Below are 58,407 nucleotides of genomic sequence, written 5' to 3'. Positions count from 1 at the left end.
AGGCAGTTCGTAACACATATTCACCACTGCGAATCATGTGATTAATAGTCCTTAACAACCCCTGAGTGAACAGGTGCTGAGTCCAAACTATAGTACTATCGTTGCTAAGGCAGGTAGACAACAATCTATGTGTAAACATAACAAACAAGCATTCATCGAGTCACGTATAACATGCGGTAGCGGTTAGCGTTAAAGTATTGCGTAGCGTGTTCGATGTGATTTTGAATAAGTAATGCATGTAACACCCAAAAGTGCATAAAGCAAAAAGGGTTCGAGTATACTCACAACGGTAGAGTTAATGGATTGAAGGGAGCGCTAGAGGGAATTAGCCTGAACAGTTAATGATAGCATAAGCGAAAGTCGGCACGTAAAACGGTGTAGGTGTACCAAGGATCGGGTGGCAATCCGTTCAGATGGTCATTTGATTGGATTGACACCTCGTTTGGTGAGTGATGTGTTTGTGTATAATGGTTTTACTTTGAAGTTTTCGTTGTAGTATTTTAAAAATAGAGAAGTATCTCTACCTTTCAGGTCAGGCGATCGAACGATCGTTCGATCAGACAGCAATCCGATTGGCGAGACTTCTCAATTTGAGAATAAGTTCACAGCAAGACGGTCACTCGATCGGATGGCTATCCGATCGGGTGGAAATCCGTACGTACTGAACATGTTGAAAATTGTTTAAGTACCAAAGTGCTAAACGTCACACGATCGGACGGTCACTCGATCGGATAGCGATCCGATCGGGCGGTAACCCGTACAACGTCCAGATCCTTGAAATATTTAAATTAAAGTTTAAGTATGGAACCAAGTGCAATCCGATCGGACGACAATCCGTTCCGATGGTCTGATCGTCCTAACACTTGTTTCTGTTTGAAGTGTTGTAGATTTGAACGAGACGTTTTGATATCTTGCTTGAACAACAGAACCCTTATCTAGGCCCAAGTGACCCGACCGAATAGGAATCACCCTAGTCCGACCGGTTCACGGTTCGAGTTGGTAGTTCATGTTCAAACCCGAAATCAATATCTCTCCCGGATAGAATTCAGATCTGGAACTAATGCATCACTAAGAATGAGTAGAAGATCCTCGAGCGGTACGTGTAAATCATGCTCAGCTAAGCACTTTCTGAGGTTCGAAACGTGGAAAGTCGGGTGGACATTGTTAAGTTCCTCCGGTAGTTCGAGTCTGTAGGCCACTTTTCCGATCCTTTCTAGAATCTTAAAGGGTCCCACGTATCGAGGCGCGAGCTTTCCTCTCTTTCCGAATCTGACCACACCCTTCCAAGGTGATACCTTTAGGAGTACATGGTCGCCAACGTCAAATTCAAGGGGCTTGCGTTGTCTATCGGCGTAACTTTTCTGACGACTCCGAGCTTTCGGTAGATTATCTCGAATTTGGAGGATTTTGTCAGTCGTTTCATGCAATAGCTCAGGACCGGTTAATTGTGAGTGTTCGATCTCGTACCATACAATAGGCGATCGACATCTTCTTCCGTATAATGCCTCAAATGGTGCCATTTGAATGCTGGAATGATAACTGTTATTGTACGAGAATTCGACTAAAGGTAAGTATGCGTCCCAATTACCACCGAAATCTATGACACACGAACGGGGCATGTCTTCAAGGGTATGAATCGTTCTTTCAGTCTGACCGTCGGTTTGGGGATGGAATGCGGTACTTAGATTAAGCACAGTACCGAGAGCAGATTGAAATGTCTCCCAAAGACGCGAGGTAAACCGAGCATCACGGTCAGATATGATGTCGCGAGGCGTCCCATGTCGATAAATGATCTCTTTGGTGTAGATTCGGGCTAATTTTTCTACCTTGTAGTCTTCCCGTATTGGCAGAAAGTGAGCAGATTTAGTCAATCAGTCAACAACAACCCAGATGCTGTCGTGACCTGTGGGCGTGCACGGAAGTTTCGTTATGAAGTCCATAGCTATACTCTCCCACTTCCACATGGGGATCTCAGGTTGAACGAGTAAGCCAGAGGGTCTTTGGTGCTCAGCCTTGACTTTTGAGTAAGTCAGGCATTTCGAAACATAGAGGGCGATATCTCTCTTCATGCCCGGCCACCAGTACTTGTAGCGCGGCACTGAGCGAAACAGATAGTTATGGCTCTGATACCAATCTGTCACACCCCAACCGATGGCGGAAACATCAGGTTGATGTCTTAGAACGACCTAGTCTATAGTCTAAGTACCACAGACCGACTTGTGCATACCCGGTAGGGGTTTTGTACAAGCTTACTCGCTATTTCTCGCTCAAACTCGCTGTACACTACACACTTGTGTGAACACCGCATACTACAGTTTCGCGCAAGATCAGGCTTTCCTAAGGTTGACTTCACACACAAACGAATGATCTGGTTAAGAATAGGTGTGAAAACCGCAAACTCTCGACCATATTACTCGTTCGAATTGCTATTTTTACTATAAAAACAAGAGAATTTGCGTTGAATCAGGAGTGAAATCCATATTTCGACGCAAATCTCCTTATCAATCTCGTGATTTTATCACACCAGAAGGAATGTAGTCGCTAAGTTAGGGGTGAAACCCGAACCTTGATGACTCGTTCTACTCTTAAATGTGGTTTTACAACACTCTCACCAAAGTCTCGACGGACTCCATGTAACACCCCAAATATGCTTAATAGGTTATTTGTGTCTAAAAGTTTAATTAAATTGGTTAAGTTATCTAAGTAAGGTGTAAGTAATTAAAAGAATGAACAATAAGCAAAATTTGACAACAAAGAAAATTGCAAGGGGCTGAATGTGTAAAAATTTAATATTAAACACTTTAGAAATTAAAAACCTAGTGTTGGTGTTGTGGGTATGGGTCGCGAGAAAGGCAGGGGAAGGAGAAACCCTTCTCCTTCAACCTAGCACAAGGAATTCAGAAATTGAAGGTGTTGTTGATCAAAAATCGAATGCATGAAACTAGTTCTTCGCTAATCTAAGCATATTGAACATAAGGTGAGTCGAATTATGTGTTTTAATGCTAGTCGATGAAGTGGGTTTTTACCAATCTATGAAATAGTATGAAATTGAGCTTATATATAAGTTAGAATCACCAAATAGAAGGTGTATCATGCTTGAATTTGATTTTATTAAAGGTTTGGGGGAAAACCCACTTGTTCTAGTAGGATGATGATTTTGTAAGTTGAATAAGTGGAATAATTTCTATGAATAAATGTATGTGTGCTAGAATATTGATAGATTATTATGTGTAGAATGAATGATTTGTGCAAGAATGGTTGATTATATGGATTATGATGATATCTAGTGAAATTATGCATAGGGTACATGTACATAATGCTTCATATGTCGTACGCACACTAGGTGTTTGATGAAATGCCTCAATGACAATCTAAGTAGCTTTGAATGGGATATGAACAAATGGTTTTGTGTGAGAAATTGATATATTGTCCATTGTGATATAAAATAGGAATGGTACTTAAATGTATGTGTTATGGGTGCAAGTGATATAATCTAAATAAGAATGAATTATGTGTAGGATTGAAAGAAGAAGAAGCTAGTTCCGGTTCGCAACAAAAGGTTCAAGAGAGAGGTACGTTAGTGTACACCCTATTTCTATTATGATGTTATATGCATAATAATCTCAATCGAATTGTGTTGTATGTTAAAATTGTGAGATTTGGATTCTAGGATTTTTCGAAAGTAAAAGTAAGATCCGTCATAACGGATTGTAAGTAATGAAGAAGTGATAAAAGATAATGCATCATATCCGGTTCTTTTAGTTGAACCGGGTATGGGAAGTTATGTATGTAATTGACGAAAGTCTACTCGATCCGTTTTTCTCGGATCGAGGTGTGAAGTAAGAATGTAATGACTATGATTGTTCATTATGAACAAATCGAATGAAAGCGATGTAATGATGCTAGTATCCGTTCCTAACGGGTATGTTAAGTAAAGTATGCTTAGCCTCTATTTGAGGTAAGCATGTAATGAACCGTTTAACGGTTAGCAAAGTAATTGAATGATGATAATCCGAGAATGAAGCGAATGGGTTTATTATCTAGGATTGTTAGTGGCAAAATACTAACCTAATTATTATGTTGAATGTAGGTAAATCCTCAATTTAGGCGACTTGGCAATTTGGAGCGAGCAAATGCACACTTTATGGTTATCAAGCGCTTCCGCTATTACGTATTAATGTTTTGGGTCAAATGCTAGTTTTTGTATAACATTGTTAGTGGTTACACTTTCTAACACTTGATGTATGGTTCTTAGTCGTGTCTAGTTAAACGGGTTGTAGACTTGTTTGTTTGTTAATGGTTAAAACAGGGATATGCTCGTCTTATGGACGGGTCATGCCCAAATTTTGTTGAAATCATGCATTAATGATATAACGTTTTTACCATTTAAAGAAAGAAAGATTTGTACATTTTAAAAGTTTATGTTTTTAGCGTCTTTTGGATGGCAATTCTATTTAATGCAAATTCGGGTCTTACAAGTTGGTATCAGAGCCAAGGTTTGAGGATTCGAGCATTTGAGGTGATGCTTGAACTCAAACCGACGACTCGTTCAAAAGTGTGCTCGCTCCAAGATCGCCAATGAGGTAACACGTTAAGTTTTTGGTAAAATACTAGTAGGTGTAATATGTTTGGGATGTAATATATAAGTTAAGCACGTGGATGAGTATTTATGGGGGCCATACGGGAGTTCCAAGGACCGTGTGGCTGAAGACAAACCCGGAAAATGGTTGAATTAGCCAAATAATGTCACAACAGCGTTTTAGCAAATCAAGAAGCCGTCGCCGACGGGCTTCCATGCCGTCGCCGACGCCCCCATTGATCCGACGCACTAACTTGCTGTCTACGGACGAAATGGGCGACGGCCACTTTTTAGAACCCGTCGCCGACGGAAGTTAAGGCCGTCGCCGACGGCTGTTAGAAATGTGATCTGCTGAAAATTGTTGTTTTGCTTGTTTTTCATGATTAGGATTTTCGTATGATCTAAAAGACATTTAGATAATTATATAAGATCCTTATAAACATAAGGATAAGATACTTATGATCACAATCGGTGATCACAACGAAAAAGAATTCGTAAAGAATTAAAAGTAACGATGTGAATAACATAAGGTGAATAATGAGACTTAGATGATCAAGATTTCGAATTGCACGATTACAAGTGTAGTAAACAAAGGTCGAAGTATGTGTTATATGGAAAGCTTATGATTTGTATTAAACAAAAACATGATGTTGTGCAAATCTGGTCGGACAGATTTTCATGTTTTTCATGTTTTAGCCAATAGTACTTTCTGAAAGCCACTTCAACGTTTATTTAGGGTCCATGTGAGGCCTAACATGATATATGTAACCATAATTAGTGGTTACAAATGAAAGAAATTTGTAAAGGTCAAAAGTAAAGTGTCGAATGACACGAAAGAATGCTGAAAGTTTAAAAAGTGAGTAAAGTTTAAAATGTAAGAATGCGAATGAAGTGAATACGGACTAATGAACTATGATGTATGGAAAGTTTGTGAATTATAATTTAAGTTCCCATATTTCTCAGAAATGCTCGTTTTATGTTCCTGTCAAGTTATTAGAAGATATAAGGAGATATGTAAAGTTATGTAGATCGTTGGCGATAAAGCAAAATTTATAAAGGTCGAATGTAACGTATGGAATGGCATGAAATGAATGACGAATGTATAAAGTGGAGTTAGAAACGTATGATAATGAATAATGAAGGAAGTAAATATAGACTAAAGTACTTGGATATGTGAAGGAGCCGGAATTGTTAATAAATGAATATAAGAATGATAAGATTAGTGGTGAAAATAATTTGAAGAATGTGAGTTAGATGGAATTCGTATGAAAATTTTGATGAATGTATGCTTTAATCAGAATTATGCATTAGAGGCTTGTACCTTGTACCTTGTACTTGAATGGTGTGATGCTTATGTGTATTTAATGATTTGCATTGTTATGATTAGGAGGCGAATATGTGCTAAATGCAAATCGTACGAACCTATTAGTAAAGGATGTGTTAGAATTGTGTTATATAGTTAACTTGAATGATATTTACTATTCGTAGGATCATGAAGCATTAGCATGTGATAGTACGTGAAGGTGAATGTATATATGTGTATTGTTTGGAGGATTACGTAAATTGTATGTATGAAATACGTAGAGTATCAATATTACGGTCTATCATATTTAGATGATTACATGTTCAAAAGTTTGAAGTGTGTAAGCAAAACAGTTGACTATCTAAAAGTCAACAATATAGGGATATCATGGAATGGCCCATAGACACAAATGTTAAAGTAAATTGTTAATGTGTTATGTATTAAGTGATTTATGTGTTATGCTTGACGACAATTTTGTTGTATGGATTGGAAATGAGATAACTAATAATAAATGTCTCATTTATAAGAAAATTCTACTAACAAAAGTCGATTAACGCATGAATAGAAAGAATGTGAATTCGCAATCACTTCGAATTTATTTACATGAAGATGTATGCGTGTTTGAATAATTGAAATTAAGTGGAACGTATAAATAAATGAGAACTTGGTAATGTTAATGAAAGGTATGGAAAGGATATTAGTCCAGATGTTAGCTAAGGACGTTCTGTAAGTAAGTTCGAATTGAAGGTATGTACAACACGTACTACAATACTTATATGCAAAAAGTACTGGGTAGTGGTTGACCTTAAAAGTTTATATTGTAGAAGTTAGTAAATAATAATTACTTACAAATATTGGAAGTATTACGTAAGGAATACAACGTGTAATGTAGGATAGTCATTAGTAAGAGACATGATAGAGAACGTAGGTGAATTAACACCAAATACGGTGAATGAACAAATGGAAATGGTATATTAAGAAATGGTCATGTATTGACCGAAGCTCGAGAAAAACACGAGAATCATCTCACTTATGTCAGGTCAAGCTAGCAAAAAGGGGGTCTAATGATTCTTAAAGGAACGGATCAATATAAGAAAGAAAGATAAGAATGAAAAGTATAAGCCTGTGATTGAATGTAAAACAAACTTAAGGAAGAAGGGTGAGAACACCACTAGAAATAGGATGTAGAGTGTCGCGTCGAAACGCACTACATGAATTAGGACATGGAATTAAGTGTTAGGACCCAACACTTGAAGTTGAATGTAGAAGATTAATACGGAAACATTTCATAAGAAATTACATGGGAAATGATATGCCAGAAGAAAGAAAGGTTCGGAGGGAGATGTTTGAATCTGAGAAATTGATTCAACCATGTAAGAAATGAAAGAACAGTATGTAAGAAATGGAATGTATGATATGTTTTAGCATACACGTAAGAAAATTGTGAAAGAAACAATAGGCAAACAAACACCCTGTAGGACACAATTATGAAAGGTTATGTACTAACTATTTATTTATAGATAAATATGATGGAATTCCTAGTGAGGTAATAGTAATAAAGCTAGTGGAAGGATGCCCGTGAGTGGGAGCATATTTCATGAATGAATGAGACTAATTCTGGTACGGAAGGTACATACAAAGAAGTGAATCGATCCGGCACACGGATAACTGACTTATGCACTGAAGGCGAGGTTAGTAAAATGTTTAGTTCTTGATTAATGATTAAGAATCCGTAGATTTAATTGTAAGAGTGAACAAAATGAATGGTAGCATAATTATGGTATGGTATACAATAATCGATCGGTAATGGTCAGCGTGAGAAGGTATGAATGTCATTAAGAAGGAGATCTAAAGGCCTTAAATGAAAGTTTGAGTTGATTTGGTTAAACGCTCGTATGGTGCTCGTACACAACATACCTAGTTGTTATCATAAGTAGTTCATGCAAGGAGCTAATAATAAAGTGTGCGAAGGATTAAATTTGAGACTACCTCAAACTTATAATTAGTTTAAGTTACGGTAGTAATCGTAGAATGATGCTTTATACTCGTTTTAAGTATGAAAAAAAAGTGATTAGGAAGCGGGTAGCTTTATATTAGTACCGCTAAGTCATTAAATGTCTATAGTATACGTATAATGTTATGCTAAGCCCTCATATGAACAAGAAAGTAATTAGAAGAACGTTAGTAATGGAATAATGGGGTTTGCTGGTCATGACTACAATAATGAATTATCTCGTGCATGATTCGTGTGCGAAATGAATAAATCGATTTATTTATATTAGTAAATGTATGAATATGTTACGTTTATTTAGAAAGATAGAAACAAGCTGTAAGTATAAGCTTGTACGACTAATAGTATCCATTTGGAATAAATTTCAATGAACGAACCGCTAGTGATGATGTATGCTAGGAACTAGCGTTATAAAGTGAAAACGACACTAATAAGAACTCTGAATCAGATTCTGACTTATATGTGATTATGAAGGTAATTTGCTTGATTTAAGAACGGGGGGACAATGCGTACAAATACGTTTATGCATGAATGAAACTCTTGCCAAGATCCTGAATACATCTATGCTGTATTAAGCGTTATGAATGAGTAGATGAAAAAGTAAGAGTAGAAGTGGTTTAGTTGGAATGGGAAAGGTTTCGGGGACGAAACCTCTTTTAAGGGGGGTAGACTTGTAACACCCCAAATATGCTTAATAGGTTATTTGTGTCTAAAAGTTTAATTAAATTGGTTAAGTTATCTAATTAAGGTGTAAGTAATTAAAAGAATGAACAATAAGCAAAATTTGACAACAAAGAAAATTGCAAGGGGCTGAATGTGTAAAAATTTAATATTAAACACTTTAGAAATTAAAAACCTAGTGTTGGTGTTGTGGGTATGGGTCGCGAGAAAGGCAGGGGAAGGAGAAACCCTTCTCCTTCAACCTAGCACAAGGAATTCAGAAATTGAAGGTGTTGTTGATCAAAAATCGAATGCATGAAACTAGTTCTTCGCTAATCTAAGCATATTGAACATAAGGTGAGTCGAATTATGTGTTTTAATGCTAGTCGATGAAGTGGGTTTTTACCAATCTATGAAATAGTATGAAATTGAGCTTATATATAAGTTAGAATCACCAAATAGAAGGTGTATCATGCTTGAATTTGATTTTATTAAAGGTTTGGGGGAAAACCCACTTGTTCTAGTAGGATGATGATTTTGTAAGTTGAATAAGTGGAATAATTTCTATGAATAAATGTATGTGTGCTAGAATATTGATAGATTATTATGTGTAGAATGAATGATTTGTGCAAGAATGGTTGATTATATGGATTATGATGATATCTAGTGAAATTATGCATAGGGTACATGTACATAATGCTTCATATGTCGTACGCACACTAGGTGTTTGATGAAATGCCTCAATGACAATCTAAGTAGCTTTGAATGGGATATGAACAAATGGTTTTGTGTGAGAAATTGATATATTGTCCATTGTGATATAAAATAGGAATGGTACTTAAATGTATGTGTTATGGGTGCAAGTGATATAATCTAAATAAGAATGAATTATGTGTAGGATTGAAAGAAGAAGAAGCTAGTTCCGGTTCGCAACAAAAGGTTCAAGAGAGAGGTACGTTAGTGTACACCCTATTTCTATTATGATGTTATATGCATAATAATCTCAATCGAATTGTGTTGTATGTTAAAATTGTGAGATTTGGATTCTAGGATTTTTCGAAAGTAAAAGTAAGATCCGTCATAACGGATTGTAAGTAATGAAGAAGTGATAAAAGATAATGCATCATATCCGGTTCTTTTAGTTGAACCGGGTATGGGAAGTTATGTATGTAATTGACGAAAGTCTACTCGATCCGTTTTTCTCGGATCGAGGTGTGAAGTAAGAATGTAATGACTATGATTGTTCATTATGAACAAATCGAATGAAAGCGATGTAATGATGCTAGTATCCGTTCCTAACGGGTATGTTAAGTAAAGTATGCTTAGCCTCTATTTGAGGTAAGCATGTAATGAACCGTTTAACGGTTAGCAAAGTAATTGAATGATGATAATCCGAGAATGAAGCGAATGGGTTTATTATCTAGGATTGTTAGTGGCAAAATACTAACCTAATTATTATGTTGAATGTAGGTAAATCCTCAATTTAGGCGACTTGGCAATTTGGAGCGAGCAAATGCACACTTTATGGTTATCAAGCGCTTCCGCTATTACGTATTAATGTTTTGGGTCAAATGCTAGTTTTTGTATAACATTGTTAGTGGTTACACTTTCTAACACTTGATGTATGGTTCTTAGTCGTGTCTAGTTAAACGGGTTGTAGACTTGTTTGTTTGTTAATGGTTAAAACAGGGATATGCTCGTCTTATGGACGGGTCATGCCCAAATTTTGTTGAAATCATGCATTAATGATATAACGTTTTTACCATTTAAAGAAAGAAAGATTTGTACATTTTAAAAGTTTATGTTTTTAGCGTCTTTTGGATGGCAATTCTATTTAATGCAAATTCGGGTCTTACACTCCAACGACTTGAAGTCACACCAAACTGGAAGGATGTGTGCCATTCGCCCAAATTCGAGGCGAGAGCACAGTCCCGAAGGCTAAAGTGTGCACTTATAAGCCCTTATGAATAGTCGGACCACTTTGGATAGTCGACGTCTATCTAGCCGAAGGCAATCTATTCTTGATTTCTATGTGTTTTAATTCTGAGCCCGCAACTGCTGACTCTGATATTTGTCAATTTTATGTGATTACACGTTTCAATTTTGGTGATCTATTCGCTTTTCGCTCTTCGCTCTCGATCAACACGCACAACTCACACTACACATCTACCTCAATATGCCCACAAATCGCTGGTCATTGTTCGCAATCGTTGCTCGATACTCGTAATTGCTAAAATTAATCGTTATATGCGCTGTGAAGGATAGGGAATACGTGCAACATGTAGCTAGGTTTCTGTATTCTGACTGCCTCATGTGCTTCTGTGCCTTACGTGTCTATGTGTTTCTGTGCTCTACGTTAATATGTGCTTATATGTTTATGTGCCTATGTGATTATGTGCTTATGTGGATACGTGTTCTTGAGCTTTATGGTAATCGCTAGACTATATTAGGAATAATCGAAATTTGTGTTGAGTCCTGTGGCGATGTCTGTTGCAGACAATGTCGTCATCTAGATCTCGCGCTACTCAAGCTGCTCGCCGAAAGCAGGCCGATAAACACCTCGCCGCAATGATCACTAAGCAAATGGCGAAAGTTGTTCCTCAGATCGTCAGTGAACTGTACGAAAATGTGAGCAAATCTTCCGAAGAGTCCAGGAGTGAAATCCCTAAGGCTGCTTTTAGCTTCAAGCAGTTTAAAGCTTGCAGACCGAAAGAATTTACTGGCGAAGATGGTCCTATGGCCTTATTCCAATGGTTTGATTCGATCGAGGTCACCCTGTGCCAGAGTGGCTGTCCTGACGATCTCCGCATTCTGAATGCTACCGGCGTCTTCCAATCACGAGCGCTAGATTGGTGGCTGGCCGAGAGAAACAAACGCGGAAACGATGCAGCTTATGGTCTGACGTGGGATGAGTTGAAGGACGTCATGTTGGAAGAGTTCTGCCCTCCCCATGAGCGCCAAAAGTTGGAGGACGAATTCTGGCATATCAAGTAGAAGGATGGTGACAATGCTACTTTAACTGCTCACTTCAAGCAGCTTAGCATAATCTGTCCTGATCAAGTCAAGACTCCTGATGTAGCAATCAAGAAGTATATTCGAGCTCTACCTGATTGTGTCGCAGATTTTGTGCAAGCTTCAAAACCAGCAACAATCGAGGAAACTTACCTGCTTGCTGCTGAAATAAACGACAAGCGAGTCAAGTCTGGCTACTGGGATAAAGCCGCCAAGAATCTACATCAAGCTACCACCACACCAGCCGCTGAAACCGCCGCCACTCCGTAGTCTTCAAAGGCCTCTCGTCGCAAGAGGAAGAACAACAGCAACTCCAGCAACAAAAACTGTGCTGTAACCACTGCTGCCCCACTCCAAGCTGTACCAGCTCAGCAACAAACTCAACACCGCCAGGTCGCGGCACCGGTAACCCAAGCACCGCCGGCAAAGCGTGCTTATACTGGTCCTCACCCTGCCTGCCCGACTTGCACCTATCACCACCCAGTGGGAATCGCCTGTAGATTTTGTGTACACTGCAACATGTATGACCATTTCACCGCCAACTGCCGTACAAGTCCTCGACAAGCACCAGCTCCAACTACTGCTCATCAAGCTCTACTTCCTGCTCCTTAAGGGCAACAAGCAGCTCCTGCACCTGCGGTCAATGCTAGAGTCTGCTTTGCGTGTGGTGATCCCAAGCACTTCGCAAACATGTGCCCCAATCGGGTTATGAAGCAGCTCCAACAACAGTAGCAACAGCCTCAGCAACAAGCCACTCGTGCTCGAACTTTCAACATTAATGTGCGCCAGGCTCAGGTTGACAACAACGTGGTCAATGGTACTTCCTTGTGAATGGTATTTATGCTTCGTGTTTGTTTGATACTGGAGCCGATAACTGTTTTGTATCGTTTGAGTTCGAAAAGCTCCTCAATCGTAAGCGCGCCCATCTCCCCTCGACGTTCGATGTTGAAGTTGCCACCGGAAGAACCGTCGCCGTCAACTCTGTTCTTCGTGATTGTACTCTAGAACTCAACAATCACATCTTTCCTATCGACCTTATTCCGATGCAGCTCGGTAGTTTTGATGTCATAATAGGCATGGACTTTCTTCGCGAAAACCATGCCGACGTTGTTTGCTTCGATAAGATGATTCGATTCTCGCTTGCTAATGGTGATCAATTGTGTGTGTGTGGTGAAACTCTCTCGAAAGACCTCAAGCTCATGTCATGTATCCAAGCTAGCAAGTATCTCAGCAAGGAATACAAAGCTTTCTTGGCTAACATTGTAGTAGCGGAGAAGGAAAAGAAAAGAAAGACTGAAGTGAAAGACGTTCCTGTTGTTTGTGAATTCCCTAACGTTTTTCCTGAAGATCTCCCAGGTTTACCCCCGAGTCGTGATATCGATTTTCGCATCGACCTCATTCCTGGAGCAAATCATGTTGCCAGAGCTCCTTATCGACTCACTCCGTCCGAAATGCGCGAACTCTCGAGTCAGCTCCAGGAATTGCTTGATAAAGGCTTCATTCACCCTAGCACCTCTCCTTGGGGCGCACCAGTCCTTTTTGTCAAAAAGAAGGATGGGTCGTTCCGGATGTGCATCGACTATTGGGAATTGAATAAGCCGACGATCAAGAATCGTTACCCTCTGCCTCGCATCGATGATTTGTTTGACCAGTTACAAGGTGCTACGTGTTTCTCCAAGATTGATCTACGCTCAGGCTACCACCAGTTACGTATACAAGAGGAGGATATTCCCAAAACTGCTTTTCGCACTTGATACGACCACTACGAGTTTGTTGTTATGCCTTTTGGTTTAACTAACGCACCCGCGGTTTTTATGGATCTGATGAATCGCGTGTGTAAACCTTTTCTCGACCGCTTCGTCATCGTGTTCATCGATGATATCCTGATCTATTCCAAGTCGAAAGCCGAACACGCGCAACATCTACGTTTGGTTCTCGAGCTACTCCCGGGGAATCGACTCTATGCCAAGTTCTCCAAGTGTGAATTCTGGCTGGAGGAGGTTCAATTCCTCGGTCACATTGTCGATAGTCAAGGTATTCACGTCGACCCCGCGAAGATCGAAGCTGTCAAGAGTTGGGTCACACCCAAGAACCCGTATGAAGTCCGTTCTTTTCTCAGACTAGCGGGCTATTATCGCCAATTTATCGAAGGATTCTCTAAAATCGCTGTGCCATTCACCTCTCTCACGCAAAAAGACAAGCCTTTTGTTTGGGGAACTAGACAAGAGACTGCCTTTCAAACCCTCAAGTACATGCTTTGCAATGCTCCTGTTCTCACTTTACCCGACGAAAACGATGACTTTATCGTCTATTGTGATGCCTCGAACCTTGGCCTTGGTTGTGTTCTCATGCAATGAGACAAGGTCATTGCTTACGCATCTCGACAGCTCAAGATCCACGAGAAGAACTATACAACCCACGACCTCGAGCTAGGCGCAGTTGTTTTTGCGTTAAAGATCTGGCGACACTACCTTTTTGGTACCAAGTGTACGATCTTCACCGATCATAGGAGCCTACAACATATCTTTGATCAGAAAGAACTAAATATGCGTCAACGCCGGTGGGTGGAACTTCTCAACGATTATGACTGTGAGATTCGTTATCATCCTGGCAAAGTAAATGTCATTGCCGACGCTCTTAGCAGACGGAGTTATTTGCACAGAGCCCATAATATTCAAGCCCAATATGATCTTGAAACCCTCATCCGCGAAGCTCAACATTCCTACTTTAATGAACGTACTTTGAAGAAGGAAAGGATTCTCAACGATGGAGCGCAGCTAGAGAATAAGTCGAATGGGATATTCCATTTCTGGACCGAATTTGGATTCCTAAGCGGACCAATTTATGACAGATTTTGATGGACGAAGCCCATAAATCCCGGTATTCTATTCATCCCGGTGCCGACAAATCCTGAGCGAAACAGAATGTTCATGAGTATCCATAACAACTATTAATTACCAGATATTTAAAACGTCATGTCCCATACCATAACATATCTAATTAAAACAATTATTACAAATAATTGTCTCATAAACAAATACTGATCTGACAACTCAGATTTCAAATAAGATAGTTTGTTTGTTTATTTGTTTCTAGACTCTTTCCTAGCCTCGATTTCATCACACAGCAAACAAGGCGTCCTAGCATCTTAAGCACCTGCCACATACGTTAAAGTAAAAGTCAATACACATAATGTAAATGTGAGCATACAAATTTAACAATAGTAAAATAGAGTTCGAAATCGTTTACGCATAACCAGCACGTACAACATGTGATGTGAAGCACGTAAGTTATCGACATTATCCTATCAAACCAAAGACTGCGGGTAGACTGCGTAAGGCAGTTCGTAACACATATTCACCATTGCGAATCATGTGATTAATAGTCCTTAACAACCCCTGAGTGAACAGGTGCTGAGTCCAAACTATAGTACTATCGTTGCTAAGGCAGGTAGACAACAATCTATGTGTAAACATAACAAACAAGCATTCATCGAGTCACGTATAACATGCGGTAGCGGTTAGCGTTAAAGTATTGCGTAGTGTGTTTGATGTGATTTTGAATAAGTAACGCATGTAACACCTAAAAGTGCATAAAGCAAAAAGGGTTCGAGTATACTCACAACGGTAGAGTTAATGGATTGAAGGGAGCGCTAGAGCAGAATTAGCCTGAACAGTTAATGATAGCATAAGCGAAAGTCAGCGGGTAAAACGGTGTAGGTGTACCAAGGATCGGATGGCAATCTGATCGGATGGCCAGTCGATCGGGTGGCAATCCGTTCGGATGGTCATCGATTCGGATGGCCACTCGATTGGATTGACACCTCGTTTGGTGAGTGATGTGTTTGTGTATGATGGTTTGTACTTTGAAGTTTTCATTGTAGCGTTTTAAAAATAGAGAAGTATCTCTACCTTTCAGGTCGGTCGATCGAACGGTAGTTCGATCGGACAACAATCCGATTGGCGAGACTTCTCAGTTTGAGAATAAGTTCACAGCAGGACGGTCACTCGATCGGATGGCTATCCGGTCGGTGGCAATCCGTACGTACTGAACATGTTGAAAATTGTTTAAGTACCAAAGTCCTAAACGTCACACGATCGGATGGTCACTCGATCGGATAGCGATCCGATCGGGCGGTAACCCGTTCAAAGTCCAGATCCTTGAAATATTCAAATAAAAGTTTAAGTATGGAACCAAGTGCAATCTGATCGGATGGCCGGTCGATCGGATGGCAATCCGATCGGACGACAATCCGTTCTGACGGTCTGATCGTCCTAACACTTGTTTCTGTTTGAAGTGTTGTAGCTTTGAACGAGACGTTTTGATATCTTGCTTGAACAACAGAACCCTTATCTAGGCCCAAGTGACCCGACCGAACAGGAATCACCCTAGTCCGACCGGTTCACGGTTCGAGTCGGTAGTTCATGTTCAAACCCGAAATCAATATCTCTCCCGGGTAGAATTCAGATCTGGAACTAATGCATCACTAAGAATGAGTAGAAGATCTGAACAAGCTCCGATTCTATCGGGTTTGAGTGCATTGAGTGTAAAAGAGTTGAAAGAAAGTTGGAAAACCTTCTCTCAATCTTTTTATCCATGAATTCGTGTAGATCTAAGTGAAAACATTGATAAATGTTGTGGAAATCCTTCAGATCTAAGTTGTTCTTGGTGGAATGAAGCCAAACATTGAAGTTCATGAGATCTCCATGATGACATCAACCTAGAACACCTCAAATCCGGTGATTTCATGGTTAATAGTTAAGATTCAAAGATAGAAAGTTGTAGGAGTGCGTGTGGATCAAGAAAGTACAAGATTTAGGTTGGAAACTTACAAGAATTGAGAGAAATCGAGAGAAATAGAGCTTGAGTGCGGCTAGGTCGAGTAGAGAGCATTCACATCAAGTGATGTGACATGTGGGGGTATTTATAGGGTTTCCTAAAAAGGAAAATGAGGAAAAAGGCTGGTCGATCGGGTGTTAGTCCGATCGGGTGGCAACTCGATCGGATGGCCACTCGATCGGATGGCCACTCGATCGGTTGGCCACTTGATCCGTGAGTTCGGCGTGATGAGTTTAGTTGTTTTGATTTTGGGCGTTGAGCATTACGATGCGATAGTATTTTCCATTAGATTACTTTTAATCCCAACTACTATATCTAACATACAATCACTATAATTAACTTGCGTTTAGCGTTTTCGATTCGATTGCGATGCGATTGGTTTGCGATTGCGATTAACACCTCAACATAACATAACATGCACAAGTAACACATAAATAGCACACACACGTAAAACAATATCCAGAACACACAATTCGAGTTGCGGGTGCGATAGCGATAATCGATAAATCGATTAAACATGAGATTAATATGCGATTAAACCTCGATTATCAATAGATACTCCGCATAATACAACTAAAGCGATAACATAAATAGATTAGCTATAAGTCAAAGAGGTCAAAACAGTAGTTGAGCAAGGAGTGATAGATCGCAATTAGCAATCTTTTCTTCCTTTGACTTCAATCTTGACTTTGACTTTGAATTTCGAAACACGGGGTGTTACATTAATGCAAATCAAAACTCCAAATAGCGGTGACCCTCGATCAATGGTTGCGGGGTTTTGTAAAGAAGGTATTTAACAGAAATAAAATCAACCAAATATATTAATATTATAAAATCAACCAAATAACAGATTAATCTGTTGTTTTAGATCATAATCTAAAACTAATATATCACATAAAAATTGGTAGTATGTCCACAGTACATGGATAACAATTGAATTAAATACTTTTTCAATTTGGCATGGATATCTATATAAGAAAATGATATTTTAATCAACTGCTAATTGATACGAGGAATATGAAGTAATCTATAAAATAAATGTTTTTTTATTGAAGGATGTGTTCACATGCCTAGACGCACAGAAAAATAAATTTAGATAAGTTATGTTTGTAAATTTGGATCGGGTTATTAATTTCAATAAATTGACTAATCAAAATCAGAATTTTAATAAAACACTATGTCAGAGCAGAAGAGAGCGGCACCATTAATTTCTTCCCAAACTGTAAGTCTCGTTTACCCATTTACAAGACTGTCGCAAGAATCAATTGAAGAATTAATCTTGATATATGAAAGATTATTTAAATAGTTAGAGATAATTAGTAGTTTGAATTTAAATAGTTATCTAGTTATTTTATTTATTAGGTATTAGAGTTAGTATTGGTTTAGTATAATTAGTTTTAGAGTTTGAGTTTCATTGGGATAGCTTGTTTAGCAAGTAATCAGTTTTGTATAAATAGATAGGTTAGGTTATGTAATTACTTGGATGTTTTGCTTTGTTCTTTATTAATATATAAAAGAGTCATGAGGAGTTCTCACAAAATCGTTGTGTTGCTGCGTTTTTGATCCAGTTGATTCCAACAATTGGTATCAGAGCGTGTAACGATCAAGCGGGAGCAAGAAGAATCGAAGCAAATCAACCCGGTGAAGTCGAAAACCTTCGTGGATCGACAAGGAGAAAGAAGTCGAAAACCTCCGTGGATCGACAGAGAGAAGAAGACTCGAAACCTAAGTGGATCGACAACGAGAAGAACGAAGACTCAAAATCTGAGTGAATCGAGCAGGGGCAAAGACTCGAAATCTAAGTGAATCGAGCAAAAGTGGTCGTGAAGGAAGGTTGTAATTTGAGTGAAGCAACAAAGAATCACGGTAGAATAACTTACGCTCGAGGAAAAAAATATAGTAAAGAAAATCTTTGTCACAAAGTTGGTGACGTGTGGAATAATTGATTTTCTTTGCGGAGTGGTGAAAATACGAAAAGCAAACAGTGGGGGTTTGCATTGGGAGAAGATGTGAAAAGAAAAAAAAACTAAAAAACAAAAGCAACAGAAAGTTTAGAATCAAAGGTTTTATTATTTGGTTTGTTATTTTATTTTAATTGTTTTGAAAGAAAGCTATTGTTTTGAAACATATAAACGAAGAACAAGGGGTGTGATTTCAGTGTGGTTATCAACAATCGATCAAAGTAAAAAAGGTGACAAAAATGGCAGGAGAACAACCGGTTAATACAGGGATTGTTCAAGTACTAGAAAACAACAATACCTCGTTTCAAGTCCCACGATTGACGTCAAAGAATTACAACACTTGGACTATCTTGATGGAGTCGGTATTAGACGCTCAAGGACTTTGGGAGGTGATTGATCCGGTAATAGGTGATGCCGTGGATGAGAAGAAAAACAAAGTTGCTAGGGCGGTTATTTTTCAAGCGCTACCGGAAGACATACTTTTACAAGTTGCTAAAAACCGAAGTGCGAAAGATATTTGGGAAGCTTTACGAGTAAGATTTCTTGGCGCTGACAGGGTTCAAAAGGCTCGATTGGCTTCGTTAAGGAGAGAATTCGAGCAGCTTCGAATGAAAGAGACAGATTCTATAGAAAACTTTGCTGGAAAGATAAGCGGATTTGTTTCAAGATATAGCAGTCTTGGGTCAAGTCTTGATGATGAAGCAATAGTTTGAAAGTTGCTAGATTCTGTACCAAAGAAGTATCTTCAAATTGTTGCTTCTATTGAGCAGTATTCGGATATCGAGAGCATGCCATTTGAAGAAGCAATAGGCAGGTTGAAGGCATGTGAGGAACGAATCAAAGAGCAAGACGAGACTAGTGATAATGATCAAAGTAAGGTATTATTATCTAAAACTGATGGTCAAACTTCTAATACCAGTGGACAAGACTCTAAAACCGATGGTCAAGAGAAGAATGAAGAGTCTGGTTGTAAGTGTTGTGGACGAGGATGGTCAAGCCAAAGTGATCGTGGAAGAGGTCGTGGTCGTGGTCGAGGAGGACGATACCAAAGGGATAAAAGGTTTATCGTATGTTATAATTGTCAAGATAAAGGTCATTATGCAAGTGAATGTCCTAAGAAGGAGTCAAAGGAAGAAGTAGCAAACTTGGTCGAAGAGTATGATCCGTCACTATTTTGAAGAACGTGTCCATATCAAGATTAAGGGGGTGAATGAAGAATTAATCTTGATATATGAAAGATTATTTAAATAGTTAGAGATAATTAGTAGTTTGAATTTAAATAGTTATCTAGTTATTTTATTTATTAGGTATTAGAGTTAGTATTGGTTTAGTATAATTAGTTTTAGAGTTTGAGTTTAATTGGGATAGCTTGTTTAGCAAGTAATTAGTTTAGTATAAATAGATAGGTTAGGTTATGTAATTACTTGGATGTTTTGCTTTGTTCTTTATTAATATATAAAAGAGTCGTGAGGAGTTCTCACAAAATCGTTGTGTTGCTGCGTTTTTGATCTAGTTGATTCCAACATCAATCCAACCCAATACATAAAAGTTCGTTGGACTTGTTCATGATTAAACCAAGGATTCGATTTGCTTACCTGATTACATATCACCTTAGAAGGCAATGGCGATGTCTTAACTGTTGAGAGCAGCGGATTTGAGACACTCGTGCTGATAACGTGTTGTAAAACGACGATCTATTAGCAACCAATATATAAGTATATAAGCATGAGAACAAAACTATAAAATCATGTAGAGAATAGAACATGGAGAATTCTTATTCATTAATCTATATACACCATATACAAATGCCTCTCTCTATATAAATGCACATACATTAATAAAAAGAAATTAAAGAGATATAAGTTATGTATGTGGAGAGTCGCCATATAAATGATACATTCATAACAGGATTTATTTTATTAGTTTGTGGTTCTTTTTGTAAGATACTTTTTTTATTAGAGTGTTTTTTGAGAGAATTCACATCAAAAGAAGGAATCGCTTGAAGCATCAAAGGCTAACGTAATCCGGGTCTTAAATCCGGTCGGACCGGTCCGACCTTTGACCCCGTAAGGCGACCAGGTCGAACTCCGGTCGGGTCCTGAAAACATTGGTTTAAAACATATGACTTTGTTATTTTCAGTCAGCATAACACCATAATACAAACTCTACGTCTTATTTTATTTCATCATGGGTATATATATATATATATACACACACAATATGATACTTGTTATTAGTTATTAATATTACATTAATTAATATCTCCTGAAAATTCCATCGGCATGTAGAAAAAAAAAAACAATTTTTAGGGGACAACAAAATAAGTGATAGCGCGCACACAAAAAAGTCTTTGGTCTCCTATCTCTCCCTCTGAAAACTCCAGTTCACCACTCTCATCGGCTCTCTCTTAGGCTCACCAACACAACCTCCTCCAACAACAAAACCCTATCATTTCTTCATTTGGAAACCATGCCCTCATTTTCGTTTGTTTCTACTTCTACAGACACACACACTCTCTCAACACAAGCACCCATCTCTTCTTCATTTTCTTCTATATAAGATGTATTTATTTGATAATCTCCTCATATCTCAAACCCACACTCCATTATGAAATTCACACAGTTCCTCCTCCGTTCCAAGAAAGGGTTGATTATCCCAAAACAACAGAGCATCATCAAGCCACCTGATACGAAAATCATGATCCCAACCCCAAATCAGAGCATAATAAGCTCAAATGATGGTGTTATCGTCCCACCACAGACTCCTATTTTCAAGCCGAGAGAGATAGTGAACATCAGAGACCTGAAACAGCTGAAGAAAATGGGGATTTATGACCCAGAACTTACAACTCTTACGCTGCACGAAGACAACTTCGAAACGCCGGCTCGGCTCGGGAAGGTAATCGGCAGTTACAAAAACATATGGGCAACTAGTCATGCAGAAAAAGGGTAATGATCTATATAGTTGTACAACTAAGAACATCACTTGAACTGTCCTTTTTCCATTTCCAATATTTTAATAACTATATCCAATATATTCGTACATTTGTAGCTTGTACATTTAGGTTTAAAATATGTACATTACTTGTTTTTTTCTTTTTTTGACAAAAATAGCCTAGGAATAGATTTATCCCAGAAATCAAAACTGCAAGTCTAGATATTTCACTAACATTTTGTCCTCTTCTCATTTTAGATTTATTTCTTTTGATAAAAATGAAATCAAAATTACGTACCGAAGTGACAAAAAACTAGAAAATTGTAAACACAAGATTAAAAAAAATTATAAAGATTACTTGTTTGTTTTATTTTTTTTACTTTGTTTATTTATTGGAATTACTTTATTAGTTTGTGGTTCTTTTTTAAAGATACTTTTTTATTGGAGTGTTTTTGAGAGAATCCACACCAAAAGAAGGAACCGCATGAAGCATCAAAGGGTAAGTGATCTCTATATTTTATATCTATTTTTATATAATTTATGACATAATCCGGGTCTTAAATCCGGTCGGACCGGTCCGACCTTTGACCCCGTAAGGCGACCAGGTCGAGCTCCGGTTCGGTCCTGAAAAATATTGGTTTAAAACATATTACTTTGTTATTTTCGGTTAGCATAACACCATAATACAAACTCTACGTCTTATTTTATTTCATCATGGGTGTGTATATATATATATATACATACAATATGATACTTGTTATTAGTTATTAATATTACATTAATTAATATCTACTGAAAATTCCATCCGCTTGTAGAAAAAACAATTTTTAGAGGACAACAAAATAAGTGACAGCGCGCACACAAAAAAGTCTTTGGTCTCCTATCTCTCCATCTTCTCCCTCTGAAAACTCCAGTTCACCACTCCCATCAGCTCTCTCTCAGGCTCCCCTACACAGCCTCCTCCCACACCAAAACCCTATCATTTCTTCATTTGGAAACCATGCCCTCATTTTCGTTTGTTTCTACTTCGGTGCAAGTCTTTGTCTCTCTCTTACAGACACACACAATCTCTCAACACAAGCACCCCTATCTTCTTCATTTTCTTCTATATAAGATGTATTTGTTTCATAATCTCCTCACATCTCAAACCCACATTCCACTATAAAATTCACACAGTTCCTCCCCATGTTCTAAGAAATGTTTGATTATCCCAAAACAACAGAGCATCATCAAGCCACCTGATAAGAAAATCATGACCCCAACCCCAATTCAGAGCATAATAAGCTCAAACAATGGTGTTATCGTCCCATCGCAGATCCCTACATTCAAGCCGAGAGAGATAGTGAACATCATGGACCTGAAATAGCTGAAGAAAATGGGGATTTATGACCCAGAACTTACAACTCTTACGCTGCACGAAGATAACTTCAAAACGTCGGCTTAGCTCGGGAAGGTAATCGACAGTTACAAAAACATATGGGCAACTAGTCATGCAGAAAAAGGGTAATGATCTATATAGTTGTACAACTAAGAACATCACTTGAACTGTCCTTTTTCCATTTTCTAATATTTTAATAACTATATCCAGTGTATTCGTACAGTTGTAGCTTGTACATTTAGGTTTAAAATATGTACATTACTTGTTTTCTTGAAAAAATAGCCTAGGAATAGATTTATCTGAGAAAACAAAATTGCAAGTCTAGATATTTCACTAATATTTTGTCCTTTTCTCATTTTAGGTTTATTTCTTTTGATAAAAATGAAATCAAAATTACGTACCAAAGTGACAAAAAAAATTAGAAAATTGTAAACACAAGATTAAAAAAAATTATAAAGATTACTTGTTTGTTTTATTTTTTTTACTTTGTTTATTTATTGGATTTACTTTATTAGTTTGTGGTTCTTTTTTTAAGATACTTTTTTTTTATTGGAGTGTTTTTGAGAGAGTCCACACCAAAAGAAGGAACCGCTTGAAGCATTAAAGGCTAAGTGATCTCTATATTTTATATATATTTATATATAATTTATGACATAATCCGGGTCTTAAATCCGGTCGGACCGGTTCGACCTTTGACCCCGTAAGACGAACGGGTTGACCTCCAGTCCGATCCTGAAAACATTGGTTTAAAACATATAACTTTGTTATTTTTAGTCAGCATAACACCATAATACAAACTCTACGTCTTATTTTATTTCATCATGGGTATATATACATATATATATATATACAATATGATACGTGTTATTAGTTATTTATATTACATTAATTAATATCTCCTGAAAATTCAATTGGCTTGTAGAAAAAAAATAATTTTTAGGGGACAACAAATTAAGTGACAACGCGCACACAAAAATGTCTTTGGTCTCCTATCTCTCCCTCTTTTCCCTCTAAAACTCCAGTTCACAACTCTCATCGGCTCTCTCCCAGGCTCACCTACACAACCTCCTCCCACACCAAAACCCTATAATTTCTTCATTTGGAAACCATGCTCTCATTTTCGTTTTTTCTACTTCGGTGCAAGTCTTTGTCTCTCTCTTACAGACGACACACACAATTTCTCAACACAAGCACCCCTCTCTTCTTCATTTTCTTCTATATAATATGTATTTGTTTGATAATCTCCTCACATCTCAATCCCACACTCCACTATGAAATTCACACAGTTCCTCCTCCGTTCCAAGAAAGGGTTGATTATCCCAAAACAACAGAGCATTATCAATCAAACCACCTGATAAGAAAATCATGACCCTAACCCCAAATCAGAGCATAATAAGCTAAATGATGGTATTATCGTCCCACCGCAGACCCCTACCTTCAAGCCGAGAGAGATAGTGAACATCAGAGACCTGAAACAGCCGAAGAAAATGGGGATTTATGACCCAGAACTTATAACTCTTACACTGCACGACGACAAATTCGAAACGTCGGCTCAGCTCGGGTAATGATCTATATAGTTGTACAACTAGTCATGCAGAAAAGGGTAATGATCTATATAGTTGTACAACTAAGAATATCAGTGGATGTAAAAGTCACATCACCTCTTGAGTTGTTTAAGTCATCTGCTGCCATATGTAATAAACAAGGAAAGAACAAATCTAAATCTACACAGGTATGTCTTGTTTCTAATTTGTTTGTAAAAATTTTATGTTGTTGATTCTTTTATCTTCTTTTGAAGGTGTTGTCTTTTGTTGAAAAGTATTTGGGCAAATAATTTATAACTTCTATTCTTACTAACGTCATATCTAATCCTCTTAGCAAGATTAGTCATTTCTCCAAAAAGTGGGTTGGACGGGTAACCTGAAGCTTTTTAAGACATGTACAAAGCTTGTACCTGTTTTTAATCTTTTTGCAATACTTCTTATCATGATGTCTTTCCAATTCTTTTTGGAAACAAAGTTGAATCTGAAGTGGGTGATGGCGAACTGGAAGCAGGTGCTGGCAAACCGGAAGCAAGTGAAGGCGGTGTCACCACTGGGGAAGGCGGTGCTGGGACTGGGAAAGGCGGTGTTGAAGGCGGTGCATGACTTCTCGAAGGCGGTGTTTAGAATGGTGAAGGCGGTGCCAGGACTGGTGAAGGATGTGTTGAGGCTGGTAGAGGCAAGTTTGTCTAAAGGTTGTTAACTGAGAAGATGATTAGTTATTTCTCTTGATTAAATGTTTTGGTTTCCGATAAAACTGAGATACCATGTTCGCTTGGGCAAAGCTTTTCCTTTATTTTACAAAATAATGCATTTTAACCATTTTAGAAATAAGATAAGAATGTGGTTGTGAATGTTCCCTTGATATTAGGGATGGGAGTGGTACAATACCTGTACTGGTATCTAAAATACCGATATCAAATTTGAACTAAACTGGGTACCAAATACCGTACAAAATATGTTGGTATGGTGCGGGTATTGGTACGAGTATTTCGGTATAGTACTCGATTTGGTTCCACTTTGTTTTTGTTTTAGTTTTTGAGCACTCGTATGGGTACAATATATGTAAACTCGACATGAATACAAATATAGTACATGTACCAAACAGGTACAATTGGTACGAGTACCAATACGATACATGCACCAAATAGGTAAAATCAATATGAGTACCATAATACCATAATATAAAAAAATTTAATTATATATAATATTCGGTTTCAGTACCTTTTTTTACCCATACTGTACTAATACTGAAAGTACTGAATACCAAAATCAATAAACTGGGTACCAATACATTTACCAGTACCTAAAATCGGTACGGGTATTTGGGTAAAATTGCCCATCCCTACATGATATATAGCAACCATGTGTGATTCACGTGTTGCGACTTAGACTTGCTCATAAGAGAGTAGACGTCTTCTTTGAAACCTTCAAAGTCAGTTTCCAACGCTTGTAATCGTTGAAATGCAAAGTCGAATTAGGTTCCCAAACCAGTGCCTGCCACTTCGTTATCATCGATCCGTGTGTCAAACGTTGCTTCTGGTTCTTTCTTTGTCCCACGCCTTTCATCGCCTTATGTTTTGGTCGCCATCCCAAATGAATCGTCCCGCTCTAATACCACTTGTCATGAAGTAAGTTTTTAATTCACGTCTTACGACTTAGACTTCTATAAGTTAAGCTTGTGCCCCAACGATGTTAGTGTTTTGAGTGATTTAAGTGATGGTTGCAAGTGTTGTATACAAAGAAAGAACTTTGTACTAATAACAAGATGGTTTACAAGAGAGAGTTACAAGTATAAGTATGCAAACTTGTGAAGTTGTTGGGTGATCTCCAAATAAAATCTCATCACCTATTTATACTACTCACATACTAGTTCTAGAGAATTCTCTATCTAGATAATTCCGTACATAATATCTTTGATATTTATGTTGATTATATCTATAAACATGGGTCAAAATATAGAACCTAATCATGTTTATTCAATCATAACGTAAATATAGATACCAAGTTAGAGACACTTACTTGTGGGAGTGGTCATCTTTGAAGACGAAGATAAGGTCATGATTCCCGTTATGGTACCTTGGGTTGATGGATCACCTTAGAGAGAATTTTAGTATTGGTGTTCTTATGAAGTTGTTCATCTCTTATGATCAAATATATATATATAATCATCAAAATGAATGATGATCATGAATAGTGATCGGTTATGAAAACTCTTTACATTCTCTATTAAAGGTACCTAAAGGGAAATCATAATTGCCCCTTAAACTAATCAATAATTACAATTACTACCATCAAGTAATTGTCGGGGACTAGTTATGTCACATTGATAATGTTACCAAATGATCCGTAAGGCCACATCAACGGGTTATTTCTAACATTCTCCCACTTGGCCGAGTGATCATTTGTGACAAGTATAAGTAAGTTTGGCCAAGTTAAAAAATTTAATCAATGTTTCAAATTGAAATTGCAATAGAAAAATACAGTCATTGAGTTATTGTCAACTCAAGACCCCCATTAATCATGTTACAACCCCAAATCAAAACATACGTAAATTTAAGACCAAAATGACTGAGGTAAGCCCTTTGAAATTAATTTGTATAATTCTTGTCTATACGTCATCAGGTGCACATACGTATTTATAGACAAACAAATTGTGTAATTGAGGAAAAAATAATAACTAATCATTCATATGTACGATATGCTATTATGTAAAGCCTTTAGTAAAGCCCGTCTTTATTATGAGCTCTTAGAAAGACTTTGAGTGTAGACCTTAGTTATCGGATCCGCAAGCATATCATGAATGTAAATGTATTCGATACAAATATTTAGTTTCCTCTTCTTGTTCATAAACGAACAATAATTTTGTATCGAAGTTTAATGCAACACCTCTCGAATTGTTACTGTTCGAGGAAATAAGGTAGCTGACTTTTCACAGTAAGTCTTCAATATAGTATTTATATGGAGTTAATAAGTTTATGAGTCCACTGATAAAATTTCAACAACATTTAGTGACAATTGCGTTGTTAATTAACAACACATTATGTCATTATAATTTAGGTTGTTGTTAACAGCTTCTTATGACTCCTCCATGAGATAGATTTGTCTGCAGACATAAGGACTACCTCAAATTGACTTTTAGTTTCTTTTGAACATCATAAAATCAACGTAAGAATAATCAACCTCTTCTTATAGTCTTTCTCGTTTCTTAAAGATATTGTAAGATACTTCACAATAATCTAGAGTGATCTAATGTTCATCCATGTGAACAATATCTAGACGAGTATAGACTTGAACCTTCATAAGGTTTCTAATTAATGAAGCATAAGGAAGTAATCTCATTTCTCATTTTATCCTCTTAATGAGAGCAATATTGTTTGTTACATATGTAAGGACCCACTTTAGAGTAAAGCTTATGGCACGAAGCTAATGCCCCAATGGGTCTATCTCGGTATATTTTGATATCTCTCACGTAAGTGATATTTCCGAGATTCATTATATCAAAATATGTGTGAGAAAATATTTGACTTATGTAACATATACTTATCAAAAAGAGTGTCATCTATATAAGGACAAGTTTACATTAGTTGCTCCCACTCATCCTGAGGTTGGTACACATAAATCTACTTAATTTGTGATGAAAAGAATTGCATTAAGATTTCGTCACATTTTGATGTTTGCTTCAACCCATATATGGATTTCATCGACTTGGAAACTAAGTGTTCTTGACCTTTCAGTTTAGAACTTTCAGGTTGTTTTGAACATGTAAGTCTTTGTTTAGGGAAAGTTGTTTTAATATCCATGTAATGTAGCTACAAAAGATTATAAGCTACTAGAACAACAACGATCCTCAAAGAAGCCTTTTGTAAGAAAGGTAAGATGATTCTTTGATAAATAATTCTCTTCTGAGCATAACCATTAACAATCAATTTTGCTTTTAGTGTCTTAACATTTGCATTTGGATTTAGGCAATTCAACCAAATCCCAAACGTTATTTTGACACATAAAATCAAATTTGCTAATAACAATTTTTATTCCATTTAGAAAATTGATTGATGCTAATGGCTTAATTAGAAGAGGTAGGATCAGTAAACTTTCTAATATCCATTTCAACTTCAGTCAAGGAGGATACATAATCATCAAAGTTAAACCTAGACGACCTCCGTAGTTGATTATTGGGTTGTATTATGAGTTTCAGTTTTATGGATTAACTCTTGATTAAGTTGCTATCATTTTCAAGATTCCAAGTGTGTAAGAGTTGGTGGAGTATGGTGTACAAGAGGTGTAATCGGAGTAAAATTTAATAAGTCTCTTCCCCTCGCCTCTTGTACTTCTTGCAAGTCAAAATAAGGACTTTGACTGCTCCCACTGACCTTAGAAATCTTTAGGAACTCAACATGCTTAGGGTCAATATTTAACGACCAACAGATTCTAATAGAGAAAATAAAATTAATGACGTTAGTCATTGTAGTTTCTCTTGTTGAGGATTATGTTAGTTTAGGTAAGAAATCTAAGTGTGCCCACAATTAAGCAACAATGAAACTTTTGTAAGAGTAGCATTAGATTTTAAAGGAGACAAGTTTTGATGGAACAGTGTCGTGATGGAGTGGTGTCGTGTACAAGAGGTGTAAATTGAAGTACTACGAAGTTTTCACTCCCCCACCTCTTGCAACTATTGCAAGTTATTCTTAAGACACTTAATACTCCCACTGATCTGTGATATCTCAAAATGCTACAAGAGAAGTTTCAATGAGGTACGTGACGTGGGAACCTATCATATATATGTTAGACTTTATTTGATTCCTTTAATGTCCAGATGTCATAAGAAAACTCAGGGACATATTTAATAGAAATCTTATTAAGTATATATATATGAATAGATTTCTTCTAAGACCGTGGGCCATATGCGACAAAATTTAGATACAAGTAGATAGTCTTTAAATGATAAATGAATTATGTCTGAATATTCTAAGTTCCACGAATGTCAATGAATGACTTATGATGGACCCATACATATTCCTTAAGCCAAGTCATATTTTAGGGCTTTAACATCATGATTTGAAATCACTTAGAATAAGATGAGATGAAAGAAAATCATCCTCATTAACCATGTCATGATTTCTCATGAATTTCGGTTATAATGGATGAAATTTATAAGTCTCATTTTCCTTTTGTCAAATTCTCATTTGCAGGATGACAACAGTTGTGAAAGTGTAAGGTATCATCTAGTTTTATCTTAGTAATGTTTCAATCCAGATATTTAGAACAAATAAGATGAGATTTTAAGGTAAGTGTGACTTTATGTTGACTATGCAAACCTCACAACCTTCATAACATTGCTTAATTATGATACTATATTCTGATTAATCTTCAGAATATATAAGGTATCGAAAGGCGTTGTTAGAAGACTGCTTATTATGGTTCTTATAGCCTTAACATTTAATTTTGTCACTGTAACACCTCGAAAATTTGCGTCCTATAATGTATTGACACGTGTCATAAGCTTGAACGTGTTGATGAATACTATAAAGGGACTAAAGTTGACAAACATAGAAAGTATGTGAATTAAAGGGTTCAAAATGTCAACAATGGATAAATATGCCCTACAATATCCCTATATGATGTTTATACCCTTAAACGAATGATTCATGGATCATACAAAGCTCATTTTGAAAGAAAGTGAGAAATTACAAACTACAGGGGTTAAATGTGTCAACATGTGTAAGTTATACCTCTGAGTGACCTTTTAGCAAACCCGAAGCTTTGTAACGGTAAATTATGCTCACTAGAATAAGTGATTAAAATTTCACAAAGTTTCGATAAAGAATGAGGAAGTTATGACAATATTCGTATACTAGGGGTTAAAAGCGTAAACGTTGAAAGTTATGACTTTTCGGGTAGTAACAATGTAACCAAGGACCTAACAAAAGGGGTATAAGTCTCGAGGCCCTTATATGTAAATAAGAAGGGCTCATAATGCAAAGAATGCCCTTTCGAAAAGCCAAGAGCCAACCTGCAAATAGTGAAAAGTTTGGAAATCAGATCAGAAGGCCCACGCGGGGCGCGTAAGCCTGATAAAAGTCTTACCCGGGCCGCCTGGCTTGCCCAGATGCAGAAACTTGTGACAGCAGCCTGTTTGAGCTCTTAACCGACTTATGTTGCCTTTAAACACTTCCAAGAGCTGCCTAAACAACCCCTAGACATTTAGGGACACTTGTTAGTGATCAAACATCAATGGTAGACCTTGTTGTCAACAATCTATGAAGATTTGAACTCTATATAAAGCCCATTGTTGCACACTTTGATCATTCATTCATTCCTTCATCTGCTGATCATTTCTGGAGCTCAAGACCTCCTTCTAAGCTTCCCTAGTCGTGTATAGGACCTTTGTAAGTATGCTTGACCTTTCCTTATTGAGTTTTCGATTAGTTTTAGCTTAGAAGTCAAACCGTCTTAAATAACGGTTGACTTAATGGTTAATCACTATTGGTCCAGTGATTGATCGAATCAAAGGTAGTTATAAGTTGGTAATCATGTGCCTCTGATTCCCATTCTAACTAGGTCAAATGTCAGGTCAAAGTTGTTTATAAAAAGTCAACAGAAGCTTAATTTTCGATTTAACGCATAAGTAGCAATGTAGAAGGCGTATAACCTATTTTATCACTCATATAACTTGGTAATAAGTTTAAGAACTGATCTAAGCTCGTTGATCCGACAATTTCCTGTTTTGACCCGGTTCGGAACCGAAAGTCGCAAAACTTTGACTTTTTCTTTGACTTCAGTTCTGTAACACCTCGAAAAATTTCGTCCAATAATGTATTGACACGTGTCATAGACTTTGCATATGCAAAAACAAACTTTAGAGGGACTAAAGTTGACAAACGGTGAAAACTATGGAACGTAAGGGTCCAAAGTGTCAACAATGGATAAATAGACTCTATAATAACCCTACATAATGTTTATGACCTTAAACGGATGGATCATGGATCATACGAAGCGGAAATTGCACAAAAGTGAGGAATTACAAACTATAGGGGCTAAAAGTGTCAACATGTTGAATTTATACCTCTGAGTGAACTTTTGGCAGACCCGAAGCTTTGTAATGCTAAAATATACTCACTAGAATATGTGGTAAAAATTTCATGAAGTTTCGTTATCGTATGAGAAAGTTATGGCCAAAACCGTTCTTGAGGGGTTAAAAGCGTCAACGTCGAATTTCATGACTTTTCGGGTAAGCGCAAAGTTATCCGAGGACATTACCATGTTGGTAAATGTCCCAAGGTTCTTAAAAACCAGATTTGGGGGTTTACGAGTCAAAATAAATAGCCGAAACCTCGCGTGCAAAGACAGGGACCAAAGCTGCCAATTTTAATTAAAGTTTGGCAGCCCCAGGTGCAGAATTTCGATCAGCTGCTGTTAAGTCCGAATTTTTGAGTGTTTGACAGCTACTATCACCTCCCTTATGCACCAATGGATGGACATGCAAGTATAGACACATGTAGACTCCTTACAACAGCTGATTTCCTTTATAATTCAGATCAAAGCTCACATTTTGGGCACTTGTGTTAGTAACAAGAACACCCACAAGCTTGCAAGAACTCTCAAGGCTTTTCCAGGAGCAATCTGATCGGCAAGGCAGCCTCCTAGTGCTTTCTAGGCTTCATTAGGACCTTTGTAAGCATTCATATCATCCTCTAATCCGTTCTAGCATAGATTATTAGTTAAGAGTCAAACCGTTGTTCATAAAGTTTGACTTTTCGATTAAACGAGTTTGGCTCTGTCATTTCTCAAATTGAAACCACCGATATGTTGGTATTTATGTGGGAAACAAACCCTCTAAAGGGTATTCTCTAATTCCCACTTTATGCATGCTAATTGTCGAGTCAAAGGTGTTATTAAAAAGTCAACAGAAATCGTTTTTGCGAAAAATAGCTTAAATGGTAATGTAGATGACATGCAATCAGTTTGATCATCATAAATAACTTATAATGAATATAAGAATATGTTTCACCATGATCAACTCGACAATCTTTGATATAAATACGAATCGGAACCGAAAGTCTTGTAAAACGACTTTTTCGTAGACTATCGATTCGGATCCGTGCATGCATGTTTGAGATCTGTATTGGAGCCTATTTTTGACCATTTTTATTTTAGTATAACTCTCTGGAATTTTTACATCTCGAGTCTATACTTAGCCGATTCATTTGCATGTTTCCGATTTATGCTTAAAGTGGACTATTTTGCCCTTTTTGATATAAAACGTGATTTTTGGAAAAGTGAAAGAGTAGAAATCTTTATTATTAATTTATAAACTTGCACCGAAAATTTGAGATCAGTTGGTGGTCCAGATTTTGAGTTATGGCCGATAGCGTAAAACTATATCTTTATGTTAAATAAACGGCGTATTTAGCATATAACCTATTTCAGGCCACGTTTTGATATAAAACTTTTTACCCACTGATGTTATATAATATTTTGGGATTTTTGATGATTTTTATTTAATTTTTGGCTGATCGTATCTTAGATCGCTAAGTTAATTCGGTTAATGCCGGTTTTGACCGTTTAAGCCATAAAATGAGTTTTATACATCCTTTTGACCCCAAACCTTTTTCTACTGATTTTATTTGTTAAATAAATTATTTTGGGAATTCTGGAAATATAAAAATCTCAGCTTTCTTTTAAAAACCCGGAAACGGCTCTAAATCGCATTTTTAGCGTTTTTAGCGCATTGTAAGCGTTATACTCATATTAAACATATAAGACTCATACCTACTGATGTATTTAGCATATTTTCATATAATAACAGTAAGTATAAGATTTTGAACTCAGATTTCCAGTTTTGACGTTTTTAGCCCTTGTGAAATTACTAAAATACCCCTACGGTGCATAGTTTGATTTTAAATGATAAGTTTTGTCTACGGGTCATACCCTACTGTTATAACATGACAAATTAAGTATATTTACTGTATAATTCAGACCCGTAACTCAGATTTCCAAATTGACTCTTTTATAATCTTTTAAATGACCAAAATGCCCTTATGAGGCGTAAATTGAGTTTAAATCCATTCGGGGCATAATAGAACATAACTTGCTGATATTATATCATATTTAAAGCATATTATCTCAGGGAACTTGCATATGACTCTTTTGATTACCCGTAACGCCCTTTTAGCGTTCGGTTCGGTTTATGTAACTAGTTTGCATAAATTGACCGAAACGGGTCAAACGTTATCATTTTTATCTCAAAATCCAGAATGCATTTAGTATACCCATATTATACAAGTATTCAAACTTGTCGGGTCTAAATCACATTCTATCCGGTCTTTCGCTTAATCGTGCGCTTGTACCGTATCGTCCTTAAAACTAACCGGTCTAAGCTTAGGCTTAAATAAAGACCCGTTAGGAATCTAATAGGTTATTATAAACCTCTGTTCCAGAATAGGAGACCCAGTAAAAGCTATCTGTACTTGCTTGGTGGTATACGGCTGAGATTGAATTTATATTTAGCTCAGGTAAATACATTTTGACTTATTTTCCCTATACGGGCTTGGGGTACGGTATTTAAAATACCGCTTGATCGGGCGCACAAGTCCTGCGCCTTATGGGTGTACAGTCTTGAATAGCTTGTGCGACTCGTTTAAACAGTCTTGTCTTACTTTAGGCTTTGGGGGGTTATTGACCGTGTCCCGGATATCCTTGGCATTATCTTACGAGATGGCCACGACCAGAGCACGGGGTGTAGGCGTACACTCGGCGTGTATAACTCTTTAATGTGGTGTGTCATTTAATCTTTAGCCCGAACAGCAGATCCCGGGCCACCAAAGATACGAGTGCATGTAATTCGTTCACAAGTTTATATTGCATAATTATCCCAAGTTAATAAAAATATTTATGCCTTGTGCATTTAAATCAATTTTCAATCATTTTCAAAATGAGTCAGTTGATTTGTATTTACCAGTGTAAACTGACGTATTTTTCCCAAAAGGTTAAGTGCAGGTACTAAACGAACTAGGCTGGCTGTTTCCTAAGAGCGTCCACTATAGTCTCGCAAGCTCGGACGACAAATAAACTGTTGAACAATTTATCTTATTTTATTGATCCGCCTGTGGATCCGTTTCAACTACTTGTGATATTTATTATTACATTTTAATTAGAGTTGAAATGAATCTATTTCTGCTTCCGCTGTGCATTATTATATTGTGTTGTTTGTCTATGACGATGCCAACCACGTCACTGTACCCCACACCGGGCCCACCGGTGACACGTGGAGATCGGGGTGTGACAGGTTGGTATCAGAGCCAACATTGAGTGAATTAAACACTAGCCCTTAGTGTTTAATCTCAATGACACAATAGCACATTCCTTAACCTTCTGAGTCTAGACTTAACATAGGAATACTCCCGATTCTAATCTGGAATTTACTGCTTCCAATTATTTTATATATTGGATACGTCGCCAAGCGAAGGAGCCGTAATAGGAGTTCTCCACACCCGGAGTCCCGAGATGCTGAGCTTCGTACCACGGCTAAGGTGAAATGAACATCCAAGGAGAAAGCATTCAGAAATAAAATGAAGAAGAAGCTCCTTTTACTGAAGATCGTTTCCTTATTAGTCCTTATAAGGACATATTTATCTTTCAGTCCCTGCGAGGACAACATTATTCCTTTCAAGTCCCGCTTAGGGCAACTTTATACTTTTACTTTTATATAATGGAATGATTACGTTTGGACTTTCATTCTAAATAAGAAATATTAAATAAATGGAAAATATCAATTTTTATTTGATTTGCCATTTAACAAGAATCTTAGTAAGGCAAAACCTAGCTTGAATGTCTTAGTAAAAGGCCTGGCCAATATGGTAAAACCTGGTTGAAAAGATTCAAATCTCTGTTAACATATGTAAACATGTTAACACTCCTGGCTAAGCGTGACCGTAAAATCACACAAGCCACTCTTTTTATAAATTATCTACAGATTATATCTGTATACAAGTCTGATAATGACTTGATGCCTACGGGTAATAAATTTGAAAATTGGGATTTATTTAAAATTCCCTGCAAGTAAAATAGCCATCCATTAGTGATGTAGTGCCTACGGGCCAAACTTATTAAACATCCAATAGTGATGTAGCGCCTACGGGCCATACTAATTGTCATATAAGACAAAAGGCAGTGGTGGTCTATGACTCCCTGTCAAGAAAAAGGTAATGAACTAGGTTCAAACCTCAAGGCTTCGATTCTCTGAAATCCTAGCTTATAATTTATAAATGTCCTTGTGACTAGGCCTTTGTGCCACCTCAATATCCGTAAATGTTTTATAACTAGGATAAATTGTAATGCCTCGACTCTCAGAAATCATGGGTTATAAATTAAACTTGTCTACGTGACTAGGCTTTTATGCCAACGTTATATTTTCAATAAATTTGGGATAATTATAATCCTGAATAAAATAAATATCATCCCTTCCTGCCTGTAAGTATATTAAAAAGAGTCTCAAAGGTACAACCTAGCTTGAATGTCGTTAGGAACCTGGCTACGATGGTAAGACCTGCTTAAAGAAACTCAGGTCCTTGTTAAACACCTGAAAACGTGTTAACACTCCCGACAACAGTGATGCGATAAAATCACGATGGTCACCTCTATATTAGGAACTTCCAAACTCCTCAATTAGCCTATATGATCGATAGGAATCATGGCTAATAAACGTCGAACATGATGTACACATCTAAACATCCACCTGGGATGTATACCTACGGGCAAAGATGCATACATGAAAACGATAGTTTTATTTCATAACTTCTTGTCAAGATAATGAATTATGAAATTTTCCGATCCAAAGGAATCATTGGTTATGTTTTAAAATTTCCCTAGTGACAAGGCATCTATGCCATCGAAAAGTCCTATTGGACAAGCCGTTGTGCTATATAAGATGTCGCTATGACATTGACAGTCGTGACTTATGTCCCCTGTCTAGTAAGTATAAAGGATTTATTCCATTTAAAAACGCCAAAGATGGTTTATTTAAAAATCTAGGCAAGACATGATCAAATAAACTAAATACTATCTATTGGCCTATATGGTTTGTTTGCACCATGGCTATTTAAATTATCAAGTTCGACAATTCCCTATAATTAAGTAAGCTATTACATCATGGTTAGTTAGCCTTCAAAGCTTTACCATGGCTGACTCCTCTGGGGCTCACAATCATCTAGTTAGTCAGAATGATGTTCATTGACTAGCCTTTGTGGCAAAATAAATTATCTTCCACAAGATGACGGTTGTAGTCTTTGACTCTCTGTCCAAAGGTAAAGAACTATGTTCGAACCTTAAGATCTCTGATCCAATAAGATTGCGGATTATAAATTAATGTCCTCTATGACAGGCATTTGTTACCATATTTTATAACGTCGTATGCAACAAGGTCTTCGTGCCATATGATTATTTATGTCCTCCCTGGCGGACTAATGTTTCATACTTTAGAAAGCCATTATGGCAAGCCTTCGAGTTATCTAAAATCATCGATATGCCAAAGACAGCTGGGACATTTTGATCCCCTGTTAAAAGGGTAGCGGACTCGGCCAAAGCCCTAAAGGCCATTAATGATCCTTTTGTGTCTTAGGCCGGATATGATTGATGTACACTCAGATAACACTCCTTAGGAATGCTTATATGGTTTAATAATACCATGATTAATGTATGATAAGTCATCAGAGCAATGACTAGCTGATTGAAATGCACGCAATAAATTGCTACATTTGGTACTTAAATACCAAAAGGTTCGAGTAGGGAGAACTCGTATAAGACAAACAACAGTCGCAATGCTAGAGATGCGACAAATGTTAACGGTGCATCAAGAGTGAACCTCAGGAGTTAGTATTCTATGATAAGCCCCGTTCAACTGAGGGCGGGTGCCCCTACAAATATTTCATCTCATGCAAACCCAGAGATTTCAATGGCGAAAAAGGAGCAATTGATGCTATGGAATGGCTTGAGGAAATGGAAACGGTTGTGGACATCAGCGATTGTGCTGATAAGGACGTAGTAAAAATTTGTTTCACAATCTTTTAAGGGAGAGGCTCTTGTATGGTGGAGGGCCATGATGCAGTCCACGGGGAAGATTCCCCTATACCTTATGGGATGGTCCAAGTTTGTGGACCTTATCAAAGAGAACTACTGTCCACGACACAAAGTGGAAAAGGTGGAGACAGATTTTCTGACTCTCACAATGAAAAACCCAAATTGTCAGCGATAAGTTACCGACTTCAACTCCCTATCTAGACTGGTACCCTATTTAATTACCCCGGAACCAAAACGCATTACGCGTTTCATCGGTGGTTTGGCACCAGAAATAAAAGGGAAGGTTAAGGCTTCAAGGCCAATCAACTACAGATCAGCTGTAGATCTATCCTTGTCTCTCGCTCTAGATATAGTGAGACAAAAGTCGTTCATGAATGAAACTAATGACAAGAGACAAAGGGAGGAGGATAACTCTCAGAATCCTAAGAAGAGCAAATCCAAGCTCAACAATAACCAACAGGATTCCAACAAGAAGCCTACATGCAAAACTTGCAAAAGAAGACATTGGGGGCAGTGTCGATTAAACCAAAAGATAAAGCAATGTGGCATCTGTAAAAGAACGGGCCACCAGTCCCACGAATGTAGGGACATGAAGGATGCAAACTGTTTCAGCTATGGTGAAAAGGGGCACATCAGTACTAATTGCCCTAAGGCTGCCAAGAAAGGAGCGGCTAGGTCTGGGAAGGATAAGAAAGGAACCGCCTAGACTACCGGTTGAATACCTGAGACAGTGCACATCGATAATAGCATTAGGTACGTCCTTTACCGTTTAGCATTGATAGTGACTGCCGAGTATTTTTACATTGATGCAAGGGATAATAAACCTTTAGCAAACCATAAGCTTAGCAAACTCTGGATCATATTCATAATGACTCCTTATATTAAATATGAGGTATAATTTACCAATGAAATCTTTAATGACCTCTCTCCCATCCTCGGAGATATTCCTTTCATAAGAATCTAGAGTACTCTTCCCCAGAAAGAGTACGACAATATATATTATTTATTTTATTTTATTATTTTCTCATTGTTTTCTACCGTCTGTGAATGCCAACTGTGTTTGATAAGAATACCATATGAGGAATTGCGTATCCTAGTGTGTCCCATAGATTACTTCCATTCCTGATCAGTATGGAGGTTTAATGCATGGGATCCCCGAAGATATCCCAATGATCATATTGTACTAAAGTCGACTAGTAGTATTCAAAGAAGATATCCAATATAAAAATGTCCTTATAAGTATCTCTACTTAGGGCATCTTTGCAATGGTAAAGGGAATGTGTCATTTATCTGACACCGAAAGCGATAGATGAGCCAAAGCCTGAGAATGCAGAAATCTCTGACATCTCTATGTGTCATAATTAGCTTCCTTATAAGAATTACCATGTTTACCTTCTGAGAGGCAAGAGGATGTTAGGACAAGCATCCCGCTTAGGGCTGCAGTTATTATAAGAATCTTATATCTGTCATTACCAACGAAATAGGAAGGACTAAGAGCCAAATAAATAAGTTTTGGATAAGGTTTCGTAAAGCCAAAATTCAAGGTTCTAAGAACTCCGATTTTTAGTAAATAAGAAAGACGGTTCATCTTGCTTATGCATTGATTACCGCAACCCTATTTAGGCAATCACTGGGAATCCCCAAATTTCTGCCAGGATCGTCGATTTATTCGACTAGCTGTAAGGAACAACTATTCTTTGAGATTAGTTTTAAGCAATGATTGGAATAACCATCTCACCCTAAGATTAGCTTGTCTATAATAGTTGTTATATAAGTATCAGGGCTGCTCCTTTGGGAGACCTTGTATAGATAGATGTTAAACATCTATTGCTAGACAGAAAATTGGTAAGTCCAATTATCAGGATCTAAAAGTTGCCTTGGAAACAACGAATAAGATCGAGCAAATCCATAACCATCTATAAGTTGCCAGTAATCGGCAGAGAATCAAGGATTCATGGAAATAGCAAACCTCCTAAGTTCTTGTTAAGAAATAAGGTTCAACAAAAGATATCACCCTGGAAAGGTGTGCCAATCTGTTAATTGTCAGGCTAGTAAGCTCAGAATATATGAAATCATTCGAAGTAATCGAATATATCAGGATCAAATAACTTATGAGCTAAAACCTATTTAAGGAGCTTGGTGGAGCTTGCAATGTATTACACCCTAAGGATTAAAGGATATGTTTCGCCAATAAGTCAAGAAGCACTGTCACATAACGGTTGGCACACAGACGGACAGAGTGAGCGTACCATCCAAACATTGGGAGACATGCTTCGTGCATGTGTGATTAATTTAGGTGGCAGTTGGGATAACCGCCACCCTTGATAGAGTTCTCCTATAAAAATATCTACCATACTAGTATTAGGGCCGCGCCTTTTGAGGCTTATACGGTAGAAAGTGTAGATCGCCCATCTGTTGGGCAGAAGTTGGAGATGTCCAACTATCAGGACCAGAAATCGTCTTTGAGACGACGGACAAGATCGTTCAGATTCGCGATCGTTTGAAAGCTGCCAGGGATAGGCAGAAAAGTTATGCGGATCCAAAGCACAAAGATATTCACTTCGATGTAAGTGATAAAGTGTTACTTAAGGTATCACCCTGGGAGGGGGTGATGCGATTTGGTAAGAAAGGCAAGCTAAGCCCGAGGTACATAAGACCCTTCGAGATCATCGAACGTGTCAGGGCAGTTGCTTATAAGTTAAACTTGCCTGAAGAACTTAACGCTATTCATAATGCGTTCCACATCTGTAATTTGAAGAAGTGTTTCGCTGACGAATCACTGGTTATACCGCACACAGATATACATAGATGAAAGATTGAAGTTCATGGAAAAACCATTGTCGATTGAGGATCGACAGGTGAAGAAGCTTCGAAGGAAGCATGTGCCTATAATTAAGGTCAAATGGGATGCCCGTAGAGGTCCCGAATATACGTGGAAGGTGGAATCCACGATGAAGGAAAAATATCCTCATATATTTCAGTAAATCTCGAGGTCGAGATTTCTTTTAAGGGGGTGAGGATGTAACACCTTGAAAAATTTCGTCCAATAATGTATTGACACGTGTCATAGACTTTGCATATGCAAAAACAAACTTTAGAGGGACTAAAGTTGACAAACGGTGAAAACTATGGAACGTAAGGGTCCAAAGTGTCAACAATGGATAAATAGACTCTATAATAACCCTACATAATGTTTATGACCTTAAACGGATGGATCATGGATCATACGAAGCGGAAATTGCACAAAAGTGAGGAATTACAAACTATAGGGGCTAAAAGTGTCAACATGTTGAATTTATACCTCTGAGTGAACTTTTGGCAGACCCGAAGCTTTGTAATGCTAAAATATACTCACTAGAATATGTGGTAAAAATTTCATGAAGTTTCGTTATCGTATGAGAAAGTTATGGCCAAAACCGTACTTGAGGGGTTAAAAGCGTCAACGTCGAATTTCATGACTTTTCGGGTGAGCGCAAAGTTATCCGAGGACATTACCATGTTGGTAAATGTCCCAAGGTTCTTAAAAACCAGATTTGGGGGTTTACGAGTCAAAATAAATAGCCGAAACCTCGCGTGCAAAGACAGGGACCAAAGCTGCCAATTTTAATTAAAGTTTGGCAGCCCCAGGTGCAGAATTTCGATCAGCTGCTGTTAAGTCCGAATTTTTGAGTGTTTGACAGCTACTATCACCTCCCTTATGCACCAATGGATGGACATGCAAGTATAGACACATGTAGACTCCTTACAACAGCTGATTTCCTTTATAATTCAGATCAAAGCTCACATTTTGGGCACTTGTGTTAGTAACAAGAACACCCACAAGCTTGCAAGAACTCTCAAGGCTTTTCCATGAGCAATCTGATCGGCAAGGCAGCCTCCTAGTGCTTTCTAGGCTTCATTAGGACCTTTATAAGCATTCATATCATCCTCTAATCCGTTCTAGCATAGATTATTAGTTAAGAGTCAAACCGTTGTTCATAAAGTTTGACTTTTCGATTAAACGAGTTTGGCTCTGTCATTTCTCAAATTGAAACCACCGATATGTTGGTATTTATGTGGGAAACAAACCCTCTAAAGGGTATTCTCTAATTCCCACTTTATGCATGCTAATTGTCGAGTCAAAGGTGTTATTAAAAAGTCAACAGAAATCGTTTTTGCGAAAAATAGCTTAAATGGTAATGTAGATGACATGCAATCAGTTTGATCATCATAAATAACTTATAATGAATATAAGAATATGTTTCACCATGATCAACTCGACAATCTTTGATATAAATACGAATCGGAACCGAAAGTCTTGTAAAACGACTTTTTCGTAGACTATCGATTCGGATCCGTGCATGCATGTTTGAGATCTGTATTGGAGCCTATTTTTGACCATTTTTATTTTAGTATAACTCTCTGGAATTTTTACATCTCGAGTCTATACTTAGCCGATTCATTTGCATGTTTCCGATTTATGCTTAAAGTGGACTATTTTGCCCTTTTTGATATAAAACGTGATTTTTGGAAAAGTGAAAGAGTAGAAATCTTTATTATTAATTTATAAACTTGCACCGAAAATTTGAGATCAGTTGGTGGTCCAGATTTTGAGTTATGGCCGATAGCGTAAAACTATATCTTTATGTTAAATAAACGGCGTATTTAGCATATAACCTATTTCAGGCCACGTTTTGATATAAAACTTTTTACCCACTGATGTTATATAATATTTTGGGATTTTTGATGATTTTTATTTAATTTTTGGCTGATCGTATCTTAGATCGCTAAGTTAATTCGGTTAATGCCGGTTTTGACCGTTTAAGCCATAAAATGAGTTTTATACATCCTTTTGACCCCAAACCTTTTTCTACTGATTTTATTTGTTAAATAAATTATTTTGGGCATTCTGGAAATATAAAAATCTCAGCTTTCTTTTAAAAACCCGGAAACGGCTCTAAATCGCATTTTTAGCGTTTTTAGCGCATTGTAAGCGTTATACTCATATTAAACATATAAGACTCATACCTACTGATGTATTTAGCATATTTTCATATAATAACAGTAAGTATAAGATTTTGAACTCAGATTTCCAGTTTTGACGTTTTTAGCCCTTGTGAAATTACTAAAATACCCCTACGGTGCATAGTTTGATTTTAAATGATAAGTTTTGTCTACGGGTCATACCCTACTGTTATAACATGACAAATTAAGTATATTTACTGTATAATTCAGACCCGTAACTCAGATTTCCAAATTGACTCTTTTATAATCTTTTAAATGACCAAAATGCCCTTATGAGGCGTAAATTGAGTTTAAATCCATTCGGGGCATAATAGAACATAACTTGCTGATATTATATCATATTTAAAGCATATTATCTCAGGGAACTTGCATATGACTCTTTTGATTACCCGTAACGCCCTTTTAGCGTTCGGTTCGGTTTATGTAACTAGTTTGCATAAATTGACCGAAACGGGTCAAACGTTATCATTTTTATCTCAAAATCCAGAATGCATTTAGTATACCCATATTATACAAGTATTCAAACTTGTCGGGTCTAAATCACATTCTATCCGGTCTTTCGCTTAATCGTGCGCTTGTACCGTATCGTCCTTAAAACTAACCGGTCTAAGCTTAGACTTAAATAAAGACCTGTTAGGAATCTAATAGGTTATTATAAACCTCTGTTCCAGAATAGGAGACCCAGTAAAAGCTATCTGTACTTGCTTGGTGGTATACGGCTGAGATTGAATTTATATTTAGCTCAGGTAAATACATTTTGACTTATTTTCCCTATACGGGCTTGGGGTACGGTATTTAAAATACCGCTTGATCGGGCGCACAAGTCCTGCGCCTTATGGGTGTACAGTCTTGAATAGCTTGTGCGACTCGTTTAAACAGTCTTGTCTTACTTTAGGCTTTGGGGGGTTATTGACCGTGTCCCGGATATCCTTGGCATTATCTTACGAGATGGCCACGACCAGAGCACGGGGTGTAGGCGTACACTCGGCGTGTATAACTCTTTAATGTGGTGTGTCATTTAATCTTTAGCCTGGACAGCAGATCCCAGGCCACCAAAGATACGAGTGCATGTAATTCGTTCACAAGTTTATATTGCATAATTATCCCAAGTTAATAAAAATATTTATGCCTTGTGCATTTAAATCAATTTTCAATCATTTTCAAAATGAGTCAGTTGATTTGTATTTACCAGTGTAAACTGACGTATTTTTCCCAAAAGGTTAAGTGCAGGTACTGAACGAACTAGGCCGGTTGTTTCCTAAGAGCGTCCACTATAGTCTCGCAAGCTCGGACGACAAATAAACTGTTGAACAATTTATCTTATTTTATTGATCCGCCTATGGATCCGTTTCAACTACTTGTGATATTTATTATTACATTTTAATTAGAGTTGAAATGAATCTATTTCTGCTTCCGCTGTGCATTATTATATTGTGTTGTTTGTCTATGACGATGCCAACCACGTCACTGTACCCCACACCGGGCCCACCGGTGACACGTGGAGATCGGGGTGTGACAAGTTCTGACCCGTCTAGAAGGGCCTTAGGACTTCCTTAGGACCAAGTTACATGGGGGTATAATCCCCTGGGATTGGTTCGTTGTTTGTCTATTCAATATGCACGTTTCCGTTAAATGCTCAATGTTGACCATAATGCCCTTTTTGCTATAAAACGAGAATTTTGGAACAGTGAAAGGACAATAGTCCTTATTACTGATTTATAAAGTTGTCCCTAAATTTTCATATCAGTTGGAGGTCTAGATTAGGAGTTATGCTCATTAGCGTAATTATAACGCCTTTTGGTAAGTAAACGGCGCAATTAGCATAAAGCCTATCTAAACCCAATTTTTGACACCAAACCTTTTACCCACTAATGTAAAATAATATTTTGAGATTTTTAAAGATTTTTAATTATTTTCAACCTGCTCATAACCTACGGTTATGACCTAGATTCGGTAAATACCGAATATACCCTTTTCGGACATAAAATGAGTTCTACATGGTATGTTAGCACGAAACCAATTGCTACTGATTTTAAATAATAAATAAAGTATTTTGAACTTTATAACCTGGTCAGAAAACTCAGATTTCCTATTTAACCCGGAAATCGCTTTTATAATCTTTAAAACGATCGAAATACCCCTACAGGGCGTATATTGGGGTTAAACTCGTTTTGGGCAAAATGGAAGATATCCTACTGATATCACAACATATTTAGAGCATATTGACTTAGGAAACCTGTATAGGACTCTTACGATTACCCAATACGCCTCCTGCGCGTTCGGTTCGGTTTATGTAACTAGTTTGCATAAATTAGCCGAAACGGGTCAAACCTTATCATTTTTATCTCGAAATTCAGAATGTGTTTAGTTTACCCATATTATACAAGTCTCCAAACTTGTTGGGTCTAAATCACATTCCAATCCGGTCTTCGCTTAATCATGCGTTTTGAACCATAAACCCTTCCTTAAAACTAACCGGTCTAAGTTACGACTTAAATAAGACCCGTTAGGAATCTAATAGGTTAATAAAACCTTCGTTCCAGATTGAGAGCCCCAGTAGAAGTACTTGCGCTTGCTGATTTGAATATACGGCTGAGTATAAATTGCTTTTGCTAGCTCAGGTAAATACTTTTAACTTATTTTCCCTATACGGGCTTGGGATACGGTGTTATAATAATACCGCTTGGTCGGGTATTGAATGTTTAGTCGTATTGTGATTAAATTATTGAGGTAACCCGCTTTAATCTGTATCGTTTGAAATAAAAGCCTTTAGGGGTTCATGACCATGTCCCGGATATCCCTGACATCATTGTATTATAAAATGGCCACGCCTTATGCACGAGGTGTAGGCATACCCCTGACAGTGCATAAGGGAAACGGTATCTCACTCTCTTGTGGGCCTATACTTGTGGCGTGTCTGTTAATCTTGACTCGATTTCTACATCGGGGCCTGAACATACAACGAACATGTAAATCTGTATACAAGATTATAAAGATAATTGTCCCAAGTTATAAAAGATATGTTGTGCCTTGTGCATTCAAATCAATTTTATTAAACCTTTTCAAATGAGTCGGTTAATTGTATTTACCAGTGTAAACTGACGTATTTTCCAAAAAGGGTTAAGTGACAGGTACTGAACGTAATTGGCTTGAAGCTCAGGGCGTTAATAAGGAATCTTGCAAGTTCTAGATGCCTAAAGTCTGTTGAACAGTTTTCTTTTATTTGATCCGCCTGTGGATCCTATTACTTTCCGTTGTAATACTTTGACATTACTTTATATTCGGAATGTAATATATTTATCTTTTGCTTCCGCTGTGCATTTATATATTGTGTTGTTTGACTATGATGACATCAATTACGTCACGATACTCCCCACCGGGCCCACCGGTGATACGTGGAAATTCGGGGTGTGACAGTCACTAACTCTCATGTTAGTTATTTGTTGACTTCTGGTAAGGAAACGTTTAGAACTAGAGTCAACTAATCATGTGTTAATTGGAATATTAAAAATTAACAGACTTAGATATCATTAGGAAGTGACTACCTAATTAACTTATCCAACCGTTCTTCTGAATAATGGATAGTCTCCTTGCTTATGCCTAGTCTAATAGCATAATTATGCAGTGAGATTTTCCCTTGAAGAACCTTAGAGGTGGAATTAGCACTTGTAATTTGTCTATGGACCTTAGAACAATCCTCTTTTAAAGTTTAAGTGGTTGTAAGGTGAGTAACAACTTATTTTCCAGCTTCAAACATTTATTTCTTTGTACATATGTTGCTTATCAACACACTCATTATACTTTGGTACTTTTGAGTGTTATAGTTGATTTATAAGGCATCAAATTGTACAAGTGAAAATCTTAGTATGTAATGTACTGGAAAAATGTACTTATTTCCATGCGTAAGCTCTTAACTTTATGGGTCATGGTATTGTACATTATTATGTATTCACATATACCACTTAGCTTTATAGTTTATAATTTTAAATGAAGGCATGCATCTTAGGAATTCTTGTGATTATTCCATAGAAAATACATTAATCTTAGGAAAAGCTTAATCTGGAATAACCTTTTAGTGACAGCACTTATGTTAGAGAGTTATTGATTATCATAAGTGACATCATGTTCTATTTATCCTAATCATCATGCTCTACTTTTCTTCTGTAGTGCTTTATCAGAAGAGAGCAATAGGATTATCGTGTCTTAAGAGATAATCAAGGATTTAATTTAAGAGCTAATCTCATAGAAACTTTAAATAAAGCAAAACATTTTAGGTTTAGGAATTAAAGTGGATGAAACAGATGAGATACAAACTTAAATAAAAACTTGGAGTGATTTACATTATGAGGTAATCAAGTAAGGCAGACACAAATTATTATATTGAAGATATAGTCTACTATAACACCAAAATAACAGACTAACTTAAGGTTCTATCTCAATTTTGGCTTCGCTTTGGCTTTGACCAAAATTCAGACACATTATGAACGTACATAAATAACAACAGATTGTCTTGATGTTCTAAATAAATTTGGCTTCGCTTTGGCTTTGACCAAAATTTATGCATTATGAACATACATAATAGACTGACTTATTGTTCTACATGAACATTGGCTTCACTTTGGCTTTGACCAAATTTCATGTATTATGAACATAAATAAATAAAACCAACTTAATGTTCTGCCTGAATTTTGGCTTCGCTTTGGCTTTGACCAAAATTCACGCATTATGAATGATATAAATAATAGACCGTCTTTAGTGTTCTACGTGAACTCTGGCTTCGCTTTGGCTTTGACCAAAATTCACATATTATGAACACACATAAATATAGACTGTCTCAATGTTCTACATGAACTCTGGCTTCGCTTTGGCTTTGACCAAAATTCATGTATCATGATGAACATACATAAATAATAAGATAAAACACATAAATATAACATAACACCTTTGGGCCAGAAATGAAATATTTATGTAAATTAGGCAAATACAGATAATTACATAAGATGGCATAACTTAAGCTTCAATGTTTAATCAAATGATATCCCGTTGGTTCAATCATCGATCATTGAAGTTCGCCATTTAACTTGCATACTTAAGTTGGGCCATTCACAAGTTAGTCCCATATTAGAGCAAAATAAGTAAATAAATAACTAAGGCTTGCAAACCGATTTTGACATCTTTGCAAAACGATTTCATAATTTGCAAGATAATTTTTCCAAAATAATTAACTAATTAGCCGACTTCAGTACTTTTCATCTATACCAAATTAAATCACCATTAATACGTTTGTTGGTGTGTGATTGAAATAAGTCACCAGCATTTAGAATAAATTGATTCAATCGATCATTAATGGATTTATAAAAAATACTGCTAATTTAGTGATATGCAAATTATTTCTTTTTTAAGATTCATGAAAACCGATTGGCATATAAACGATATGCAAAAAAATTAAATCGATTGTAAAATAAAATATCTCAATAAAAAATTGATTCATTTCATTTGGCACATACAAACGTGCCGACAAGTAAATCGTTAACACATATCATCTTAATTTCCATTATCCATCATACAAAACATCATGTCTCTTTTATTCATAAAGTTCATATGGAATAAAATATATCTATTTAATAGATTTCGAGTAAATATCCAATAGAAAACTTAAAGACTTTTGTGAGTTATGTGTAAGTTTCAATGTATATGAAAATTCCACATGATTCAATAGACTAATAAATTAGTTTGTGGGTTTCTTTCTTAAAAATCAATATTCCACAAATGTTTCCATATGATAATTATTTATTGAAAAGAAACTTTCTACAAACGATGGATTACGAAGGAAACAAATAGATTTTCAGGATTGAATTGATATAATCAACATCGCTCTGATACCACATGTTGATTATATCTATAAACATGGGTCAAAATATAGAACCTAATCATGTTTATTCAATCATAACGTAAATATAGATATCAAGTTAGAGACACTTACTTGTGGGAGTGGTCATCTTTGAAGACGAAGATAAGGTCATGATTCCCGTTATGGTACCTTGGGTTGATGGATCATCTTAGAGAGAATTTTAGTATTGGTGTTCTTATGAAGTTGTTCATCTCTTATGATCAAATATATATATAATCATCAAAATGAATGATGATCATGAATAGTGATCGGTTATGAAAACTCTTTACATTCTCTATTAGAGGTACCTAAAGGGAAATCATAATTGCCCCTTAAACTAATCAATAATTACAATTACTACCATCAAGTAATTGTCGGGGACTAGTTATGTCACATTGATAATGTTACCAAATGATCCGTAAGGCCACATCAACGGGTTATTTCTAACAATTTACGGGTTGATTATATAACATTCTTTTAAAATATCCAACATTTCCAAGAGTTTTCAAGCGTGTTCTAGAGTGTTCTTTCCTGCATATTTTGGGTAGAATTATGCATCCCTTTCTAGACCTTTCTTAGGCCATTCATGGCTGATCTTGAACCTTCCAAGGGTGCCAAAATGTTCCAGCGGCATGTAGGTTGTTCCAGAGACTTCTGGGTAGCCCTTGATGCTTCTTTAGTGCTATGGAAACTTCCAAAACTCGAGAAAAAAGTTTTGTATTTAGGCGGATTGTGATACATGGGTGATCACTTGGTTGTCCAACACAAACACAAAGTGAAAGTAGCATTAAATGTTAAAGTTACAAAAAATAATACAACTCTAAATCCAATGTCGATTTAAATATAGACTTGTGTTCTTCCCACAGATGATATGATATTTATGATGTAGAACCACGATAAAGACTTGTGTTGTTCTGTTAGGATCGAACGCTCTCGCATACGAAGTTGGACCACACACACTCTCTGCTCTCACAATCTACCACAATCAAGAACACAAGGATTTACGTGGTTCGGTCTAAACTGACCTACGTCCACGGGTAACTAGGAGTTTATATTTCTTGGCGAGGTACAAAGATTACAATACAAATGAATCTCTTATATAGAGATTGAATGAAGAGAAAGAAAGTCACAAACATGATCCGTAAAAAAATGGGTTACATGCATTATTGGTTCACCCCTGCCCCTTATCCTCTTATCCTGTTTTCTGACCTCAACTTGGTCAAGTGGCTTCACACTCAACAATCTCCCACTTGAAGCCACAGAATAATCTTCACCTGTTCTTCAACTGTGCATCTATATTTCTGTAAAAACTTTTGATCTTAGCTCCTTCCTAGTTACCCGACATTCTCTTCAATTATCCTGAAGGCCCGTTGAAGCTTTCGTTAGCTCCAACACATCAGTCATGGCTAAGTCTGCCCCTGACCCATTCTCTGTTCCTATCGGCTCCCACTGACATGAACTGCCCGATCCTAAAACATCCTGAGAACAAACGCTCTCTGAATAATGCAGATTATCAACTGGAGAGACTTTGACAGCTGGAATACTGGTTCTCTTAACCCACTGTCGTCTGGTAACTCTGACTGAAGCACGTCCCGTGCTCCCACTGCCACGAATGCCTCTGACTGGTTTTACTGAACCTTTTCTAGCACGTTCATCCTGAATCTGACCTGTGACTCTGGGTTTGCCATCTGCAAAGCAAACCTTCTTCTGTCCACGAGATTCTGTGAACCGGATCTTGGTCTTCTTCTGAACTGGGACGGTTACTTCCTCAGATGGTAAACTGACCATATACAGCGAACCTCGTTTCTTTCCTCGAGCTACGACTAGATTTACTTTTAGAACCTTCCACAGCCCGTTCCTGAACTTAACCTCGTGCCCCTGTTCATCCAACTGCCCAACAGAAATCAACTGTTTCTTCAGACTTGGAATTACCCGGACATCCTTCAAAGTCCATGAACCGAATGGAGTCTTCAGATCTAAGTCACCCATGCTCGTCACATCAAGAACTTCATCGTTCGCCAGTCTTACCTTACCAAAATCACCTTCTTTCAGATTTCGCAGTGCTTCACTGCTGTGGGTAGCGTGAAATGAAGTACCCGAATCCATAACCCAGGAATTCACACTGCTATCCACACTACAGATCAAAACCTCATCATCTGAGTGGTATACTGCAGCGTTAACTTCTTTATTCTCATTTGGACATTGATTCCTAAAATGTCCTACCTCTTTGCAGTTCCAACAAGTTACATCACCTCGAGCCCTAGACTAACTCCTCTTTTTGTTCCTGCTCCGACTATCTCTGTTATTCTTCCTTCCTCTGCCAACATTCAGTAATTCACTCGATGATCCACTCGAACTTCTCCTTCTGATGTCCTCGCTCAGAATAAGATCAGGAATTCCTTCAAAAGTAAATCCCCTGGTACCTGATGAACTGGAAATCACTGTAACAGTTCCGGACCAACTGTCTGGCAAAGAAGATAACAGTAGCAAAGCTTGAACTTCATCTTCGAATTTGATGTCTACTGACACAAGTCTGGCCAAAATCGAATTCAACTTGTTGATGTGCTCTGTGACTGAACTGCCTTCCCTCATCTTGGTATTCACCAGCTCTCGAATCAGAAAGACCTTATTAGCTGCCGAAGACTTCTCGTACATGTTAGATAGGGCTAACATCATGCCACTAGTTGTGGTTTCCTTCATGATGTTGAATGCCACAGTCTTTGATAACGCCAATATAATAACTGCCCTGGCTTTCCTGTCTTTTGATTCCCAATCTGCTGGTTCCACCCTTTCTGGTCTAACTCCTGATAACACAATATCAAGATCTTTTTGAACCAGTAATGCCTCAATCTGCATCTTCCACCAGCTAAAATCTATACCATTAAACATGCCGATTTACACCTTCCCGTCTTCTGCCATGATAACTCAAACACGACTAAACAAAACTGAAATCGAAAAATAAATCGAAAATCAAACTGAAACAACCGAAACAAGCACTGGTCTACGGTTCTGTTTCTTCGATCTTCAATGAAACGATATACTGAAAAATTGCTGGTTTAACCGGTCAAAAAACTGATCTTGAAATTATAAACCTTCTGCCTAATGCCCCAAAAAAAACTTAGTTCTTTGACAAATAAAAGTTTGGCTACTACTGCCAAAGGATTAAATAAAAAAGAACTAAACCCAATTTTCTTCTTCGTTTAAAATTGAGGGGCCTCCTTGGTCAAATTGAGAAACTTCAATTTTCTACCAAAAAAAAGAAATAAAGCACGTACTGTGCTTCTTCTTCCCCACAGAAAAAACTCTGCTCTCCTTCTTCTCTTCTCTTTTGGACGCAATCAACACCCAGAAAAAGGATCGAAAACCCTAAGTAACGGCGGCTACTGGGTCAGCATACCCTAGTCGCGAGGGTGAAAAGATCGGAGGCGGCAGCGGTTCTGGCGGCGGCGGCTTCTGATGGCGGTGGAGGCGGTTCTGATGGCGGTGGCCGCGATTCTGATGGCGGTGGCCGCGATTCTGACCGGAACCCTAGTTCCGGTTTCACAGGTGAGTATCTTCTCTTTCCTGTACACCCCCTTCTCTATTCGTGTGAGTCGATCAAGAGCCCTGAGCTCTGATACCAGTTTTTAGGATCGAACGCTCTCACATACGAACTCGGACCACACACACTCTCTGCTCTCACAATCTGCCACAATAAAAAACACAAGGATTTACGTGGTTCGGTCTAAACTGACCTACGTTCACGGGTAACTAGGAGTTTATATTTCTTGGTGAGGTACGAAGATTACAATACAAATGAATCTCTTATATAGAGAGTGAATGAAGAGAAAGAAAGTCACAAACATGATCCGTAAAAAATGGGTTACAGGCATTATTGGTTCACCCCTGCCTCTTATCCTGTTTTCTGACCTCAACTTGATCAAGTGGCTTCACACTCAACATGTTCCACCTATATGCTCATATATTTTTTTAATATTAACTTTCATTCAACAAAGTAGCCCCCTACCAAAACAGAAGGGGAAACTCTTCACAAAACCAACTATAAATCCAACATATACAAGGATATTTACACCATATGTTCCAAAGGATTGATTTGTGTCTAGACCTATGCTTTAACCAAGGGAAACCTACAGATTTAATGCCACCGATAATACATTCAACCAGGCATTCCTTGTTATTGAAAACCTTCTCGTTCCTAGCCCTCCAAACACACCAACAAGCCATTATAAGGATCCCATGCACGACATCCGTTTTCTTCCATAAGCTAGTTGTTTCATGAGTCTCCAAAATGTCTCTGATCGAGAAGAACATAACGGGCAGTAGCTTAAGCGACTGGCGCGGATGAAAAGCCAGACTTTAAAAGTAACCTCCCAGGCTGTGAACAAATGTTCACGAGTTTGGGAGAGTGTTAATCGGTTTTGAGAGTAGGTAATTGTAGGAAATGATGCGAGGATTTATTTGATAATTTTTTTTTACAAACTATGGACACCAAATTCATCAAAACCTTTTGTGTGCTTGCAAGCTTTAAAGAGACTTTAATGGTGAATTTATTTGAAGTTAATTTGATTAGGTAAAGCACAATTAGGAATGATTTAATGGTGATTAGGATTAAAACGAAATTGAATCGGTGTCTAAACACGAAGAACGAATAGGTCAGGTCAGGTTTTCGATGCCAGGTCGCGCTGGTGAACAACTCGGGGAAGACTACGCATGGACTTCACTTTTGTAACTAGCCTACATTGCTTTTCTAACTTGGTTTAGTTATTTCTTTTATATTTTATAACGAAACTAACCCATCTAACTTATATTTAACTTCGTTAATTGATTTCTTTTACATAATCTAACAGAACTAACGAAAATGATTTATAAAATTATTATTTTTAATCCAATATTAATTAAATTCTCACGTATTAATGTAAAAGAAATAATAGATAATAAAAATTTGCATTTTCATTTACTTTGTTTAGGATTCGGTTTACAAACGAGTCGGGTTTTCTGAGACCCGTTTATCGCGAATGTTACAACAATAACCTACCTACATAAAGGAAGATTTTTGTAATTTACTCTACTAATAATAACAATAAGCAAAAGACTTATTTGCCCTTCAAATTTTATGTTAAAAGACACATTTACATCGGTCAACTAACAACAAATATTACCAGGGACTTGATTGATTCCAATTAACAACTACAGGGACTGGAATGACCGTTATTTTTTTTCAATTAGAGTCTGTATGTGAGAACGTGTGTAAACCACTAGGACGAAAATTGTACTTTCTTTGCTGTTGTTGTGAACGTTGGTTGAGCCTACCACATATGGATTTATTAATTAAATTTGTATATATACACTAATTTGTAACATTCTTAGGCATTATTAGTTGCAAGTTGTGCTATAGATGTTGTACTTGTTATTTTTCTAATGTGCGAATACAATATTTTATAGATGATATATTGTTGTTTTAAACTGGAAGTGATTTAAAGTTCTTTTGTTTCTTTCTTTGGATGTGTTGTTTTTCTTTTTTTTGAATGTGTTGATTTATGTTTTTTTTAATTGTACTGGATGCACAAAGGCTATTTGAAGAATGTGTAGTGGCCTTGAACAGAATTAATTTGGTTCTTCATCCACAGCAACACAAGATAAAAAAAAGCTAACAAAATGGTCACAAGTTCACACCGTTATGGACCCTTCTTTCGCACATAACTTTACTTGAATACGCGGCTAATAATGACTTTGAGGGTTTTAAGCGGTCAATCGAGAATGATAGTCAACAATTGACGAGGTTGGGCTTTGGTATGTGCGAAAGAAGGGTTCAAAAGCAGATAGGTTTTGAGCATCGGACTCCGTTTATACAAGTTTATGGTTCAAAGGGTTTTTTCTCTTCATTCATGTATTGTGTCAAAACAATACAGAGGTAAATAAATAGATAAAATACAAAAGACTAAATAAAGAAACAATATATATGGACGTAAAAAAGGAGCCATCTATGGAGGGAATTATGGAGAATAATAAGGAGAATATTTTAGTCCCCAATACTCCCCCTCAAGTTAGAGTGTGTAGGTTGATAACACCCAACTTGCAAGTAGGAAACTAAGTTGAGCACCTAAGCCTTTTGTGAAGAGGTGAGCAATTTGCAACTTGGAATCGATATGGAGTGGACGAATTTCTTGAGCTTCAACTCTTTCACGGACAAAATAACAAATCCACCTCCACATGTTTAGTCCTTTCATGAAAGACCGGATTATTGGCGATGTGTCTAGCAGCTTGGTTATCACAAAATAGAGGAGTTGGACCTTCGAATGGAATATCTAACTCTTGTAAAAGCCATCGCATCCATAGAACTTCGCTGACGGTAGAGGCCATGGAATGATATTCTGCTTCAGCGGAAGAACGAGAAACGACCGATTGCTTCTTAGTTTTCCATGAGACCGGAGCACCTCCAAGGAGGAGTAGGTATCCTGTTCTTGACCGTCTCGTAAAAGGACATCCGAGCCAGTCGGAGTCACAGTATGACGTGAGATTATACCCTCTGGATCGTGGTAAAAGGATGCCTTGTCCTACCGTAGCTTTAAGGTAACGGAGCACACGATGAGCAGCATTCAAATGGTTTTGCCTCGGGTCACTAACGAACTGGCTCAAGACATTAACTGCATATGTGATGTCGGGCCTGGTAGCTTGCAAATAAAGTAAGCGTCACACCATCCGACGGTACAAACTGCTGTCAATCTTTTGTTCTGTCTCTTCCTTGTCAAGTTTCAAGTTCGGTTCAATAGGAAACGAGCTGGGTCGGCAACCTTGTAGCCCGCAATCTTCGAGAATATCTAGGGTGTACTTCCTTTGGCTCAAGACAAGGCCTTCGGAAGTACGGACTACCTCGATGCCAAGAAAGTATTTAAGATCCCCTAGATCTTTGATGCTAAATTGTTTATCGAGCTCGTTCTTCATAGCTTGTATTTGATCATGATTATTTCCAACGATAATGACATCGTCTACATATATCAAGGCTGCAACGAAGCTATTCTTTTGTTTATGAGTAACGAGAGAGTAGTCAGACTTGCATTGTTTGAAACCCATATTGATGAGAGATGTAGTAAATTTTTGATACCAGTTTCTTGAGGCTTGTTTAACCCGTAGAGAGATTTCCTTAATTTGCAAACGCGGGTTTCATTCTCTTTAGAAAATCCTTGCGGAATCTTCATGTAAACTTCCTCGTCTAAATCTCCATGTAGAAACGCGTTGTTCACGTCGAGTTGGTTGATGATCCAGTTTTTCTTGACTGCTATGGCCAAAAGAGTTCTAACCGTGACGAGTTTGGCTACCGGAGCAAACGTATCGTGATAGTCAACTCCTTCTTGTTGCGTGAATCCCTTCGAAGATTCACTTTGTAGACCCATTTCGAGTCTATGGCTCGTTTGCCTTCCGGTAAATCCGTGAGTGTCCATGTGCCGCTTTCTTCAAGAGCTTGTATTTCTCTTTTCATTGCCTCTTTCCATCGGTCATCATGTTTGGCTTGTGCAAAATCTTTTTGGCTCATTATTGGAATGAATGGCCATTAGAAAAGCTTTGTGTGAGTTAGAAAAACGCTCATACGAAACAAAATTAGACAAAGGATGTACCATAGAAGAGTCTTGATTTGATACGGGATGTGACGGATCAATGGACAGGGGAAGCTTGACTTCGAAGTCCTTAAACCAAGTCGGTTGAGATCGAGTTCGTTTTTCCCGTCCCTCTTCAAGATTTATTTCTCGAACCCCATTGTGCTCATTTGGGTCATGTGTTTCTGTTCCTGGGTCGTGAGGGAGTGGGCTTCCATTTGAATATTTGGGTCATGTGTTTCTGTTCCTGGGTCGTGAGGGAGTGGGCTTCCATTTGAATTTTGAGATTCATCCAACTCATGCACATGGTCAACCTCATGTTGAGGTGGTGAACCACTAAAAAGGTTTTGATCAAAATTTTGAGATTCTGTCTCCATTTCTTCATTAATTTCCTTTTTGACATCATCCTCCACTTGGTTATGAATTTCAGCATCAACTTCAGTGGATTGATTTTCTTGCTCAAAAATATCTTGGTTTTGACAAATTGAAGTGACTTTGTCAAAAGGAAAGTGATTTTCGTGAAACCTGCTATCTCTTGAGACAACAATTTTATTGCTTTCAAGATCATAAATTTTATACCCCTTTTTGCCTCCTGGGTATCCCAAAAAAACACCGGGCCTCCCCCTCATTTCGAACTTATCCCCTTTCGTGTCGGTGTTCTAATAATATGCTAGACAACCGAAAGTCCTCATAAAGTCATAGTCGGGTTTTTGGTTATGAAGCAATTCGAAGGGAGTTTTATTCCCAATGACTTTAGAAGGTAACCGATTGATGACGTATGCTGCTGTTAAGACACACTCTCCCCAAAACCTCTTTGGTAAATTAGCCTCAAACCTTAGGGCTCGGGCCGTCTCAAGCAGATGTCGATGCTTTCTTTCAACAACACCGTTCTGTTGAGGGGTGTGGGGGCAGGTAGTTTCAAGTAAAATTCCGTTATCTTTGTAAAAATTCACCATGTCATTAGATGTGAACTCCCCACCATTATCACATCTAATCTTCTTGATATTCTTTCCGAATTGTGTTTTTACCATTTTTTGAAAATCCTTTAAGCACCTACTAGCTTCATGTTTAAATTTTAATAAGAACAACCACACAGCTCTACTGAAATCATCAACAATTGTTAAAAAGTACTTTGCCCCGGTAAAGGAAGGCGTACGATATGCCCCCCAAATATCACAATGCAATAAATCAAAACAATCTACAGTTTTAGTGGTACTATCATGAAAAGGGAGTCTCGTGTGCTTAGCCTTAGAGCAAGAATCACAAATCTTATCAAAATGAGCATTTTTAAGAAAACTAATCTGGTTGAGTTTTTCAGCGGAAGCGTGTCCTAACCTTTTATGCCAAGTGTCATTAGTCACCACCATTGCTTTTCTCTCGTTTTTTATCATCCCCATCCGATATAGTCCCCTCTCGCATCTACCCGCACCAATCAAGTTCCCCGTCCGAAGCCCTTTCATGACACAAAAATCAGGAAAGAACGAAACAACGCATTGCAAGTCTTTTGTCAATTTTCTAATCGACAAAAGGTTGCACTTAAATTCAGGAACATAAAGGACTTCTTGGATTTTAGTACCCCCTTTAAGAGTGCAATCACCCCTTCCCTTAACAGATACTTTAGTCCCATTGGGAATAACGACAGGAGCTTCAATCTTGCTTTCTATTTTGTTTTCAAGGAAAACAGGTTCATAGGTAATGTGCTCGGTCGCTCCCGAGTCAACCACCCAATCATCATCACCTTCCCCTTTACCAGCGAAGTTAGTCGTACATGTTGTTTCATCGTTTCGGTTTTTGTTTTCGGTTTGAACGTAGGCTGCCTTTGTACCTGGCCACCATGCGGGGTATCCGATTCTTTTGAAACAAACTTCCTTGTTGTGGCCGTCCTCCCCGCAAAAGGTGCAATGCTTGACCACACCGCTCCGTTTGGCGTCTTGGACCACAACCCTTTCATGCCTCATTGTTTCTCGATTGGATGGTGATTGTTGATGTTCTAGGTTAGGTTAAGATTTTAGAGAACCGCTCTGATACCATATTCAAGTTTATGGTTCAAAGGGTTTTTTCTCTCATGTATTGTGTCAAAACAATACAGAGGTAAATAAATAGATAAAATACAAAAGACTAAATAAAGAAACAATATATATGGACGTAAAAAAGGAGCCATCTATGGAGAGAATTATGGAGAATAATAAGGAGAATATTTTAGTCCCCAATACCGTTAATGGTTGCTTCAACGTCTGGAAGTGTGATTATTTTGAAACCGATAATTTCACAGCCTAAGGTGGGTGTGAACTCTTGTGCAAAATGGCGGATTATTTCTGCACACGCGTGCAAAATGAGATTAAACAGTACACTATTGAATGACACTAGCAATCTTTAAATGAAGAAACGGGTGGAATGAATGATGCCTTGTATACGCTTTATAGTGTGTTGTTGATCTGTTTGCCTTTTAGGTTGATATTCAGATAATAGGGGTGACAAGCATGACCCATTCTTAAAAAGAATGGGTTGATTTGGGTTAAAAAGACTTGTAGTTGGGCCCTTTTGGGCAACCCAATTATACAACGGGTCAAAACGGTTCAGCATGGTAATAACAATACATAATTTACCATTGATCAATTGTTAACAT

General features: G+C 37.5%; 1 protein-coding gene and 2 long non-coding RNA genes across 3 annotated transcripts; all 3 read left to right on the top strand.

Annotated features, from left to right (window-relative positions):
• Window positions 1-2,843: 2,843 nt before the first annotated feature.
• LOC110896755 lies at window positions 2,844-4,399 on the top strand. The gene is made up of 3 exons (XR_002568142.1): window positions 2,844-2,977; window positions 3,519-3,572; window positions 4,091-4,399. It is a non-coding gene; the product is annotated as an uncharacterized LOC110896755 (long non-coding RNA).
• Window positions 4,400-8,776: 4,377 nt separating this feature from the next.
• LOC110896754 lies at window positions 8,777-10,332 on the top strand. Its single transcript, XR_002568141.1, has 3 exons — window positions 8,777-8,910; window positions 9,452-9,505; window positions 10,024-10,332. It is a non-coding gene; the product is annotated as an uncharacterized LOC110896754 (long non-coding RNA).
• An 8,272-nt stretch (window positions 10,333-18,604) lies between these two features.
• On the top strand, window positions 18,605-19,543 carry LOC110892973. The gene is made up of 2 exons (XM_022140102.1): window positions 18,605-19,072; window positions 19,136-19,543. The coding sequence occupies exons 1-2, from the start codon at window positions 18,605-18,607 to the stop codon at window positions 19,541-19,543; spliced, it is 876 nt and encodes a 291-aa protein (XP_021995794.1).
• Window positions 19,544-58,407: the final 38,864 nt, after the last annotated feature.

This window comes from Helianthus annuus, chromosome 12 (assembly GCF_002127325.2).
Source record: "Helianthus annuus cultivar XRQ/B chromosome 12, HanXRQr2.0-SUNRISE, whole genome shotgun sequence".
NCBI classification, from domain to species: Eukaryota; Viridiplantae; Streptophyta; class Magnoliopsida; order Asterales; family Asteraceae; genus Helianthus; species Helianthus annuus.
This window is presented reverse-complemented; position numbering and strand designations above follow the sequence as displayed.

What these genes read in the sequence shown, in the direction of transcription:
- LOC110892973 (XM_022140102.1), top strand. Translation starts at nt 18,605, where the DNA reads ATGGCAGGAGAACAACCGGTTAATACAGGGATTGTTCAAGTACTAGAA. An exon ending in GTCTTGATGATGAAGCAATA is followed by an intron (nt 19,073 to 19,135) that starts GTTTGAAAGTTG and finishes TCTATTGAGCAG; the next exon opens with TATTCGGATATCGAGAGCAT.